The following is a 72,089-nucleotide window of genomic DNA, read 5'->3' on the forward strand; positions in this document are numbered from 1 at the left end:
GTAACGAAAGTGGGGACAGTTGCTGGGAATGGCAGGTGGTGAAAGTGGGGACGTGAGCTTGCTGCGGCAGGTAGCGAAAGTGAGGACGTGAGCTGGCCACGGCAGGTAACGAAAGTGGGGACAGTAGCTAAGAATGGCAGGTGGTGAAAGTGGGTATGTGAGCTGGGAGGGGCAGGCAGTGAAAGTGAGGATGTGAGCTGGGTGTGGCAGGTAGCGAAAGTGGGGACAGTAGCTGGGTGCGGCAGGTAGCGAAAGTGGGGATAATAGCTGGGTGCGGCAGGTAGCACAAGTGGGGACAGTAGCTGGGAATAGCAGGTAGTGAAAGTGGGGACAGTAGCTGGGAGGGGCAGGTAGCGAAAGTGGGGATAGTAGCTGGGAGGGGCAGGTAGCGAAAATAGGGGCTGGAGTTGAGAGCGGCAGGTAGTGAAAGTGGGGACAATAGTTGGAAATGGCAGGCAGTGAAAGTGGGAGGATATGAGCTGGGAAAGGCAGGTAGTGAAAGTGGGGACATGAGCGGGGAAAGACAGGTAATATACGAAAGGCAGATAATATACCTTGAGGATCTACTATTTCAAATTGAGGTACAAGTTAATTGTAAAATGATATTATTATATTATAAAATGATTACCAGTCAACATAAATATTATGGAAAATTAACATGTTGCATCACAACGTGCAGCATGTTAAAATGTAATTAAAAATGCTGTAAGTTAATTTTAATAATGTGGTCAGTACAAATATTTGAAGACTGTTGACCAGAGGTAGATAATATGTTCTATTTAAGAGAGACTACTCGTACCACAGACTAGAACAGTTTTTAATGGGCACCATTTTTTAAAAAATTAGTCCTGGTTTCACCCTGTAATTGTTATTGTTTTAGGGGGTCATTCCGAGTTGATCGCTCACTAGCTAGTTTTAGCAGCCGTGCAAACGCTATGCCGCCGCCCACTGGGAGTGTATTTTAGCTTAGCAGAAGTGCGAACGGTTGTATCGCAGAGCGCCTGCAAAAAATTTTTGTGTAGTCTCATAGTTGCTCAAAACCTACTCAGTGCTTGCGATCACTTCAGACCATTCAGTTCTGGATTTGACATTCGCCGAGCCACGCCTGCGTTTTTCCTGGCACGCCTGCATTTTTCCGCACACTCCCTGAAAACGGTCAGTTGCCACCCAGAAACTTCATGTCAATCACTCTGCGGCAACCAGTGCGACTGAAATGCATCGCTACACCCTGTGCAAAACTACATCGTTCGTTGTGCACATACATCGCATGTGCGCATTGCGCCGCATACGCATGCACAGAACTGCCTTTTTTAGTCTCATCACTGTGCTGCGAACAAATTCAGCTTGCGATCAACTCAGAATGACCCCCTTCATTTTTTTGTGATGTATAGATATCCTCCATTAGTTAAAACTTAGGTGTTCATTCCGAGTTGTTCGCTCGCTAGCAGCTTTTTGTAGTGATGAGCGCTGGAAATTTTTCGGGTTTTGTGTTTTGGTTTTGGGTTCGGTTCCGCGGCCGTGTTTTGGGTTCGAACGCGTTTTGGCAAAACCTCACCGAATATTTTTTGTCGGATTCGGGGGTGTTTTGGATTCGGGTGTTTTTTTCAAAAAACCCTAAAAAACAGCTTAAATCATAGAATTTGGGGGTCATTTTGATCCCAAAGTATTATTAACCTCAAAAACCATAATTTCCACTCATTTTCAGTCTATTCTGAACACCTCACACCTCACAATATTATTTTTAGTCCTAAAATTTGCACCGAGGTCGATGGATGGCTAAGCTAAGCGACCCAAGTGGCCGACACAAACACCTGGCCCATCTAGGAGTGGCACTGCAGTGTCACGCAGGATGGCCCTTCCAAAAAACACCCCCCAAACAGCACATGACGCAAAGAAAAAAAGAGGCGCAATGAGGTAGCTGTGTGAGTAAGCTAAGCAACCCTAGTGGCCGACACAAACACCTGGCCCATCTAGGAGTGGCACTGCAGAGTCACGCAGGCTGGCCCTTCAAAAAACTACTCCCCAAACAGCACATGACGCAAAGAAAAAAAGAGGCGCAATGAGGTAGCTGTGTGAGTAAGCTAAGCGACCCAAGTGGCCGACACAAACACCTGGCCCATCTAGGAGTGGCACTGCAGTGTCACGCAGGCTGGCCCTTCAAAAAACTACTCCCCAAACAGCACATGACGCAAAGAAAAAAAGAGGCGCAATGAGGTAGCTCTGTGACTAAGATAAGCGACCCAAGTGGCCGACACAAACACCTGGCCCATCTAGGAGTGGCACTGCAGTGTCACGCAGGCTGGCCCTTCAAAAAACTACTCCCCAAACAGCACATGACGCAAAGAAAAAAAGAGGCGCAATGAGGTAGCTCTGTGACTAAGATAAGCGACCCAAGTGGCCGACACAAACACCTTGCCCATCTAGGAGTGGCACTGCAGTGTCACGCAGGATGGCCCTTCAAAAAACTACTCCCCAAACAGCACATGATGCAAAGAAAAATTAAAGAAAAAAAAGGTGCAAGATGGAATTGTCCTTGGGCCCTCCCACCCACCCTTATGTTGTATAAACAGGACATGCACACTTTAACCAACCCATCATTTCAGTGACAGGGTCTGCCACACGACTGTGACTGAAATGACGGGTTGGTTTGGACCCCCACCAAAAAAGAAGCAATTAATCTCTCCTTGCACAAACTGGCTCTACAGAGGCAAGATGTCCACCTCATCATCATCCTCTGATATATCACCGTGTACATCCCCCTCCTCACAGATTATCAATTCGTCCCCACTGGAATCCACCATCTCAGCTCCCTGTGTACTTTGTGGAGGCAATTGCTGCTGGTCAATGTCTCCATGGAGGAATTGATTATAATTCATTTTAATGAACATCATCTTCTCCACATTTTCTGGATGTAACCTCGTACGCCGATTGCTGACAAGGTGAGCGGCGGCACTAAACACTCTTTCGGAGTACATACTTGTGGGAGGGCAACTTAGGTAGAATAAAGCCAGTTTGTGCAAGGGCCTCCAAATTGCCTCTTTTTCCTGCCAGTATAAGTACGGACTTTCTGACGTGCCTACTTGGATGCGGTCACTCATATAATCCTCCACCATTCTTTCAATGGGGAGAGAATCATATGCAGTGACAGTAGACGACATGTCCGTAATCGTTGTCAGGTCCTTCAGTCCGGACCAGATGTCAGCATCAGCAGTCGCTCCAGACTGCCCTGCATCAGCAGTCGCTCCAGACTGCCCTGCATCACCGCCAGCGGGTGGGCTCGGAATTTTGAGCCTTTTCCTCGCACCCCCAGTTGCGGGAGAATGTGAAGGAGGAGATGTTGACAGGTCGCGTTCCGCTTGACTTGACAATTTTGTCACCAGCAGTTCTTTGAACCCCAGCAGACTTGTGTCTGCCGGAAAGAGAGATCCAAGGTAGGTTTTAAATCTAGGATCGAGCACGGTGGCCAAAATGTAGTGCTCTGATTTCAACAGATTGACCACCCGTGAATCCTTGTTAAGCGAATTAAGGGCTCCATCCACAAGTCCCACATGCCTAGCGGAATCGCTCTGTGTTAGCTCCTCCTTCAATGTCTCCAGCTTCTTCTGCAAAAGCCTGATGAGGGGAATGACCTGACTCAGGCTGGCAGTGTCTGAACTGACTTCACGTGTGGCAAGTTCAAAGGGCAGCAGAACCTTGCACAACGTTGAAATCATTCTCCACTGCGCTTGAGACAGGTGCATTCCACCTCCTATATCGTGCTCAATTGTATAGGCTTGAATGGCCTTTTGCTGCTCCTCCAACCTCTGAAGCATATAGAGGGTTGAATTCCACCTCGTTACCACTTCTTGCTTCAGATGATGGCAGGGCAGGTTCAGGCGTTTTTGGTGGTGCTCCAGTCTTCTGTACGTGGTGCCTGTACGCCGAAAGTGTCCCGCAATTCTTCTGGCCACCGACAGCATCTCTTGCACGCCCCTGTCGTTTTTTAAATAATTCTGCACCACCAAATTCAAGGTATGTGCAAAACATGGGACGTGCTGGAATTTGCCCAGATTTAATGCACACACAATATTGCTGGCGTTGTCCGATGCCACAAATCCACAGGAGAGTCCAATTGGGGTAAGCCATTCCGCGATGATCTTCCTCAGTTGCCGTAAGAGGTTTTTAGCTGTGTGCGTATTCTGGAAAGCGGTGATACAAAGCGTAGCCTGCCTAGGAAAGAGTTGGCGTTTGCGAGATGCTGCTACTGGTGCCGCCGCTGCTGTTCTTGCGGCGGGAGTCCATACATCTACCCAGTGGGCTGTCACAGTCATATAGTCCTGAGCCTGCCCTGCTCCACTTGTCCACATGTCCGTGGTTAAGTGGACATTGGGTACAACTGCATTTTTTAGGACACTGGTGAGTCTTTTTCTGAGGTCTGTGTACATTTTCGGTATCGTCTGCCTAGAGAAATGGAACCTAGATGGTATTTGGTACCGGGGACACAGTACCTCCAACAAGTCTCTAGTTGGCTCTACAGTAATGATGGACACCGGAACCACGTTTCTCACCGCCCAGGATGCCAAGGCCTCAGTTATCCGCTTTGCAGCAGGATGACTGCTGTGATATTTCATCTTCCTCGCAAAGGACTGTTGGACAGTCAATTGCTTGGTGGTAGTAGTAAAAGTGGTCTTACGAGTACGACTTCCCCTCTGGGATGACCATCGACTCCCAGCAGCAACAACAGCAGCGCCAGCAGCAGTAGGCGTTACACGCAAGGATGCATCGGAGGAATCCCAGGCAGGAGAGGACTCGTCAGAATTGCCAGTGACATGGCCTGCAGGACTATTGGCATTCCTGGGGAAGGAGGAAATTGACACTGAGGGAGTTGGTGGGGTGGTTTGCGTGAGCTTGGTTACAAGAGGAAGGGATTTACTGGTCAGTGGACTGCTTCCGCTGTCGCCCAAAGTTTTTGAACTTGTCACTGACTTATGATGAATGCGCTGCAGGTGACGTATAAGGGAGGATGTTCCGAGGTGGTTAACGTCCTTACCCCTACTTATTACAGCTTGACAAAGGCAACACACGGCTTGACAAATGTTGTCTGCATTTCTGTTGAAATACTTCCACACCGAAGAGCTGATTTTTTTGGTATTTTCACCAGGCATGTCAATGGCCATATTCCTCCCACGGACAACAGGTGTCTCCCCGGGTGCCTGACTTAAACAAACCACCTCACCATCAGAATCCTCCTGGTCAATTTCCTCCCCAGCGCCAGCAACACCCATATCCTCCTCATCCTGGTGTACTTCAACACTGACATCTTCAATCTGACTATCAGGAACTGGACTGCGGGTGCTCCTTCCAGCACTTGCAGGGGGCGTGCAAATGGTGGAAGGCGCATGCTCTTCACGTCCAGTGTTGGGAAGGTCAGGCATCGCAACCGACACAATTGGACTCTCCTTGTGGATTTGGGATTTCGAAGAACGCACAGTTCTTTGCTGTGCTTTTGCCAGCTTGAGTCTTTTCATTTTTCTAGCGAGAGGCTGAGTGCTTCCATCCTCATGTGAAGCTGAACCACTAGCCATGAACATAGGCCAGGGCCTCAGCCGTTCCTTGCCACTCCGTGTGGTAAATGGCATATTGGCAAGTTTACGCTTCTCCTCCGACAATTTTATTTTAGATTTTTGAGTCCTTTTTTTACTGATATTTGGTGTTTTGGATTTTACATGCTCTGTACTATGACATTGGGCATCGGCCTTGGCAGACGACGTTGATGGCATTTCATCGTCTCGGCCATGACTAGTGGCAGCAGCTTCAGCACGAGGTGGAAGTCGATCTTGATCTTTCCCTATTTTTGGAACCTCAACATTTTTGTTCTCCATATTTTAATAGGCACAACTAAAAGGCACCTCAGGTAAACAATGGAGATGGATGGATACTAGTATACTTATGGATGACGAGCGACTGCCGACACAGAGGTAGCTACAGCCGTGGACTACCGTACTGCGTCTGCTGCTAATATAGACTGGATGATAATGAGATAAAAAATATATATATATCACTACTGCAGCCGGACAGGTATATATTATATAATGACGGACCTGCTGGACACTGTCAGCTCAGCACTGCAGACTCCTAAAGAAAGCTACTAGTATCAAGAAGATAGAAAAAAAAACACCACGGGTAGGTGGTATACAATTATGGATGGACGAGCGACTGCCGACACAGAGGTAGCTACAGCCGTGGACTACCGTACTGTGTCTGCTGCTAATATAGACTGGATGATAATGAGATAAAAAAAATATATATATCACTACTGCAGCCGGACAGGTATATATTATATAATGACGGACCTGCTGGACACTGTCAGCTCAGCACTGCAGACTCCTAAAGTAAGCTACTAGTATCAAGAAGATAGAAAAAAAAAAAACACCACGGGTAGGTGGTATACAATTATGGATGGACGAGCGACTGCCGACACAGAGGTAGCTACAGCCGTGGACTACCGTACTGCGTCTGCTGCTAATATAGACTGGATGATAATGATATAAAAAATATATATATATCACTACTGCAGCCGGACAGGTATATATTATATAATGACGGACCTGCTGGACACTGTCAGCTCAGCACTGCAGACTCCTAAAGTAAGCTACTAGTATCAAGAAGATAGAAAAAAAAACACCACGGGTAGGTGGTATACAATTATGGATGGACGAGCGACTGCCGACACAGAGGTAGCTACAGCCGTGGACTACCGTACTGTGTCTGCTGCTAATATAGACTGGATGATAATGAGATAAAAAATATATATATATATATCACTACTGCAGCCGGACAGGTATATATTATATAATGACGGACCTGCTGGACACTGTCAGCAGAATGCGTTTATAGAATAAAAAACACCACACGACGAGTGTTTAACTTTTTCAGGCAGACAATCACAATATACTGGTGGTCAGCAGACAATCACAATATACTGGTGGTCAGTGGTCACTGGTCAGTCACACTGGCAGTGGCACTCTGGCAGCAAAAGTGTGCACTGTACTTAAAATATGTACTCCTGCTATAACTGCTCCCCAGTCTCCCCCACAATTAAGCTGTGTGAGCAGTGAGCACTCAGCACAGTCAGATATACAGTATTACATATGATGCAGCACACTGAGGCTGAGCACAGATATGGTATGTGACTGTGTCACACTGTGTATCGTTTTTTTTCAGGCAGAGAACGGATTAATTAAACTGGTGGTCACTGGTCACACTATCAGCAACAGCAAGTAGTACTCCTAATATGCTCCCCAAAATTAGTAAATCAACAATCAAGTGTGTCTACTTTAGTCTAAACGGAGAGGACGCCAGCCACGTCCTCTCCCTATCAATCTCAATGCACGTGTGAAAATATCGGCGACGCGCGGCTCCTTATATAGAATCCGAGTCTCGCGATAGAATCTGAGCCTCGCGAGAATCCGACAGCGGGATGATGACGTTCGGGCGCGCTCGGGTTAACCGAGCAAGGCGGGAGGATCCGAGCCTGCTCGGACCCGTGTAAAATAAGCTGGAGTTCGGGGGGGTTCGGTTTCCGAGAAACCGAACCCGCTCATCACTAGTTTTTTGCAGCCGTGCAAACGCTATGCCGCCTCCCACTGGGAGTGTATTTTAGCTTAGCAGAATGTGCACGAAAGGATCGCACAGCGGCTACAAAATAATTTAGTGCAGTTTCAGAGTAGCTTCAGACCTACTCAGCGCTCGCGATCACTTCAGACTGTTAAGTTCCTGTTTTGACATCACAAACACGCCCTGCGTTCACCCAGCCACGCCTGCATTTTTCCTGGCACGCCTGCGTTTTTCCGAACACTCCCTGAAAACGGTCAGTTGACACCCAGAAATGCCCTCTTCATATTAATCACTCTGCGGCCAGCAGTGCGACTGAAAAGCTTTGCTAGACCTTGTGTGAAACTACATCGTTCATTGTAATAGTACGCCGCGCGTGCGCATTGCGCCGCATATGCATGCGCAGAACTGCCGTTTTTTTTGCCTGATCGCTGTGCTGCGAACGAAAGCAGCTAGCGAACAACTCGGAATGACCACCTTAACCTTTAATAAAGACATTTTAAAAAGGTATATCACCCAAAATTGTAAATACTCAGTGAAATATTTTAAAATAAAGGAAATAAGTGAAAAATTAAGAAAAATGCGTGGTTTAAAATTGTTCACTGCCTTTGTGTCCTTATATTTTATCCTTACATATATTTATTCATTATATCAGCCATTAGGTGTTATTATGGTGTACTATTGGGATTATTTTTTTTAGGGTCTATTTGTTGTAAATGATGTCGGAAATGTAACATATACCCAGTTAACAACTGCTTCCCTTACTTGTATGCAGAGGATTGTAATTAAATTGTTATCTTCCCTATATAAACATACCATTCTCCAGGTATAGTGATGTACTAATCCTGCCTACATTGGTGTTGGCTCCACCTACAGCTGATTTGTTGCTGCTCATGTGAGGCCACTTCCAGAAATTTTTCCAGGGCCACTTTTAGTCCCCAATCTGCCCCTGGTGGGCAGACTGTGTATGCTCCAGGGGGTTGTGATGTGTCCTGTGTGTTTTCCTTAATTCAGCTCCAGCAGCACCAATGACAGTGGTAATGAGCTACCTCACACTTTTCTATATATTAGAGACTGATATATGATCATCAGCACTGGCAGCCATATCAGTCTGTTTCCCCCTGGTGCATCTCTGATTGCATTAGGTAGAGCACAACACTCTGGGCATGGGCTAGTGGAAGACTATTACTAGCCAAGGGCGGGCAGTGGTCATGCCACATCCAGGGCACATCCCTCTCCCAGTCACCCAGAGCTGGCACTGACTGCTGTCACCCTCTTCCTGCCACCAGCTCCCTGGCATCAACCTCTTCCTGTCACCCACAGCTGGCACTGACTGCTGTCAAACTCTCCCTGCTACCATCTCCCTGGCATCACCCTCTCCCTATCACCCACATCTAGCAACGACTGCCCTGTCACAAACTGCTGTCATCCTTTCCCCAGCGTCACCCTCACCCTGTCACCCACTGCTGTCACCCTCACTCTGGTGTCACCCTCTCCCTGTCACCCACTGGCATCACCCTCTCCCTGTCACCCTTACCCTCTCCCTAGCATCACCTACTATTGTCACCCATTGCCTCTCTTTGGCATCACCCACTGCCATTCTCCGTCACCCACTACCCCTCTCTGTCAACCTTTACCTGTCACCCCACTGCCTCTCTCCGTCACCCTGTCCCTAGTACCACCTTCTCACTGATGTCACCCACTGCTATCACCCTCTCCCTGGTGTTACCCTCTTACTCTCACCCACTGCTGTCATCCTCTCCCTGTCACTCCGGCGCATGCAGGGACAGTAGCGGGCATCAGCGGGACACGGCGGACATTATGGCTGCAGTGCCTCACCAGCCACTGACCTCACCGCACGCCACTGGTGGTCCCTTGGAGGACCAAAAAGGGGTCCGGCCACTACACAAAATGCGTCAGGGAAGCAAGATATGCATATATACTAGATCTACAACCAACGTAAATTAAGGAGCAACTATCATTCTAATTTACCATCCTCATCCCGTAGCACAGGTATTCAGCTATCTACAATATTATTTATACTGTGTGTTTAATATTTACATTTATTTTTGTAAACAGACATTCTTAAAATCCCTGGCATCGCCGGGTACTCCAGCTAGTAAATAAATAAATATGTTGACCCCATTAAATAATATATTTAGTGCCCCCCATGGTGTTTATAATTCCTTTTGCCCCAAGATAGTCAGTACAATAGAACTCCACTATATATTTTTAACATAATAATGTGTCCTTTCACAATAATACATTAATATTGTCCACCTTATTTTATTTTTGTAGTTTATTATTTATTGCTCCTTTGATTGAGCCCCAAAATTCGTATAGTGTAGTGGTGGATTACTTTTCTTTTTTCTTCTGTCTTGAGCCAATGTAATCCATTGATACAATTAAAAGAAACACATTCACTGGCATGGACTGAGCCTCTTGGCTCCCCAGAGCCTAATGAATTAATGTCAAGTGTCTGTCCATGTCACAGATGGCAAGCCAATAAGCAGTGGTCTCTGATTTGTGAATGTGCAGTGGTTTCAAACCATTGCACCATATAATGCATAATAAATGTAGTACATGATCTTCTGCATAAGATCCATCTGATGCTTCAAGCTCTGACAGAGAAGATGTTACTAGAAAATAAGAAAATCTATTATTATGTTATGAAAACCAAACAAGTAGAAATAAAATCAGACAAGAAACACTTTTGCTATTATCTGTCATAATAAAATGTACTTTGTATCTATACTTGCCATGATTAAACATCTGAATGGCAGTAGGTAAACATGGCAAGTACAACACAATTACATTTTTAAATACATAGATCTCATACTGCCTTACAGTTACTTGTGACAAACTCTACATTCTGTAACAAAATATCACCTGGTTCCAGGTCTTTCTGCCATGTTTCTAGAAGTAAAAAATATGCGTGCTGATTCTATGTTTCTATTTCTGCAGTAAACGTCAAAATAGAATAAAAATCCCAAAGAAGGAAATAGTAGTAGCAACATGGCAAGATTGTGGACAATAAACGAGACTCCAACTCATCAGCAATGCTGAAGAGCAAAGTTTTTCTTCTTGATCATCCTGGGACAATGATCAAGGGCATAGCTACCAGAGGTGCAGGGAGTGCAGCTGCTATGGGGCCCAGAGCTGAGAGGGACCACCTTCCCCGTAAAAGTCATATGTGTGTTATATACATTTTTCACCATTGGATGGTAATAGAGGGGCAGATTTATTAAGCCTGGTGAAGTGATAAAGTGGAAGGTGATAACGCACCACCCAGTCAGCTCCTAACTGTCATTTTCAAACCCATCCTGTAACATGGAAGTTAGGAGCTGATTGCCTCGTACATTATCACATTTCACTTTATCTCTTACAAGCTTTTGCCTTGCAGCCTACAATATATCAAGTTACACCCCTGGACCTGCTCATTGTAATGTGGTATACAATAACTGGAGAGCATTAGTATGTTGCATAATATGAACAGGACAATATAATGTGGTACAAAATGAACTAGGACACTACTGTGGTTCATTAAAAAACTAGGGCATAATAGGGGGCATACTGTAATAATAACTAAGGTGCTACCGTGGTTTAGAAACAGATGTAAGTATATTACTGTTATGTGCCACACAATGAACAGCTGCAGAGAGTGTCTCTAGAAGCACTGAAACAAGGGCCCTTTCAAAATGTTGCTTTGGTGCCCACAAAGTTCTGGCTATGCCCCTGGCAATGGTGACTTGGATAATTAGTAATGAAGTGATAACAATCATGCCACCTCTTTGTAAATATTATTGCCCAGCTCATTATACAGCAACAATTGCATAGGCTGGACAAAATGGTTTCGGTAATCCCACAGCATTTCCCACCTCTCAATCTAAACTATTATAGCAAAACCATGGACTGCTCACTGCGGTATCTTTAGTTCAGGTAGAAATTGGGCACATACAAAATATACTGATTTCCAAGAATCCCCAGGGAAGTATACTGATTCCCATGAATCCCCAGGGTCCTCCTTGCATGTCCAACAGTTTTTCAGATAGATGTTTTTAATAGAGGGGGAACCACCTTCTTCTAAAATCAATAAGTCCAACTGTGAAGGGTTCCATTTTTTTTTAATAATCCCCCCTCTATATTGTTCTCATTTGAACCCATAATTGTTCAACCCTCTGTGTCTAAACACCATGTTGCTATCTTTCCTTATTTATCTCTTATATCATATATTATTAGTGAGTATATCATCCATTATATTCTTATGTGTATTTCTTAGGGTGTGCGATGTATCTGTCTTGTATTAATTACACATTTCTAGCTGGAGAGATGACATGACAATATCTTTGTTACAGTATGTACCTGTATATTATGATACTGAGGGCAGTATCTTCACTACTACTACTACTATCAGTTGGAGTACTGCAAGGCTCAGTCTTAGGTCCTCTGTGTTTCTCTATCTATAACACATCTCTTGGTAAACTAATCAGTTCTTTTGGATTTTAGTATCATCTGTACGTGGATGATACTCAAATCTACCAATCCTCCTCAGATTTGTCAGCATATGTAGTGGTCTGTATTACTGAATGCCTTTCCATCATTTCATATTGGATGTCGCCTTGCTACCTCAAACTCAATATTTCCAAAACAGAATTAATTCTAGTTGAGAACTCGACAATCGATCATACCCCAATAGGTTGCTGCCTAGATATCATCCTTGACTGTGAACTGCCCGTTGATCCGCACATTCAATCTGTCTCAAAATCCTAGTCTCTGGATGCCCCCCCCCCTGCCCTTCCCCCACGCACAGTAAGACTCTCCTTTACTCTCCAAACCATCAAGTGTTCCCTGAAAACTCATCTCTACAGACTTTTCAAATTCCAGAACCGCCCACATTCCTTCATAAACTTTCCTATCCAATTATATTCCCACTGTACAGTCAACACAGATCCTCACATATAGATGATGATAGGCCAACATCGCTGTGTGATCATATCATACAGCCCACCAAGAACCTTTGCAATCTGGCTGACAATTATGCAATAAATAGCACCTATATTTGTGTATCAATGCATATTTCCCTATAGATTGTACAGTAAGCTTGTATCAGTTACCTTAAGTATGGAATTTTACTTTTGGGAAGTTTGATCATTGTGAAAGGAATATCTTACCTTCCAACTGTCCCAATTTTAGTGGGACAGTCCTGTTTTTTGGGGGGCTGTCCCACATGCGCACAGCATCTATTCACAGGAGACAGAGGGACTGGGGGCATGCCAGCAGCTCACAGAGCGCTCATCATGCCCACCCCGTAATAAAAAATGGAGGCGTGGCTCACAATAGCAGCATTCCCACAAGTCACGCCCCCTTTCTTGCAGGCCACACGCCCTTTCCAGGCATGCGCTGCTTCGCCATGTGAGGGGGTCCCGAATTTAAAGCTTCAGATATTGGGAGGTATGTAATATAATACAACCAATGGCATGAAACCTGTTTTGTTGTAGTCATAGTTTAAAATGTAGTACTGCAATAATGTATACACAGCTATTTAGCAAATATAATACACACAGCACACAGTAGCCACAGTTATAATGATAGCGCTGTGACACAGTGGTTAGCATTGCTGTCTCAGAGCATTGGGGTTATATATGCAATTCCCACCAGAGCCCTGTCCCACAATCCAAAAACATACAATACTGTTAGGATAATTGGCCTGACAAAATACTATAGCATGTGTGTTTGTGTGTAAGGAATAAAGGGGGTCTATTTACTAAGCCTTGGATGGAGATAAAGTGGACAGAGGTAAAGGACCAGCCAATCAGCTCATAGCTGTCATTTTTTCAAACCTAGATGTTTGGCAGTTATGAGCTGATTGGCTGGTACTTTATCTCTGTCCACTTTATATCCATCCAGACTTAGTAAATATACACCATAGATTGTAAGCACCACTGGGACAGGAATTGATGCGAATAAATATTATCTATGTAAAGTACTGTGCAATATTTTAGCACTGTATAAAAACATCATTAATAAATAAAAATAAATGATACACAGTTTATTTCAGAAAGTACAATACAGAATGGCTGTCCAAGACTTTTGTTGATGCTTTATGATTGGTGTCTTTACATTCCATGTACTCTGATTCACTTATTTCTCTAGTTAGTGTTATCAACTTACTTTTAGTAGCAACTGAATCATACTTGCCTACCCTGCAGGAAGTTGGGGGAGACTCACGATTTTTTAGTATAGTCCCCTGTAACCCTGAAAGAGTAGGCAGCTCTCCCACATCCTGCCCACTTCCTAGTGAAGTGGGCAGGATGGTGTGATAATCACGGTCAATCACTGGACAGTGGGAAGAAGGGGGTGGGGCTAAATTACTGGAATCACGTCACTTATCTCAGCCCCCTCACCAGGGCCGAAACTAGGGTTTCTGTCACCCGGGGCAAGACAGTCATTTGGCGGCTCCCCCCACTTCCCCTCCCCCGTCTCCCAATATACAGAAATACATCCTCCCATACATGTATACACCATCAATAATACACAGTACAGTACATATCTACACAGCCCCTGAATATACACATACTACCAAAATAAACATATATACGTGACCCTGTATATACACATACCCCAGTATACTGTGATTAAATACACCCCTCCTATACATACAAATGAAGTACCCACCCTGGGTACTCCAGCATACACACACAATACCATGTTACGCTGCACTGCTCCAGCACACACACACAGGGTTACACTGCACTGCTCCAGCAGACACACACTCGGTTACACTGAACTGCTCCAGTACATGCACACACACAGGGTTACACTGCACTGCTCCAACACACATACACACAGGGTTACACTGCTCTGCTCCAACACACGTACACACAGGGTTACACTGCACTGCTCTAGTACACACACAGGGTTACACTGCACTACTCCAATACATGCACATACACACACAGGGTTACACTGCACTGCTCCAACACATGCACATACACACAGGGTTACACTGCACTGCTCCAACACATGCACATACACAGGGTTACACTGCACTGCTCCAGCACACATACACACAGGGCTACACGGAACTGCTCCAGCACACATACACACAGGGTTACACTGAACTGCTCCAGCACACATACACACAGGGTTACACTGCACTGCTCACACACTAGGTTAAAGTACACTGCACACACACATATTGTACATATATAGCTGCCCGCCTCTCCCTACCTTTACACACTTTTAGTGCTGATCCGCTGTGTCAGTCAATGCCCCCTCCTCTCCATTTCTGAAGCGCGCTGTCACAGTCACACACACAGCGCGGGCATATTTATGCGTGTGAAGCGGCGCCTGTGTTTCCGGCCGGGAAGCAGCTCTAAGGAAGCGCCCTGGCGCAGCGGAGCGGGACGGCGCCTCTTCAACCCTGTGCCGTCCCGCACTGCTACTGCTAGTACCCGCTTACAGCCTCGCGCTGGCGCCCTGTCCTTTTCGCGCCCAGGCCGCGTGCCCCCCTAGCCCTCCCCCTAGTTGCGGCTCTGCCCTCACTGAGGACCAGCAAATTACGGGTGTTTCCTTGTGTTGAGGATGGGGCCTAACAGCAAGACAGTTCGGCCCTGACCTCCAAAGTAGCCTGAAGTGTTTCCTCTCGGGCTTCTCCCAGAGAGGAGGATAAAAAAGTAGGTACTGTAAGTACAGTCTGAATGGAATTGTTTCACCCACAGGCAGGTACTTATCCATCATGCAATACTACAAGGCAGTCATTTGATTTTTTATTATTATTATTATTATTATGATGATGATTATTATTATTATTATTATCCTTTATTTATATGGTGCCACAAGGGTTCCGCAGCGCCCAATTACATATGCACATAATCAAAACAGCTGAACAGTGACTTACTGTTGCAGACAATACAGGACAAGTACAGGATAACTAAGCATAACTGCATCAGTAGATGACACTGAGATAAGTTTCAAGGTGGCCGAAAACTGCAGGATTTGGGCAGTTGAATATTATTAAAGTAAGAAAAGGATAAGCACATGAGGGAAGAGGGCCCTACTTGTGAGAGCTTACATTCTAAAGGGGAGGGGCAGACAGAGAGGGGTGATACAGATGCGGTAGATCGAGTGTGGGACAGAGGGTTAGGATGAGATTGGCTCCAAATTTATTCTGCAGCATGACAACGACCCCAAACATACAGCCAATGGCATAAAGAACTGTCTTCAGCATAAAGAAGAACAAGGAGTCCTGGAAATAGAGCCAATGTCATTAAGAACAATCTTCAGCATAAAGAAGAACAAGGAGTCCTGGAAATAATTATATGGCCCCACAGAACCCTAGTCTCAACATTATTGAGTCTGTCTGGGATTACATAAAACAGAAGGGTTTTGAGCAAGAGTACATCCACAGAAGATCTGTGGTCAGTTCTCCAATAGGTTTGGAACAATCTCCCTGGGGTGAGGCAGAGCCTTTTCCTGCCATACTTACTTATAAGACAAAGTTTTGACTGTATAAAGTATATGAAAAATACAAAGAATAAATTAGAAATATCTTCTTTGTATAATTCTAATCATTTTTATTGTCAAATCTCCGGACTAAAATATGTCTATGAGAGGTCAGGCAGAACCTCACCTGCCTATCTTTTCCGAACATCTCTGTTTAAAACTCACCAAATTTCCAACAATATATACCTATGCACCTTTGTGTAAAGCCCACATGTACGATTTGGCTCATATATTGTGTATAAATGTGGCTCTGGTACTAACATCAATAAATTTCAAAAATGTCAAAATTATTACATAACTCAAAGGAACTGATATCAATCCTCACCAAGGATGATTGGTACAATGATGATCTCTTCAAAGAACTTGAACAGGACCATTTTTTTTCTTCTATTCTGTTTCACCTTACATCATCCTCACGTACAGTTATTTCATCACAACAGGGTCTATTTTATAACATATACCACTCTTGGGTGTGTGGCTGCACTCTAATATATGCACACCTTGGGTGGTTGAGTTAATTTGTTCAACGAACACCAAGGCGTGTGTATATCAGAGGGCAACCGAATACCCAAGAGTGGTATCTATCTATGGGGCCCCACACACTGGGCGATATAACTGAACGATATGAACATTCTCGTTCATTAATGAACGAGAACGCGTTCATATCGTTCAGTGTGTAGGCACCAGCGATGAACGATGTACGGCCCCGCACCCTTTCATCGTTGGTGCCCCGTCGCTTATGCATGCAGGCCAATATGGACAATCTCGTCCATATTAGACTGCATTGCTTTGGAACCGGGTGATGGGGGAGTGAAGAAACTTCACTCCCACCACTGTCACTCCGCCCTTCCCCTGCCGCCGGGTCGCCCGTCGGCCATATCCACCATCAGGCAGCTCGGTGGCGAGTCAAGTAATGTGTAGGGCCCTTTAATCTATAAATATATATATATATACCTATATAAAAGGTAAATACCACTGACTCATCACAAAATCTCCTGAACTATAAGGACTAGAAACTTGAAATTTGGGCAGTAGCTTGCTTTTGTTACGTAGCTGCTCTGATATACGCACGCCTTGGGTGGTTAAATGCCTCATGCATCATAATGCACACCAAGGCATGTGTATAAGAGCACGACCGCACACCCTAGAGTGGTATATTTATTACACACACACGCTAAGTGAATTAATATGTGGAATCAGTTTTTCTAAAAAATATTATATGTTTCAAGATATGACATATTGAGCTTTCAAAACCAACCTATAGCTAACACTCATTAATCATCCCAGTGAAATAATTGATTTGATCTTTGTCAAATAGTGTAAATATTTTATAGTAATTGAGTTGGACATTAATGATTTCTTTATGAATCACTGATGCCTGCAACTAGAAGAACAACACTTCCATCAAACTTTAATTTAATTTTGCTAGTAATTAAAATGCTCATTTTAATTACAAAACAAAATAAAATCTACAAAATGTTTATATAGCCCAGGTCAACCTTGAAACAGGCTTGAAGCAATTTGAAAACAGAAACCCATACATGCAATAATAATCAGGACAACAAACATCCTTTCCTAAATGTAAAAAAAAAATTCCTATAAAAGATCTAATTTAGCAAAGAATAGTGGAATTAAAAACATTAAATATAGGGTGGATTAAAAAGGGTCTGATTCTGAGGTGTATGATACTATGTCGATGTTATGAGACTTTTTTTGGGGGCTCTGCATGTGTCAAAGTTGCACTGTACAACTTAGATTACTCAGTGTGATTGACAGGCAATGTGCATTCGTGGGAGATAACAGGGCGATGACTGGAACACAGGTATGTTGTGATCATTTGGGGAGGCATCTGTGTAGGTCTATTTACTAAGCCTTGGATGGAGATAAAGTGGACGGAGATAAAGTACCAGACAATCAGCTCTTAACTGTCATTTTTCAAACCCAGCCTGTGACATGGCAGTTATGAGCTGATTGGCTGGTACTTTATCTCCATTTAAGGCTTAGTAAATAGACCACACAGTTACAATACTGTAGCTCCGGTGGATGTTTTCCGTCTGACATTCTGAGCAACCAATGGGTTGTGTGTTTGATGGTACATCTATGTACAATACAAATTCCAACAGCTGCAGCATTAGCATATTTTCACGAACATGCTGCATACAGAATCAGTCACATTAGGATTTGCGTGCACCTCTAAATCAGGCCCAAAGTCATAAAATGATTGGGGCACTTCCTGAAAACAATGTAACTATTGGAGCTCTGAACATCAAATGTATACTGAATTGATGGTAGGACACACTTTATTTATAGTATAACTGTAATTTAAGCGTGTTGTCAAGCATTATCAAGATACACAAATGTACATTTTGACGAAGGTTAAAGTCAAATATGATTTAAACAAATATGTGTAAAAACTCAGTTTACACTTCCTCTTTGCAATAGCCTAGTGTGAGCAACATCTTGTGTGCACATAACAACTTACAATCCTAAATATATGAAGATAAACATATATATATATATATATATATGCAGTATATTGGGCCTAATTCTGAGTTGATCGCAGCAGCAATTTTGTTAGCAGTTGGGCAAAACCATGTGCACTGCAGGAGGGGCAGATATAACATGTGCGGAGAGAGTTAGATTTGGGTGGGGTGTATTCAAACTGAAATCTAAATTGCAGTGTAAAAATAAAGCAGCCAGTATTTACCCTGCACAAAAACAAAATAACCCACCCAAATCTAACTCTCTCTGCACATGTTATATCTGCTCCCCCTGCAGTGCACATGGGCCCTCATTCCGAGTTGTTCGCTCGCAAGCTGCTTTTAGCAGCATTGCACACGCTAAGCCGCCGCCTACTGGGAGTGAATCTTAGCTTAGCAAAATTGCGAACGAAAGATTCTCAAAATTGCGAATAGAAATTTCTAAGCAGTTTCTGAGTAGCTCGACACTTACTCTGCCACTGCGATCAGTTCAGTCAGTTTCATTCCTGGTTTGACGTCACAAACACACCCAGCGTTCGCCCAGACACTCCCCCATTTCTCCAGCCACTCCCGCGGTTTTCCCAGAAACGGCAGCGTTTTTTCACACACACACATAAAACGGCCAGTTTCCGCCCAGAAACACCCACTTCCTGTCAATCACACAACGATCACCAGAACGAAGAAAAAACCTCGTAATGCCGTGAGTAAAATACCAAACTTCTTAGCAAATTTACTTGGCGCAGTCGCAGTGCGAACATTGCGCATGCGCAATTAGCGGAAAATCGCTGTGATGCGAAGAAAATTACCGAGCGAACAACTCGGAATGAGGGCCATGGTTTTGCCCAATTGCTAACAAGCTTGCTGCTGCGATCAACTCAGAATTACCCCCATTGTTCGTTTATATATGTATGTTCACAATAAACTCAAGAACTTCTGAACTGATTTTGATCAGGTTTCCATTGAAATATTCCTTTAAATCTGTTGAATAACATAGGCTATGAATCACTTTGCTCTCATGTTACTTGGCTAATTACCAAACAAAAGAATAATCTATGCATCGAATTGTCTCTGGCGTCGTGACACAGAGCAGGTAAAGCAGATATCAGAGCCACACATGGGTAATGGAGGGAGACCACACATGGGTACTTAACAATGGGACACCCCCTGTAATTTAGGCAAACTTTCATTTATATGATACAAATGCAGCAACACAATGTACAAATGTGCGTTTCTGAACATAGGAGGTAGGGGGGAGCAAGGGGGCACCAGTCAGTGTCATGGGGTGCATTGTGCTGAGGAAACCAATACCATTTGCCTGTATCCTGCATGTCCCTAACTGCTAAAACATACTAAATGATTGGGGAAGGAGGGGGCCCATGTGCCTATGTGCCTTGGTGCCACCATGAATCCACCTATGCATGTGTATATTGCTGCTGCAACACTGCCACCACAGTAAAGTAAAAATGTGTGCAAGTCACAAACTCAAGTCTATGTGTATTGTGATCTGGTTGCATGGGCACTGTGTGTGCTGGCTCCTTGTGCGTCAGATGTGTCAATGTGATCTTTAAGAATTTTTATATTACTTAATCTTTGCACTTCTTATTTTTCAATGGTATTTCATTGCTAGAATAAATATTTCTCAAATAAGTAACTAGCTCATATTAAGACAGATGAGTGAACAAAAAAATGTAAAAGAAAAAAAATAAGAATTTACTTACCGATAATTCTATTTCTCGTAGTCCGTAGTGGATGCTGGGGACTCCGTAAGGACCATAGGGAATAGCGGCTCCGCAGGAGACTGGGCACAAAAGTAAAGCTTTAGAACTACCTGGTGTGCACTGGCTCCTCCCCCTATGACCCTCCTCCAAGCCTCAGTTAGGATACTGTGCCCGGACGAGCGTACACAATAAGGAAGGATTTTGAATCCCGGGTAAGACTCATACCAGCCACACCAATCACACCATATAACTTGTGATCTAAACCCAGTTAACAGCATGATAACAGAGGAGCCTCTAGAAAAGATGGCTCACTACAGCAATAACTAGAGATGAGCGGGTTCGGTTTCTCTGAAACCGAACCCGCACGAACTTCATGTTTTTTTTACGGGTCCGAGCAGACTCGGATCCTCCCGCCTTGCTCGGTTAACCCGAGCGCGCCCGAACGTCATCATGACGCTGTCGGATTCTCGCGAGACTCGGATTCTATATAAGGAGCCGCGCGTCGCCGCCATTTTCACACGTGCATTGAGATTGATAGGGAGAGGACGTGGCTGGCGTCCTCTCCATTAGAAATTAGATTAGAAGAGAGAGAGAGATTGTGCAGAGTCAGACAGAGTTTACCACAGTGACCAGTGCAGTTGTTGTTAGTTAACTTTTATTTATTTTAATATAATATATCCGTTCTCTGCTATATCCGTTCTCTGCCTGAAAAAAAACGATACACAGCAGCAGCCAGTCACACAGTGTGACTCAGTCTGTGTGCACTCAGCTCAGCCCAGTGTGCTGCACATCAATGTATAAAAGGCAAAGCTTATAATAATTGTGGGGGAGACTGGGGAGCACTGCAGGTTGTTATAGCAGGAGCCCCCAGGAGTACATAATATTATATTAATTTAAAATTAAACAGTGCACACTTTTGCTGCAGGAGTGCCACTGCCAGTGTGACTAGTGGTGACCAGTGCCTGACCACCAGTATAGTAGTATATTGTTGTATGTATTGTATACTATCTCTTTATCAACCAGTCTATATTAGCAGCAGACACAGTACAGTGCGGTAGTTCACGGCTGTGGCTACCTCTGTGTCGGCAGTCGGAACTCGGCAGGCAGTCCGTCCATCCATAATTGTATTACAATATATACCACCTAACCGTGGTATTTTTTTTTCTTTCTTTATACCGTCGTCATAGTGTCATACTAGTTGTTACGAGTATACTACTATCTCTTTATCAACCAGTGTACAGTGCGGTAGTTCACGGCTGTGGCTACCTCTGTGTCGGCAGTCGGCAGGCAGTCCGTCCATCCATAATTGTATTATTATTATAATATATACCACCTAACCGTGGTTTTTTTTTCATTCTTTATACCGTCATAGTGTCATACTAGTTGTTACGAGTATACTACTATCTCTTTATCAACCAGTGTACAGTGCGGTAGTTCACGGCTGTGGCTACCTCTGTGTCGGCAGTCGGCAGGCAGTCCGTCCATCCATAATTGTATTATTATTATAATATATACCACCTAACCGTGGTTTTTTTTTCATTCTTTATACCGTCGTCATAGTGTCATACTAGTTGTTACGAGTATACTACTATCTCTTTATCAACCAGTGTACAGTGCGGTAGTTCACGGCTGTGGCTACCTCTGTGTCGGCAGTCGGCAGGCAGTCCGTCCATCCATAATTGTATTATTATTATAATATATACCACCTAACCGTGGTTTTTTTTTCATTCTTTATACCGTCGTCATAGTGTCATACTAGTTGTTACGAGTATACTACTATCTCTTTATCAACCAGTGTACAGTGCGGTAGTTCACGGCTGTGGCTACCTCTGTGTCGGCAGTCGGCAGGCAGTCCGTCCATCCATAATTGTATTATTATTATAATATATACCACCTAACTGTGGTATTTTTTTTTCTTTCTTTATACCGTCGTCATAGTGTCATACTAGTTGTTACGAGTATACTACTATCTCTTTATCAACCAGTGTACAGTGCGGTAGTTCACGGCTGTGGATACCTCTGTGTCGGCAGTCGGCAGGCAGTCCGTCCATCCATAATTGTATTATTATTATAATATATACCACCTAACTGTGGTATTTTTTTTTCTTTCTTTATACCGTCGTCATAGTGTCATACTAGTTGTTACGAGTATACTACTATCTCTTTATCAACCAGTGTACAGTGCGGTAGTTCACGGCTGTGGCTACCTCTGTGTCGGCAGTCGGCAGGCAGTCCGTCCATCCATAATTGTATTATTATTATAATATATACCACCTAACCGTGGTTTTTTTATACCACCTAACCGTGGCAGTCCGTCCATAATTGTATACTAGTATCCAATCCATCCATCTCCATTGTTTACCTGAGGTGCCTTTTAGTTCTGCCTATAAAATATGGAGAACAAAAAAGTTGAGGTTCCAAAATTAGGGAAAGATCAAGATCCACTTCCACCTCGTGCTGAAGCTGCTGCCACTAGTCATGGCCGAGACGATGAAATGCCAGCAACGTCGTCTGCCAAGGCCGATGCCCAATGTCATAGTACAGAGCATGTCAAATCCAAAACACCAAATATCAGAAAAAAAAGGACTCCAAAACCTAAAATAAAATTGTCGGAGGAGAAGCGTAAACTTGCCAATATGCCATTTACCACACGGAGTGGCAAGGAACGGCTGAGGCCCTGGCCTATGTTCATGGCTAGTGGTTCAGCTTCACATGAGGATGGAAGCACTCAGCCTCTCGCTAGAAAACTGAAAAGACTCAAGCTGGCAAAAGCACCGCAAAGAACTGTGCGTTCTTTGAAATCCCAAATCCACAAGGAGAGTCCAATTGTGTCGTTTGCGATGCCTGACCTTCCCAACACTGGACGTGAAGAGCATGCGCCTTCCACTATTTGCATGCCCCCTGCAAGTGCTGGAAGGAGCACCCGCAGTCCAGTTCCTGATAGTCAGATTGAAGATGTCAGTGTTGAAGTACACCAGGATGAGGAGGATATGGGTGTTGCTGGCGCTGGGGAGGAAATTGACCAGGAGGATTCTGATGGTGAGGTGGTTTGTTTAAGTCAGGCACCCGGGGAGACACCTGTTGTCCGTGGGAGGAATATGGCCGTTGACATGCCAGGTGAAAATACCAAAAAAATCAGCTCTTCGGTGTGGAGGTATTTCACCAGAAATGCGGACAACAGGTGTCAAGCCGTGTGTTCCCTTTGTCAAGCTGTAATAAGTAGGGGTAAGGACGTTAACCACCTCAGAACATCCTCCCTTATACGTCACCTGCAGCGCATTCATAATAAGTCAGTGACAAGTTCAAAAACTTTGGGTGACAGCGGAAGCAGTCCACTGACCAGTAAATCCCTTCCTCTTGTAACCAAGCTCACGCAAACCACCCCACCAACTCCCTCAGTGTCAATTTCCTCCTTCCCCAGGAATGCCAATAGTCCTGCAGGCCATGTCACTGGCAAGTCTGACGAGTCCTCTCCTGCCTGTGATTCCTCCGATGCATCCTTGCGTGTAACGCCTACTGCTGCTGGCGCTGCTGTTGTTGCCGCTGGGAGTCGATGGTCATCCCAGAGGGGAAGTCGTAAGCCCACTTGTACTACTTCCAGTAAGCAATTGACTGTTCAACAGTCCTTTGCGAGGAAGATGAAATATCACAGCAGTCATCCTACTGCAAAGCGGATAACTGAGTCCTTGACAACTATGTTGGTGTTAGACGTGCGTCCGGTATCCGCCGTTAGTTCACAGGGAACTAGACAATTTATTGAGGCAGTGTGCCCCCGTTACCAAATACCATCTAGGTTCCACTTCTCTAGGCAGGCGATACCGAGAATGTACACGGACGTCAGAAAAAGACTCACCAGTGTCCTAAAAAATGCAGTTGTACCCAATGTCCACTTAACCATGGACATGTGGACAAGTGGAGCAGGGCAGGGTCAGGACTATATGACTGTGACAGCCCACTGGGTAGATGTATGGACTCCCGCCGCAAGAACAGCAGCGGCGGCACCAGTAGCAGCATCTCGCAAACGCCAACTCTTTCCTAGGCAGGCTACGCTTTGTATCACCGCTTTCCAGAATACGCACACAGCTGAAAACCTCTTACGGCAACTGAGGAAGATCATCGCGGAATGGCTTACCCCAATTGGACTCTCCTGTGGATTTGTGGCATCGGACAACGCCAGCAATATTGTGTGTGCATTAAATATGGGCAAATTCCAGCACGTCCCATGTTTTGCACATACCTTGAATTTGGTGGTGCAGAATTTTTTAAAAAACGACAGGGGCGTGCAAGAGATGCTGTCGGTGGCCAGAAAAATTGCGGGACACTTTCGGCGTACAGGCACCACGTACAGAAGACTGGAGCACCACCAAAAACTACTGAACCTGCCCTGCCATCATCTGAAGCAAGAAGTGGTAACGAGGTGGAATTCAACCCTCTATATGCTTCAGAGGTTGGAGGAGCAGCAAAAGGCCATTCAAGCCTATACAATTGAGCACGATATAGGAGATGGAATGCACCTGTCTCAAGTGCAGTGGAGAATGATTTCAACGTTGTGCAAGGTTCTGATGCCCTTTGAACTTGCCACACGTGAAGTCAGTTCAGACACTGCCAGCCTGAGTCAGGTCATTCCCCTCATCAGGCTTTTGCAGAAGAAGCTGGAGGCATTGAAGAAGGAGCTAACACGGAGCGATTCCGCTAGGCATGTGGGACTTGTGGATGCAGCCCTTAATTCGCTTAACAAGGATTCACGGGTGGTCAATCTGTTGAAATCAGAGCACTACATTTTGGCCACCGTGCTCGATCCTAGATTTAAAGCCTACCTTGGATCTCTCTTTCCGGCAGACACAGGTCTGCTGGGGTTGAAAGACCTGCTGGTGACAAAATTGTCAAGTCAAGCGGAACGCGACCTGTCAACATCTCCTCCTTCACATTCTCCCGCAACTGGGGGTGCGAGGAAAAGGCTCAGAATTCCGAGCCCACCCGCTGGCGGTGATGCAGGGCAGTCTGGAGCGACTGCTGATGCTGACATCTGGTCCGGACTGAAGGACCTGACAACGATTACGGACATGTCGTCTACTGTCACTGCATATGATTCTCTCAACATTGATAGAATGGTGGAGGATTATATGAGTGACCGCATCCAAGTAGGCACGTCACACAGTCCGTACTTATACTGGCAGGAAAAAGAGGCAATTTGGAGGCCCTTGCACAAACTGGCTTTATTCTACCTAAGTTGCCCTCCCACAAGTGTGTACTCCGAAAGAGTGTTTAGTGCCGCCGCTCACCTTGTCAGCAATCGGCGTACGAGGTTACATCCAGAAAATGTGGAGAAGATGATGTTCATTAAAATGAATTATAATCAATTCCTCCGCGGAGACATTGACCAGCAGCAATTGCCTCCACAAAGTACACAGGGAGCTGAGATGGTGGATTCCAGTGGGGACGAATTGATAATCTGTGAGGAGGGGGATGTACACGGTGATATATCGGAGGGTGAAGATGAGGTGGACATCTTGCCTCTGTAGAGCCAGTTTGTGCAAGGAGAGATTAATTGCTTCTTTTTTGGGGGGGGTCCAAACCAACCCGTCATATCAGTCACAGTCGTGTGGCAGACCCTGTCACTGAAATGATGGGTTGGTTAAAGTGTGCATGTCCTGTTTTGTTTATACAACATAAGGGTGGGTGGGAGGGCCCAAGGATAATTCCATCTTGCACCTCTTTTTTCTTTTCTTTTTCTTTGCATCATGTGCTGATTGGGGAGGGTTTTTTGGAAGGGACATCCTGCGTGACACTGCAGTGCCACTCCTAGATGGGCCCGGTGTTTGTGTCGGCCACTAGGGTCGCTTATCTTTCTCACACAGTCAGCTACCTCATTGCGCCTCTTTTTTTCTTTGCGTCATGTGCTGTTTGGGGAGGGTTTTTTGGAAGGGACATCCTGCGTGACACTGCAGTGCCACTCCTAGATGGGCCCGGTGTTTGTGTCGGCCACTAGGGTCGCTTATCTTACTCACACAGCGACCTCGGTGCAAATTTTAGGACTAAAAATAATATTGTGAGGTGTGATGTGTTCAGAATAGGCTGAAAATGAGTGTAAATTATGTTTTTTGAGGTTAATAATACTTTGGGATCAAAATTACCCCCAAATTCTATGATTTAAGCTGTTTTTTAGGGTTTTTTGAAAAAAACACCCGAATCCAAAACACACCCGAATCCGACAAAAAAAATTCGGTGAGGTTTTGCCAAAACGCGGTCGAACCCAAAACACGGCCGCGGAACCGAACCCAAAACCAAAACACAAAACCCGAAAAATTTCAGGCGCTCATCTCTAGCAATAACCCGATTTTTTGGTAACAATAACTATGTACCAGTATTGCAGACAATCCGCACTTGGGATGGGCGCCCAGCATCCACTACGGACTACGAGAAATAGAATTATCGGTAAGTAAATTCTTATTTTCTCTGACGTCCTAGTGGATGCTGGGGACTCCGTAAGGACCATGGGGATTATACCAAAGCTCCCAAACGGGCGGGAGAGTGCGGATGACTCTGCAGCACCAAATGAGAGAACTCCAGGTCCTCCTCAGCCAGGGTATCAAATTTGTAGAATTTTACAAACGTATTTGCTCCTGACCAAGTAGCTGCTCGGCAAAGTTGTAAAGCCGAGACCCCTCGGGCAGCCGCCCAAGATGAGCCCACCTTCCTTGTGGAATGGGCTTTTACAGATTTTGGCTGTGGCAGGCCTGCCACAGAATGTGCAAGCTGAATTGTACTACAAATCCAACGAGCAATAGTCTGCTTAGAAGCAGGAGCACCCAGCTTGTTGGGTGCATACAGAATAAACAACGAGTCAGATTTTCTGACTCCAGCCGTCCTGGAAACCTATATTTCCAGGGCCCTGACAACGTCTAGCAACTTGGAGTCCTCCAAGTCCCTAGTAGCCGCAGGCACCACAATAGGTTGATTCAGGTGAAACGCTGAAAACCACCTTAGGGAGAAACTGAGGACAAGTCCTCAATTCCGCCCTGTCCGAATGGAAAATCAGATGAGGGCTTTTACAGGATAAAGCCGCCCATTCTGACATGCACCTGGCCCAGGCCAGGGCCAACAGCATGACCACTTTCCATGTGAAATATTTTAACTCCACATATTTAAGTGGTTCAAACCAATGTGACTTTTGGAACCCAAAAACTACATTTAGATCCCAAGGTGCCACTGGAGGCACAAAAGGAGGCTGTATATACAGTACCCCTTTCACAAACGTCTGAACTTCAGGGACTGAAGCTAGTTCTTTTTGGAAGAAAATTGACAGGGCCGAAATTTGAACCTTAATGGACCCCCATTTCAGGCCCATAGACACTCCTGTTTGCAGGAAATGTAGGAATCGACCTAGTTGAAAATACCTCCGTCGGGGCCTTACTGGCCTCGCACCACGCAACATATTTTCGCCAAATGCGGTGATAATGTTTTGCGGTTATATCTTTTCTGGCTTTGATCAGGAAAGGAATGACTTCATCCGGAATGCCTTTCTCCTTCAGGATCCGGCGTTCAACCGCCATGCCGTCAAACGCAGCCGCGGTAAGTCTTGGAACAGACAGGGTCCTTGCTGGAGCAGGTCCCTTCTTAGAGGTAGAGGCCACGGATCCTCCGTGAGCATCTCTTGAAGTTCCGGTTACCAAGTCCTTCTTGGCCAATCCGGAGCAACGAATATAGTGCTTACTCCTCTCCATCTTATAATTCTCAGTACCTTGGGTATGAGAGGCAGAGGAGGGAACACATACACTGACTGGTACACCCACTGTGTTACCAGAGCGTCTACAGCTATTGCCTGAGGGTCCCTTGACCTGGCGCAATACTTGTCGAGTTTTATAAACATGTGGAAGACTTCTGGGTGAAGTCCCCACTCTCCCGGGTGGGGGTCGTGTCTGCTGAGGAAGTCTGCTTCCCAGTTGTCCACTCCCGGAATGAACACTGCTGACAGTGCTATCACATGATTTTCCGCCCAGCGAAGAATCCTTGCAGCTTCTGCCTTGCCCTCCTGCTTCTTGTGTCACCCTGTCTGTTTACGTGGGTGACTGCCGTGATGTTGTCCGAATGGATCAACTCCGGGTGACCTTGAAGCAGAGGTCTTGCTGAGCTTAGAGCATTGTAAATGGCCCTTAGCTTCAGGATATTTATGTGAAGTGATGTCTCCAGGCTTGACCATAAGCTCTGGAAATTCCTTCCCTGTGTGACTGCTCCCCAGCCTCGCAGGCTGGCATCCGTGGTCACCAGGACCCAGTCCTGAATGTCGAATCTGCGGCCCTCTAGAAGATGAGCACTCTGCAACCACCACAGGAGAGACACCCTTGTGCTTGGTGACAGGGTTATCCGCTGATGCATCTGAAGATGCGACCCGGACCATTTGTCCAGCAGGTCCCACTGGAAAGTTCTTGCGTGGAATCTGCCGAATGGGATTGCTTCGTAGGAAGCCACCATTTTTCCCAGAACCCTTTCATTGATGTACTGAGACTTGGCTCGGTTATAGGAGGTTCCCGACTAGCTCGGATAACTCCCTGACTTTCTCCTCCGGGAGAAACACCTTTTTCTAGACTGTGTCCAGGATCATCCCTAGGAACAGAAGACGAGTCGTCGGAATCAGCTGCGATTTTGGAATATTGAGAATCCAATCGTGCTGCCGCAACACTACCTGAGATAGTGCTACACCGACCTCCAACTGTTCCCTGGATCTTACCCTTATCAGGGAATCGTCCAAGTAAGGGATAACTAAAATTCCCTTCCTTCGAAAGAGTATCATCATTTCGGCCATTACCTTGGTAAAGACCCGGGGTGCCGTGGACCATCCATACGGCAGCGTCTGAAACTGATAGTGACAGTTCTGTACCACAAACCTGAGGTACCCTTGGTGAGAAGGGTAAATTGGGACATGAAGGTAAGCATCCTTGATGTCCCGAGACATCATGTAGTCCCCTTCTTCCAGGTTCGCAATCACTGCTCTGAGTGACTCAATCTTGAATTTGAACCTCCGTATGTAAGTGTTCAAGATTTTAGATTTAGAATCGGTCTCACCGAGCCGTCCGGCTTCGGTACCACAACAGTGTGGAATAATACCCCGTTCCCTGTTGCAGGAGGGGTACCTTGATTATCACCTGCTGGGAATACAGCTTGTGAATGGCTTCCAAAACTGCCTCCCTGTCAGAGGGAGACATCGGTAAAGCCGACTTTAGGAAACGGCGAGGGGGAGACGTCTCGAATTCCAATTTGTACCCCTGAGATATCACCTGAAGGATCCAGGGGTCTAATTGCGAGTGAGCCCACTGCGCGCTGAAATTCATTGAGACGGGCCCCCACCGTGCCTGATTATGCTTGTAAAGCCCCAGCGTCATACTGAGGGCTTGGCAGAGGCGGGAGAGGGCTTCTGTTCCTGGGAACTGGCTGATTTCTGCAGCCTTTTTCCTCTCCCTCTGTCACAGGGCAGAAATGAGGAACCTTTTGCCCGCTTGCCCACGAAAGGACTGCGCCTGATAATACGGCATCTTCTTATGTTGAGAGGCGACCTGGGGTACAAACGTGGATTTCCCAGCTGTTGCCGTGGCCACCAGGTCTGAAAGACCGACCCCAAATAACTCCTCCCTTAATAAGGCAATACTTCCAAATGCCGTTTGGAATCCGCATCACCTGACCACTGTCGCGTCCATAACCCTCTACTGGCAGAAATGGACAACGCACTTAGACTTGATGCCAGTCGGCAAATATTCCGCTGTGCATCACGCATATATAGAAATGCATCTTTTAAATGCTCTATAGGCAATAATATACTGTCCCTATCTAGGGTATCAATATTTTCAGTCAGGGAATCCGACCACGCCAACCCAGCACTGCACATCCAGGCTGAGGCGATTGCTGGTCGCAGTATAACACCAGTATGTGTGTAAATACATTTTAGGATACCCTCCTGCTTTCTATCAGCAGGATCCTTAAGGGCGGCCATCTCAGGAGAGGGTAGAGCCCTTGTTCTTACAAGCGTGTGAGCGCTTTATCCACCCTAGGGGGTGTTTCCCAACGCACCCTAACCTCTGGCGGGAAAGGATATAATGCCAATAACATTTTAGAAATTATCAGTTGGTATCGGGGGAAACCCACGCATCATCACACACCTCATTTAATTTCTCAGATTCAGGAAAACTACAGGTAGTTTTTCCTCACCGAACATAATACCCCTTTTTGGTGGTACTCGTATTATCAGAAATGTGTAAAACATTTTTCATTGCCTCAATCATGTACGTGTGGCCCTACTGGAAGTCACATTTGTCTCTTCACCGTCGACACTGGAGTCAGTATCCGTGTCGGCGTCTATATCTGCCATCTGAGGTAACGGGCGCTATAGAGCCCCTGACGGCCTATGAGACGTCTGGACAGGCACAAGCTGAGTAGCCGGCTGTCTCATGTCAACCACTGTCTTTTATACAGAGCTGACACTGTCACGTAATTCCTTCCAACAGTTCATCCACTCAGGTGTCGACCCCCTAGGGGGTGACATCACTATTACAGGCAATCTGCTCCGTCTCCACATCATTTTTCTCCTCATACATGTCGACACAAACGTACCGACACACAGCACACACACAGGGAATGCTCTGATAGAGGACAGGACCCCACTAGCCCTTTGGGGAGACAGAGGGAGAGTTTGCCAGCACACACCAGAGCGCTATATATATACAGGGATAACCTTATATAAGTGTTTTTCCCCTTATAGCTGCTGTATTTTTAATACTGCGTGTAATTAGTGCCCCCCTCTCTTTTTTAACCATTTCTGTAGTGTAGTGACTGCAGGGGAGAGCCAGGGAGCTTCCCTCCAACGGAGCTGTGAGGGAAAATGGCGCCAGTGTGCTGAGGAGATAGGCTCCGCCCCCTTCTCGGCGGCCTTATCTCCCATTTTTCTGTGTATTCTGGCAGGGGTTAAATTCATCCATATAGCCCAGGAGCTATATGTGATGCATTTTTTGCCATCCAAGGTGTTTTTATTGCGTCTCAGGGCGCCCCCCCCCCAGCGCCCTGCACCCTCAGTGACCGGAGTGTGAAGTGTGCTGAGAGCAATGGCGCACAGCTGCAGTGCTGTGCGCTACCTTGTTGAAGACAGGACGTCTTCTGCCGCCGATTTTCCGGACCTCTTCTGTCTTCTGGCTCTGTAAGGGGGCCGGCGGCGCGGCTCTGGGACCTATCCATGGCTGGGCCTGTGATCGGTCCCTCTGGAGCTAATGTCCAGTAGCCTAAGAAGCCCAATCCACTCTGCACGCAGGTGAGTTCGCTTCTTCTCCCCTTAGTCCCTCGATGCAGTGAGCCTGTTGCCAGCAGGTCTCACTGAACATAAAAAACCTAAAACTAAACTTTTCACTAAGCAGCTCAGGAGAGCCACCTAGTGTGCACCCTTCTCGTTCGGGCACAAAAATCTAACTGAGGCTTGGAGGAGGGTCATAGGGGGAGGAGCCAGTGCACACCAGGTAGTTCTAAAGCTTTACTTTTGTGCCCAGTCTCCTGCGGAGCCGCTATTCCCCATGGTCCTTACGGAGTCCCCAGCATCCACTAGGACATCAGAGAAAAGTATAATTGAATAAAATTAACAATCACCCGGCAATGACGAGTAGGCACTGCTAGTATATATATATATATATATATATATATATATATTTATTGATCTATACATACTGTACATAGTGTGTATTTAAAGCCATACCTGCTTCTATCTTGAATGCCAGGTTGGTGGTATTGGGAAGTAGTAAGCAGCTGCTGTAATTGGGTGGTGTAGTAGCAAGATCAAATCACTGTGGCCCCATCTCTTGCTTGCTATATAAAGCCATGATTCTGAGCACTGTAAAGCAGAAGTAAGGCCATGATGGTGTGATTCAGTGCAAATCACATCATGGCAGTAAAAATGCAGGTGTGTCATGGCAGCAGTTGATGTTCCTCATTCTTGTGTATATTCCGCATATGTGTATGCAGTTGCAAATTAGTTGGTTATGGCTCCAGTGGGTGTCTATCATCTTTTCTGGGTGGAAACTAAACTTGCTAAGATTAGCAGTTCCGAAGCCAATAAGATCTCAATTGTAAATACAATTGCATACAAACATAAATAAAGCCCGATGTGTGAAGTATGGAAGATATCAATTATTTCAGTAAAATCAGAAAAAAGATATTTCTACATATAAACATATTATTATATGCTAAAAAGTAGGATTTATGGTCTTACCTTGTTAAATCCTTTTTGACTCCATATGGGGCAGAGGGAGGATGATGGTTATAGCTTGGAGAGGAGAGTCTGTGCACCAAACAGTTAATTTGATTACCCGATAGCTCAGGGCTTCCTCTCCCTTATAACCCACCCCCAGCCCATGGCCAGCCAGTTAAGTTACTGTAGCAAGCCCATGGCAAGGAGCAAGGAGAAGGAGAGGGAGAAGGAAGACTGGCACACACTTAGGAACACACACACAGAGGCCAGGTGCATAGAGAAACGGTATCACAGAAACTAAACCAGGTGTTATATAGTTGTTGAGGTTGAAAAAAAGGCAAATGTCCATCGAGGTCAACCTGTATTACAAAATTGAATATCATTTAAATGTTGTATCCTTGGACATTTCTTTCAATTAGGAATTTATCTAGTCCATTTTTAAACTTATTGATTGAGTCCACCATTACTACCTTCTCTGGCAGAGAATTCCAAATCCTTACTGCTTTTACTATGAAGAACCCTTTTCTCCGTTGTGTATGAAAAAAAAATGTCTTCTAACATCAGGGGGTGTCCCCATGTCCTGTGTAGTGTTTTTTTAATAAACAGATTGTCTGATAAATCCTTGTATTGTCCCTTTATGTATTTATAAATATTAATAATGTCTCCTCTCAGTCGCCTCTTTTCCAGTGTAAACAAATCTAACCTGTTGGTGGTTTCCACACCAGCGGTGAAAGCCATGAGTACAGTATGCCGATCCCTGAAAGCAGGGAGCCTCACTTATCTGCCTCCCTTTGTGTCTGTTTGCAGACTCCAGAAGGTGAGTGGGCAATCCCCTCTCAATTCCGTGGCGGAAGTCACCAACCTAGTTGCCATAGTGGCCATGAGGGCATCATATAGGGCACCTTTCACTACTCACTCTGTAAAGATAAAATAATATAAAGATAACTGGGATCCAAAGAAAAAGGCCCCCCTCCTTCACCTTGCAAACAGTGCCCGCACATGCCTGGACCAAACGGATATCTGACTGGCCATTGGAATGAGGTCTAGGGGAGAGGGAGCCCTGGGCTGCTGGATAATTAAAATGAACTGTCTGGTATCCAGACTCTCTTCTTCAGGCGGTACCCATCGTCCTCCCTGTAGCCCCTAGTGGAGAAAGAAGAAATTACTGACAATGGCAGAGCATTGGTCAATATATAAATACTGTGTGGAGCAGTGGCAGATTTTACCTAGGACATTTTCAGTAAATTATAAAAACAAAAAGAAAACATGCTAATATTACACTAAACATATCTTATCCTATTACAAACTGCCAAAACAATAGTGCAGTATCATGAGAACAATCCTGTACATTAACACATAGAAATTCCAATTAATATTGTAACAATACCTAAATTAAACAAGAGAGATCAATTATAAGGTTCAGGATTATTTTCTTTAGGTATTAAGTGTTCTTGATGATTTGGGAGTTAGACTGACAGTGTAGATTAAACAATTTGAACTGATCTTGAAATTTGAAATTTGGTCTTAATTTAGATAACTGAGACCAAAATCTCACAAAATGCTTCCTCTCAAACCCCACACCAACTGTTTAATCATAATTTCTTCTTTTGTTGCCTTGACAACAGCAACAAAAAACTTGACTATTTAAGAGTGAAAGATCCATCTCATCTGACATTGCATATAATCCCAAAAGTATTTAAGAAAAAGCATACTCCTCCAGGACATCCAATCATTCCTAAAATGAATAAAATATTTAGCAATCTAAAACTGAAATGGTTAGGAAAAAAACAAAACGTATTGTTGTATATGTGTTGGCATAGGGTATGTATAAATTTCCATCTTACTATAGCAGGGATGAGCGAATCAGGGCTTTCCTTACTGAATGAGGGTATAGATCTTTCATGTACAATAAATATTTGCATATTATTTTTTGATTTAAGATTACCATACAGCAGACCATTTTTATTTCAATCATCCAACTAACTGGCTGGTTGGAATGAAAATCTGGTTATGTATGGAAACAAATGACAATCAGCAATTTGTGCCCAAATGCCAGAAAATAGATGAAAACTGTCGTTCAGTCAAGTTGGTTAAATAGGTTTGATCTAATCGAGTTGTCTAAACAACAGTTTTCATCTGCTTTCTGGTGTTTGGAAGCAAACAGCTAATTGTCATTTGCTTCAATACATTACCAAATTTTCATTCCAACCAGCCAACTACAGTGCTTGGATGGTTAGAGGGAAGTTGGTCTGGTGTGTTGCCAGCTTAACACAGACAAGTCATCTGCACCTATGGGTTTAAAGTTTTTTTGTTTTTTTAATATTATATACAATTATACAGTACAGCTGAGAGCAGCTTTGAGCCCTAGTGTAGTTATTTACCCACTTGAGGGCCCCAGACACTAGAACGATAATGCCCAATTTCATCCAATATATCGGGTGAAATCCGGCATTTTGGATGTGTTTCCAATCTGATGCACGTTCCCGTGAGGGTCAGATCGGCTCCCCTAGATCGTTAGTGCTGCACTCGTGATATGTCGGTTCCCGCAGGCATGGCTGGGCTCGCATACGATATATTGCATGCAAAATGTACCAAATTGTATGTAATCATATGGAACCACTCCCAGGAAGCTCCCGGGAGCGTTCAAGGGAAATCGCCTCCGACTTCAGCCTCAGACATATCGTTGTAGTGTATGGGGCCCTTAAGGCTACATGTGCAAAAGCAATTTGCAACCTAAAGTGTGCAGACTCTCAGTTTATCAAACATTGGTGAGAACTAGCTTTGTAGGTGAGTGAAATATAATACTAATGTTTCTCTGCTGAGGTACTCTAATTTGTGAAAAATACTGTAAACCTTTAAAGCTAGATACATATTATGCAATTATTGGGCCGATAAGCCAATAATGGGCTGATAGGCCAGGAGTTTGGAGTATTGAACTTGCGAGAGCATTATTAGCGGATAAATGCTTCAAACACTCCTGCAATGGTCAGATCTGGAGGATAATATAGCATTTGTTGCATTTGTGTTATCATTCTCGAACTCCCAATCCATTTGTAGAGATTAAAAGAAAGTATACACTGAGCAATAAATTGCACGCCGATCTGATAATGGCTCCGTGAGATTGGAGCATTTACTATAGCGACACACACTATTGGATAGTGTGTACTTTGCTTAGGACTTGCTACAGGTGATTTATGTAGTTATTTATTGTTATTCTAAGCTTTAAAGCAAAGACAATAGTTATATAAAGTTTATTTTTCTAGTTTTTTTTATTTACTTCATCACTGTTTTTGATTCCTTAAATTGCTTTATTTTACATAACTTGATCTTAAGTAGCAATCAGTATTCCATCTTCAAAGAATAATGTTGGTTTGTTGTGTGATTCATGTATGTTAATCTGTTGGAAGACAGAAATGTAAAATATAAATTAAAATTATTTATTACAATGCATGTAGTAAATGATTACTTTGTGTAATAATACAGCCAAACTGTACTACTCAGTGGCTCATGTAATTGTCATTGTGACACAATGAAAAAAAAGAATCATACATAAATGTGCTTCTTTCAGATAACTAGCTCAGCTGACAGCAGAAAATGAAATTGATATCTGCAAGAAGCACATTTCATTATTAATCTTTTCACACATTGAAATATTACTTAGATATTAAAATTCAATCATTAGTCCAACCTAAAGTTTTGTATTACAAATGGCCATATGCTGTGCAGTATTGTTTATTTTGTTGGGAAATGGGCATAATTGAAGTATTTTTAAATAATGCTAAGCAGAGCCGGCCCTAGTCAATATGATGCCCTAGGCAAGATTTTGGCTGGTGCCCCCCAAGCACCACCGCTGGTTCCGCCTCTGACCTTTCACCTCTTTCCCAGCACCATCACCCCTCATCCATAGCCGTCCTTATTTTGGGGTTTGTACCCCCTATATTTTAAATAGGAACAATTCGCACATTTGGTGCACAGCCCAAAAAGGGGTGTGTTTTTGCTGGCAAGGGGCATGGCCACACAATAGTAACCCCAATTCCAATTACGCCACACAGTACTGCAACTTTATTCACATTTGATCATGCGATAGTGTCCTTAATTCATATTACATCCCACAGTAGTATCACTTTACCTTATAAACGTTACTCCTCGCAGTAGAGCCTCTTACTCACATTACATCACACTGAATTGCTCCTTATTCACATTACACCACACCCTATTGCTCTTTATTCACAGTAGACAACACAGTAGTGCCCTTTCTATACGCAACGCTACATAGTAGAGCACCTTATACACATAATGCCACACAGTAATGCCCCTTATACATATGAGACACATTATTAATGTCCTAAACATAATGCACCTTACACATTATGACAACCTTTATTAATGTCCTTTTACACATAATGTCCCTTACACATATGCCGCACATTATTAATGCCCTTATACACATAATGACACACATAGTGCCCCCTACACATTTGGTGCACATTATTAGTGCCCGTATACACATAATGACACACATACAGTAGTACCCTGTTACACATATGCCACACATTATTAATGCCCTTATACACACAATGACACACATAGTGGCCCTTTACACATATATTACACATTATTAATGCATTTTTACATGACACACATAATGCTCCTTACATATATTCCGAACACTACTGCACAACCAACCCACTCACATGCACACAGCAATCACACTGCCACTAACACTGGGACCTCTGCCTCTGCTTGGATACAGATGTGTCCTCATAAATCTTGCCTCAATGCTAATGTCGGGCACATTTTTTTTATGAAAATGCATCTTATTTACATTGCCATGTGGCTAGGATGTACAAGCAGCTTATGCTGATTAAACTGATATGCAGCATGCATATATACTGTGTGAGACTGTGGCTGTATCTGCATATGAAATGCTACACACAGAATATAGGCATGCCGCATATCATTTTAATCAGCAGAAGCTGCTGATGCCTCTGGGCATATCAAATGCCCTAGGCAATTGCCTAGTTTGCCTATGCCTATGGCCGGCTCTGATGCGAAGTACCCTGCAGACCTTATTGTTCAATACACATAAAAAAGGATGAAAACGCATTAATACTTATAGCTACATGGATGATGTGTATACATAATAAAATATTGACCTAATGTTTCTGGTGGCACAGCGGTCCCTTACCTGGTCCTGGAGACTGCAGCAGGGATTCTAGGTCCCAGCAGTCATGTCACTTCCGATGCCGGCCTCTGACCCTAATCCATACCCCAGTCCCTGGATTTTCCATGAGGAACCTAGGTGACCGCCTATGGCCCGGCGGGTCCGAAGGAGCCCGTGGCCAGGCCCCACTAAATAGTTTATCCAATGAACTCTGATCTGTTTTCGGACAATAAAAATGGCCTGATTTCGCGATTAATGACCGATGGTCATTATCGCGGTATTCTATTATAGGCCGTTTTCATCGGCCAAAAACAGACCCAGGATCAGGCGATAACACATGGATTCGGGGATAATTCCCCGATCCCATGTGTCATCGCAGCTCCGGTAGCCCACTTATCGCAGATTATGTTTTGGATGCCTGAGGCACCTGAAGCATAATCCGTGATAAGTGCCAGCCTTGGGGGGAGGAGCGCACCGTACCAGGACTAATAGCATAGCCCCGGCAATACAATTACCTGCGGTAATTGGATACCCCTCTAAATCTGACCCATCCATCATAAAAGCTTGCTTCTACTTTAAATGTTTTACGGAGGCTCAGTAATGGGACTCAGACCAGTATTGATATCACTAATACAGGCACTGAGATCTGTTACTATTATGAATGAAAAACATTCCCAGAGGAGAACTTCTCGACCACCGTGTGACATCATGACACAGTGAGATAATCTAGCTAGACATCATCAGGTAAATAAACTCTCCTCACAAATGATTTTTGGAGAGTTTCCAGGATGGGTCAACCTCTTGTCCTGCTTTGCCTGCAAGCTAAGTCTCTGGCTCCCCTAGAATGAGCATGATTCAATAACTTCTCCCTTGTCTACTTTCCTGCATTACCTGTCAAAATGAATTACTCTGTTATTGAGATCTCTACCAATGTGCTGAAAAGTGTTGGTTATCTCTGTTGGTATAATGTGAGGCAAATCTATATAACATGATAAGTATCCTTCTATGACTAATTTTTATTAGTAAACATGGTGGTGTAATGTAAATGGATACACAGCCAATATAATATGATTTGCTCCCCAGTTAGTGTAATGTGATGGCACCTTTACTGATAATATATGTAGGTCATAACAGCGGGTGGCACTCAATATACCGGCTGTTGGGATCCCGGTGCTCAGCATGCCAGCGCCGGGATCCCGACCGCTGGGATACCGACAACTATTCTCACTCTTGGGGTGTCCATGACACCCCTGGAGGGAGAATAAATAGCATGGTGCACGAAGCACGCCACTGTGCCCACAGCGGGGTGAGTGCAGTTAGCCCGCCAGTCATACTACACCCCATAACTGCAACTGGTATTATATACAGGGTGTTCCCCCCCCCCCCCCCCCCCTATCGAGGGCCACCTTTTTTTTTAGTTCTCTTGGTGACCAGTGTAGTGTTTTTTCATGTTGGGGCCTATGTGTTTTATTTATTCCTGTGGGGGCCAATGTGTACCTGTTGGGGGACAAAGTGTTTTTTTCCTATTGAAGGCCATTGTGTTTTATTTATATAAGGCAGTCCTGCCACTCTCCACCTACTATAAAAAATAGTTCCTGTAGTAACATAGTAACATAGTATCCAAGGTTGAAAAAACACAATTTGTCCATCGAGTTCAACCTACAGTATTTGTGGTCTCCTATGCAGGATCATTTTGGTCTAAATTTTGTCTGATGCTGATGTCAGCCGTTGTGTTTTATTCCTCTTATTATAGTAACTATAGTGCGTGACTACGCACCATAACCCAGGATATCCTATCCATTAGGAATTTATCTAACCCATTCTTAAAGGTGTTGACTGAGTCCGCCATTACAACTCCCTCAGGCAGGGAATTCCAAACACGTATTGTCCTTACTGTGAAAAAACCTTTACGCTGCATTGTGCGGAATCTCCTCTCCTCTAACCTAAGCGAGTGTCCACGTGTCCTCTGTGCTGATCTTACCAAAAACAGGTCCCGCGCAAGCTCTGTGTATTGTCCCCTTATATATTTGTAGACGTTGATCATGTCCCCTCTTAGTCTCCTCTTTTCCAGTGTAACCATGCCTAGCCTTGCAAGCCTTTCCTCATATTCCAGCGTCTCCATGCCCTTAATTAGTTTGTTCACCCGCCTCTGAACCTTTTCTAGCTCCAGGATATCCTTTTTGTAGTATGGTGCCCAAAATTGTACACAGTATTCAAGATGTGGCCTCACTAGTGATTTATATAATGGGAGTATAACACTCTTGTCCCTTGCATCAATTCCCCATTTTATGCATGCTAATATGTTATGAGCCTTCTTTGCTGCAATCCTACTTTGGGTACTGTTGCTTAGTTTGCTATCTATGTGAACACCTAAGTCCTTTTCCAGTACAGAATCCCCTAATATTACCCCATTTAGTATGTAGGTGTTATTTTTGTTCTTGCTACCACAGTGCATTACCTTACACTTGTCTGTATTAAAGCGCATTCTCCATTTGGCTGCCCATGCTTCAAGTTTGCCTAAGTCGATCTGAAGAGACTCAGCATCTCCCTCCATATTTATAACCTTACACAATTTGGTATCGTCTGCAAAAATTGACACCATGCTTTCTAGACCTACTGTTAGGTCGTTAATGAAAGTGTTGAACAATAGTGGTCCTAGTATAGACCCTTGTGGCACACCACTTAGCACTTCAGTCCAATTTGAAAATGATCCGTTAACCACAACATGCTGCTCACTATTATCTAACCAATTTTTGACCCAAGTGCAAATTGTGCTCCCTAGCCCTATTTCTTGCAGCTTATAGATAAGTCGCATGTGTGGTACTGTGTCGAAAGCTTTGGCACCTCCTTACCCTGATCAAGGTGTGCACTTACTGTTTCATAAAAGCCAAGTAAGTTGGTTTGACATGATCTGTCCTTCAGAAATCCATGTTGATTCTTTTTAATGACCTTATTGGCTTCAAGGCACTTCTGAATACTATCCCTTAGAATACCTTCCAATACTTTCCCCACTATAGATGTAAGACTAAATATTCTATAATTACCTGGTTCAGCTTTACTTCCCTTTTTGAATATTGGCACTACTTCTGCTATATGCCAGTCTTTGGGAATCATACCTGATATAACTGAATCTTTAAAAATCAAAAATAGCGGTCTTGCAAGTTCAGAGTGAAGCTCCATTAGAATGCTTGGGTGAAAATTCCATCGGGATCCGGTGACTTATTAATCATAATTTTTTTTAATCGGTCATAGACTACCTCCTCACTTAAATAAGCACTTATCAGTGGGACATTATCATTATTGAGATTGTGTGTTAGTCCCTGAATTTGTTCCTCTCTTCTAAATACTGTTGAAAAAAACTAATTTAGTTTGTCCGCTATGTCATTAGCATTTTTGATTAAGACTCCCAACTTGTCTTTTAAAGAGCCTATACTCTCCTTCTTTAATCTCTTGCTGTTGATGTATTTAAAGAATTTTCGGGGATACGCTTTGCTTTTCTTTGCTACTAGTTTTTCAGTTTCTACTTTAGCCGCTCTTATTTTTTTGCATATTTTGTTAAATCCTTATAGTGCTGAAATGACTCCACATACCCATCAGATTTGTATTTTTTGAATGCTCACCTTTTATTGCCCATAAGTTCCTTTATCTTTTTGTTAAGCCACATTGGTTTGGGAATAAATTTGAGAGTATATTTAACTAGAGTGATTTTAATACATCCCATTTCTCTGTAGTATTTTTTCCTTGAAACGAAATTTCCCATTCAGTATCCCTTAAAGCTTCCCTCATCATGTCAAAGTTGGCTTTGCTAGTTGAGCAAGTATAGGACTGCTTATGAAAACTGTGGGTTTTTTTTAAAAAAAAAAAAGGGGGGGAGCAGGGGGGCCAAACAGGTATCTTGCCTAGGGCCCCATGAGGACTAAATCTGTTTCTTCCCTAACCCTCCACCTAGTGCCTAACCCTAACCCCCCACACACACACATAAACACACACTCTGCAGCCTTACCCTGATGCTATGTACACATTATATGATTCCATAAGATACAATATCGATATCATATCAGATCATGTTTACACACTGTACTTTTGTCAAACGATGTCTGGCTCATTTGACATCGCAGTCAAATTTAAATAGGGGCTGGACTTCTGGGGGAAGCACATTTCTTTAGAAACCTTCCTCCATTTTATTCTTGGAGAGGTTCTGCAGGAATGTTGTTTTGAGCTGTGAAGAAGTGATCTTTGGTTTTGCTGTCCTTTTTATTGTTATAATTAGAGATGAGCGGGTTTGGTTCCCTGAGAACTAAACCCTACCGAACCTCCCTACCCAAGTCCGGATCCGAGTCAGGCTCGGGTTTTGCCGCCTGACTCGGAAACCAGAACAAGGCAAAACGTCATCATCCCGCTGTTGGATTCTCGCAGGGTTTGGTTTCCATTTAAGGACCCTCACGTCGCTACCATTTTCACCCCAGTCTCAGAGAGTGTAGTGAGAGGACGTAAGGAAAAATTTATCAACAAGATAAACGATCGGGCGCTTATATGTGCTGTTGCTCTAAGCTGCTGCTATAAATTTGGGAGAGTCACACCCAAAATCAAATACAAACAAAGAAAACCAGACAGCAGCGCTAATATAGAAATTAGTTGAATAGAAGGATTGAGTACTGATTAGTAATATTTAATCAACCATAGAAACGATTCACTAACACAAACATCTACATAGATATAAAATCAAACATTGCTAAAAAGGGGTCACATTAATAGCTGCCTATTTGTGTGTGGTCCGTTCCTGATTAGTATAGACCAGATAGCAGATAGATGAATAGTTGACACTGGACTGACAGCGCAGTCCTAGGGTTGAAAGTTATTTACCACAATTGGCCACTGGAGGTAAAAGTCCCTTAAAGTTGTAATTGCGGGTCCTCACTGCATCGCGGTGTCCTCTTTAAATAAAGAGGAATAGTGGTGGTCCTGTTATTAACAGTCAACACAGCAATTCGGCTCAACACAATGTCCAGTCCTGGTCCGGGCACACTAATGCAGCAGATTTCAGAAAGGTGGTGACCCCAATAGCTTGCTTGCTGACGCATTTCACTGCAGGTCCTGCAGCTTTATCAAAGGTAGTTTGTGCAAGTAAGAAGCCTGGGTATTTATACCCTACCTAATAATCAAATCATTAGCAGCTGTTCACCCAATCCTTCTATTCACTTTAAATCAATACAAAACATTTAAAATATATTAAAAAATATGATCCTAGGACAGACTCATTGATGTTTATGTTCATATATACAATATAACTTTATAATGTTTATTAAACATTTGTTAAAAAATTGTTTCAGATTCAGACACATTACAAACACTTCCGGGTTAGGGGTTACGTATAGTTCAGTGGTAGTTTCACCAATTACTCCAACAAGGGGAAAATTTCGTATACCCAGCCACACTGTGGCAAACAGCCTTATTGCGGTTGTGATATAACTTAGAAAACAGAAAGCCGCAACAGCGTAAGACTCATTTATTACCAGTGAATCACAAACATCCCGGTGATCACTTCCGGGTACTGTCTCTACCATCACTTCCGCTCGGTGGACCGCAAGCCACGGCCACCGAGTGGGAGAGCAAAAACTATTCCCCATCTCTCAGAACACCAAAGTCACATAACCGGAACTTCCGGGTACCGCATCTCGCGTCACTTCCGCTAGGTGAACCGCAAGCTGCGGTCGCCAAGGGAAAGAGAGGGGATTGTTTCACGCCTCTTGTGTCTCCACAGTCACGCTACCAGACGTAAACCAGGCTTCTTACTTGCACAAACCACCTTTGATAAAGCTGCAGGACCTGCAGCGAAACGCGTCAGGAAGCAAGATATTGGGGTCACCACCTTTCTGAAATCTGCTGCCTTAGTGTGCCCGGACCAGGACTGGACATTGTGTTGAGCCGAATTGCTGTGTCGACTGTTAATAACAGGACCACCACTATCCCTCTTTATTTAAAGAGGACACCGCGATGCAGTGAGGACCCGCAATTACAACTTTAAGGGACTTTTACCTCCAGCGGCCAATTGTGGTAAATAACTTTCAACCCTAGGACTGCGCTGTCAGTCCAGTGTCAACTATTCATCTATCTGCTATCCGGTCTATACTAATCAGGAACGGACCACGCACAAATAGGCAGCTATTAATGTGACCCCTTTTTAGCAATATTTTATTTTATATCTATGTAGATGTTTGTGTTAGTGAATCGTTTTTATGGTTGATTAAATATTACTAATCAGTACTCAATCCTTCTATTCAACTAATTTCTATATTAGCGCTGCTATCTGGTTTTCTTTGTTTGTAGTGAGAGGATGTGTCTCCATCCTCAGTGTCTGTGTGGGCGGGAAAGTGGGGTGGGGATTCCAGTGCTGACTTGTGCTACTCAGTCCAGTGTAATGTCTTATGCTGCATCAGTCCAGCCAGTCACAGTGTTGGTGTCATCTGCTGCTTAATGTCTCCAGTGCTGCTGTATACGTCCCTTGCATTTCTGCTGTGTTGTCTTGCATCAGACCAGGGGTAGTGTCTTGTGCAGCATTGGTCCAGTGACCAGTCACAGCGGCGGTGTCCTCTGCTGCCATATATCCGAGTAGCTGTATAAGCCCCTTTCAGTGGTACTGTGTTGTCCTGCATCAGACCAGGGGTAGTGTCTTGTGTAGCATCAGTCCAGTGACCAGTCACAGTGGTGGTGTCCTCTGCTGCCATATATCCAGTGTTACTGCCGTATAATTCCTGTGATATTGGCGTATAATTCCTGTGATACTGGCGTAGAATTTCCGTGATACTGGCGTATAATTCCTGTGATACTGGCGTATAATTCCCGTGATACTGCCGTATAATTCCTGTGATACTGCCGTATAATTCCAGTGATATTGCTATATAATTCCTGTGATACTGGCATATAATTCCCGTGATACTGACGTATAATTCCTGGGATACTGCTGTATAATTCCTGGGATACTGCTATATTATTCCTGTGATACTGGCGTATAATTCTAGTGATATTGCCGTATAATTCCCGTGATACTGGCATATAATTCCCGTGATACTGCCGTATAATTCCAGTGATATTGCCGTATAATTCCAGTGATACTGGCATATAATTCCTGTGATACTGCCGTATAATTCCAGTGACATTGCCGTATAATTCCCGTGATACTGGCATATAATTCCTGTGATATTGGCGTATAATTCCCGTGATACTGCCGTATAATTCCAGTAATATTGCCATATAACTCCAGTGACACTGCCGTATAATTACTGTGATATTGCCGTATAATTCCCGTGATACTGCCGTATAATTCCAGTGATACTGCATGATAATTCCTGTGATACTGGCGTATAATTCCTGTGATACTGGTGTATAATTCCAGTGATATTGCCGTATAATTCCAGTGATCCTGCCGTATAATTACAGTGGTACTGGCGTATAAGTACAGTCCAGTGATATTGCCATATAACTTCAGTGATACTGCTGTATATGTCCATTGATACTGCCGTATATGTCCAGTGATACTGCCGTATATGTCCATTGATACTGCCGTAAATGTCCAGCGGTACTGCAGTATAATTCCAGTGATACTGCTGTATAAATCTAGTGATCCTGCCGTATAATTCCCGTGATACTGTCGTATAATTCCAGTGATATTGCCGTATAATTCCCGTGATACTGCCATATAATTCCAGTGATATTGCTGTGTAATTCCCGTGATACTGCCGTATAATTCCTGTGATACTGGCATATAATTCCTGTGATACTGGCGTTCAATTTCTGTGATACTGGCGTATAGTTCCTGTGATACTGGCATATAATTCCAGTGATATTGCCATATTTTTTCTGTGATACTGGCGTATAATTCCCATGATATTGCTGTATAATTCCTGTGATACTGCCGTATAATTCCTGTGATACTGCCGTATAATTCCCATGATACTGCCGTATAATTCCAGTGATATTGCCGTATAATTCCAGTGATACTGGCGTATAATTCCTGTGACACTGCCGTATAATTCCAGTGACATTGCCGTATAATTCCCATGATACTGCCATATAATTCCCGTGATACTGCCGTATAATTCCAGTAATATTGCCATATAACTCCCGTGATACTGCCGTATAATTACTGTGATATTGCCGTATAATTCCTGTGATACTGCCGTATAATTTCAGTGATACTGCATGATAATTCCTGCGATACTGGTGTATAACTCCAGTGATATAGCCGTATAATCCAGTGATCCTGCCGTATAATTTTTCAGTGGTACTGGCGTATAAGTACAGTCCAGTGATATTGCCATATATGTCCAGTGATACTGCTGTATATGTCCAGTGATACTGCCATATATGTCCAGTGATACTGCCGTATAATTCCCGTGATAGTGCCATATAATTCCAGTGATATTGCTGTGTAATTCCCGTGATACTGCCGTGTAATTCCAGTGATACTGGCATATAATTCCTGTGATACTGGCGTTTAATTCCAGTGATACTGGCGTATAATTCCCGTGATACTGGCGTATAATTCCCGTGATACCGGCATATAATTCCAGTAATATTGCCAGATAGTTTCTGTGATACTGGTGTATAATTCCCATGATATTGCTGTAAAATTCCTGTGATACTGCCGTATAATTCCCATGATACTGGCGTATAATTCCAGTGATATTGCCATATAATTCCAGTGATACTGGCGTATAATTACAGTGATATTGCTGTATAATTCCTGTGATACTGGCGTATAATACCTGTGATAATGGGGTATAATTCCAGTGATCCTACCGTATAATTACAGTGATCCTGCCGTATAAATCTAGTGATCCTGCCGTATAATTCCAGTGATCATGCCGTATAATTACAGTGATCTTGCCGTATAAATCCCGTGATCCTGCCGTATAATTCCAGTGATACTGCATGATAATTCCTGTGATACTGGCGTATAATTCGTGTGATACTGGCAAATAATTCCTGTGATACTGATGTATAACTCCAGTGATATTGCCGTATAATTCCAGTGATCCTGCCGTATAATAAAAGTGGTACTGGCGTATAAGTACAGTACAGTGATATTGCCATATATGTCCAGTGATACTGCTGTATATGTCCATTGATACTGCCGTATATGTCCAGTGATACTGCCGTATATGTCCATTGATACTGCCGTAAATGTCCAGCGGTACTGCAGTATAATTCCAGTGATACTGCTGTATAAATCCAGTCATCCTGCCGTATAATTCCCGTGATACTGCCGTATAATTCCAGTGATATTGCCGTATAATTCCCGTGATACTGCCATATAATTCCAGTGATATTGCTGTGTAATTCCCGTGATACTGCCGTATAATTCCTGTGATACTGGCATATAATTCCTGTGATACTGGCGTTTAATTCCTGTGATATTGGCGTTTAATTCCTGTGATACTGGCGTATAATTCCCGTGATGCTGGCATATAATTCCAGTAATATTGCCATATAGTTTCTGTGATACTGGCGTGTAATTCCCATGATATTGCCGTATAATTCCTGTGATACTGCTGTATAATTCTCATGATACTGGCGTATAATTCCAGTGATATTGCCGTATAATTCCAGTGATACTGGCGTATAATTACAGTGATATTGCCGTATAATTCCTGTGATACTGGCATATAATTCCTGTGATAATTAGAGATGAGCGCCTGAAATTTTTCGGGTTTTGTGTTTTGGTTTTGGGTTCGGTTCCGCGGCCGTGTTTTGGGTTCGAACGCGTTTTGGCAAAACCTCACCGAATTTTTTTTGTCGGATTCGGGTGTGTTTTGGATTCGGGTGTTTTTTTCAAAAAACACTAAAAAACAGCTTAAATCATAGAATTTGGGGGTCATTTTGATCCCAAAGTATTATTAACCTCAAAAACCATAATTTACACTCATTTTCAGTCTATTCTGAATACCTCACACCTCACAATATTATTTTTAGTCCTAAAATTTGCACCGAGGTCGCTGTGTGAGTAAGATAAGCGACCCTAGTGGCCGACACAAACACCGGGCCCATCTAGGAGTGGCACTGCAGTGTCACGCAGGATGTCCCTTCCAAAAAACCCTCCCCAAACAGCACATGACGCAAAGAAAAAAAGAGGCGCAATGAGGTAGCTGTGTGAGTAAGATTAGCGACCCTAGTGGCCGACACAAACACCGGGCCCATCTAGGAGTGGCACTGCAGTGTCACGCAGGATGTCCCTTCCAAAAAACCCTCCCCAAACAGCACATGACGCAAAGAAAAAAAGAGGCGCAATGAGGTAGCTGTGTGAGTAAGATTAGCGACCCTAGTGGCCGACACAAACACCGGGCCCATCTAGGAGTGGCACTGCAGTGTCACGCAGGATGTCCCTTCCAAAAAACCCTCCCCAAACAGCACATGACGCAAAGAAAAAAAGAGGCGCAATGAGGTAGCTGTGTGAGTAAGATTAGCGACCCTAGTGGCCGACACAAACACCGGGCCCATCTAGGAGTGGCACTGCAGTGTCACGCAGGATGTCCCTTCCAAAAAACCCTCCCCAAACAGCACATGACGCAAAGAAAAAAAGAGGCGCAATGAGGTAGCTGTGTGAGTAAGATTAGCGACCCTAGTGGCCGACACAAACACCGGGCCCATCTAGGAGTGGCACTGCAGTGTCACGCAGGATGTCCCTTCCAAAAAACCCTCCCCAAACAGCACATGACGCAAAGAAAAAAAGAGGCGCAATGAGGTAGCTGACTGTGTGAGTAAGATTAGCGACCCTAGTGGCCGACACAAACACCGGGCCCATCTAGGAGTGGCACTGCAGTGTCACGCAGGATGTCCCTTCCAAAAAACCCTCCCCAATCAGCACATGATGCAAAGAAAAAGAAAAGAAAAAAGAGGTGCAAGATGGAATTGTCCTTGGGCCCTCCCACCCACCCTTATGTTGTATAAACAAAACAGGACATGCACACTTTAACCAACCCATCATTTCAGTGACAGGGTCTGCCACACGACTGTGACTGATATGACGGGTTGGTTTGGACCCCCCCCAAAAAAGAAGCAATTAATCTCTCCTTGCACAAACTGGCTCTACAGAGGCAAGATGTCCACCTCATCTTCACCCTCCGATATATCACCGTGTACATCCCCCTCCTCACAGATTATCAATTCGTCCCCACTGGAATCCACCATCTCAGCTCCCTGTGTACTTTGTGGAGGCAATTGCTGCTGGTCAATGTCTCCGCGGAGGAATTGATTATAATTCATTTTAATGAACATCATCTTCTCCACATTTTCTGGATGTAACCTCGTACGCCGATTGCTGACAAGGTGAGCGGCGGCACTAAACACTCTTTCGGAGTACACACTTGTGGGAGGGCAACTTAGGTAGAATAAAGCCAGTTTGTGCAAGGGCCTCCAAATTGCCTCTTTTTCCTGCCAGTATAAGTACGGACTGTGTGACGTGCCTACTTGGATGCGGTCACTCATATAATCCTCCACCATTCTATCAATGTTGAGAGAATCATATGCAGTGACAGTAGACGACATGTCCGTAATCGTTGTCAGGTCCTTCAGTCCGGACCAGATGTCAGCATCAGCAGTCGCTCCAGACTGCCCTGCATCACCGCCAGCGGGTGGGCTCGGAATTCTGAGCCTTTTCCTCGCACCCCCAGTTGCGGGAGAATGTGAAGGAGGAGATGTTGACAGGTCGCGTTCCGCTTGACTTGACAATTTTGTCACCAGCAGGTCTTTCAACCCCAGCAGACCTGTGTCTGCCGGAAAGAGAGATCCAAGGTAGGCTTTAAATCTAGGATCGAGCACGGTGGCCAAAATGTAGTGCTCTGATTTCAACAGATTGACCACCCGTGAATCCTTGTTAAGCGAATTAAGGGCTGCATCCACAAGTCCCACATGCCTAGCGGAATCGCTCCCTTTTAGCTCCTTCTTCAATGCCTCCAGCTTCTTCTGCAAAAGCCTGATGAGGGGAATGACCTGACTCAGGCTGGCAGTGTCTGAACTGACTTCACGTGTGGCAAGTTCAAAGGGCATCAGAACCTTGCACAACGTTGAAATCATTCTCCACTGCACTTGAGACAGGTGCATTCCACCTACTATATCGTGCTCAATTGTATAGGCTTGAATGGCCTTTTGCTGCTCCTCCAACCTCTGAAGCATATAGAGGGTTGAATTCCACCTCGTTACCACTTCTTGCTTCAGATGATGGCAGGGCAGGTTCAGTAGTTTTTGGTGGTGCTCCAGTCTTCTGTACGTGGTGCCTGTACGCCGAAAGTGTCCCGCAATTTTTCTGGCCACCGACAGCATCTCTTGCACGCCCCTGTCGTTTTTTAAAAAATTCTGCACCACCAAATTCAAGGTATGTGCAAAACATGGGACGTGCTGGAATTTGCCCATATTTAATGCACACACAATATTGCTGGCGTTGTCCGATGCCACAAATCCACAGGAGAGTCCAATTGGGGTAAGCCATTCCGCGATGATCTTCCTCAGTTGCCGTAAGAGGTTTTCAGCTGTGTGCGTATTCTGGAAAGCGGTGATACAAAGCATAGCCTGCCTAGGAAAGAGTTGGCGTTTGCGAGATGCTGCTACTGGTGCCGCCGCTGCTGTTCTTGCGGCGGGAGTCCATACATCTACCCAGTGGGCTGTCACAGTCATATAGTCCTGACCCTGCCCTGCTCCACTTGTCCACATGTCCGTGGTTAAGTGGACATTGGGTACAACTGCATTTTTTAGGACACTGGTGAGTCTTTTTCTGACGTCCGTGTACATTCTCGGTATCGCCTGCCTAGAGAAGTGGAACCTAAATGGTATTTGGTAACGGGGGCACACTGCCTCAATAAATTGTCTAGTTCCCTGTGAACTAACGGCGGATACCGGACGCACGTCTAACACCAACATAGTTGTCAAGGACTCAGTTATCCGCTTTGCAGTAGGATGACTGCTGTGATATTTCATCTTCCTCGCAAAGGACTGTTGAACAGTCAATTGCTTACTGGAAGTAGTACAAGTGGGCTTACGACTTCCCCTCTGGGATGACCATCGACTCCCAGCGGCAACAACAGCAGCGCCAGCAGCAGTAGGCGTTACACGCAAGGATGCATCGGAGGAATCCCAGGCAGGAGAGGACTCGTCAGAATTGCCAGTGACATGGCCTGCAGGACTATTGGCATTCCTGGGGAAGGAGGAAATTGACACTGAGGGAGTTGGTGGGGTGGTTTGCGTGAGCTTGGTTACAAGAGGAAGGGATTTACTGGTCAGTGGACTGCTTCCGCTGTCACCCAAAGTTTTTGAACTTGTCACTGACTTATTATGAATGCGCTGCAGGTGACGTATAAGGGAGGATGTTCCGAGGTGGTTAACGTCCTTACCCCTACTTATTACAGCTTGACAAAGGGAACACACGGCTTGACACCTGTTGTCCGCATTTCTGGTGAAATACCTCCACACCGAAGAGCTGATTTTTTTGGTATTTTCACCTGGCATGTCAACGGCCATATTCCTCCCACGGACAACAGGTGTCTCCCCGGGTGCCTGACTTAAACAAACCACCTCACCATCAGAATCCTCCTGGTCAATTTCCTCCCCAGCGCCAGCAACACCCATATCCTCCTCATCCTGGTGTACTTCAACACTGACATCTTCAATCTGACTATCAGGAACTGGACTGCGGGTGCTCCTTCCAGCACTTGCACGGGGCGTGCAAATGGTGGAAGGCGCATGCTCTTCACGTCCAGTGTTGGGAAGGTCAGGCATCGCAACCGACACAATTGGACTCTCCTTGTGGATTTGGGATTTCAAAGAACGCACAGTTCTTTGCGGTGCTTTTGCCAGCTTGAGTCTTTTCAGTTTTCTAGCGAGAGGCTGAGTGCTTCCATCCTCATGTGAAGCTGAACCACTAGCCATGAACATAGGCCAGGGCCTCAGCCGTTCCTTGCCACTCCGTGTGGTAAATGGCATATTGGCAAGTTTACGCTTCTCCTCCGACAATTTTATTTTAGGTTTTGGAGTCCTTTTTTTACTGATATTTGGTGTTTTGGTTTTGACATGCTCTGTACTATGCCATTGGGCATCGGCCTTGGCAGACGACGTTGCTGGCATTTCATCGTCTCGGCCATGACTAGTGGCAGCAGCTTCAGCACGAGGTGGAAGTGGATCTTGATCTTTCCCTAATTTTGGAACCTCAACATTTTTGTTCTCCATATTTTAATAGGCACAACTAAAAGGCACCTCAGGTAAACAATGGAGATGGATGGATTGGATACTAGTATACAATTATGGACGGGCTGCCGAGTGCCGACACAGAGGTAGCCACAGCCGTGAACTACCGCACTGTACTGTGTCTGCTGCTAATATATAGACTGGTTGATAAAGAGATAGTATACTCGTAACTAGTATGTATGTATAAAGAAAGAAAAAAAAACCACGGTTAGGTGGTATATACAATTATGGACGGGCTGCCGAGTGCCGACACAGAGGTAGCCACAGCCGTGAACTACCGCACTGTACTGTGTCTGCTGCTAATATAGACTGGTTGATAAAGAGATAGTATACTCGTAACTAGTATGTATGTATAAAGAAAGAAAAAAAACCACGGTTAGGTGGTATATACAATTATGGACGGGCTGCCGAGTGCCGACACAGAGGTAGCCACAGCCGTGAACTACCGCACTGTACTGTGTCTGCTGCTAATATATAGACTGGTTGATAAAGAGATAGTATACTCGTAACTAGTATGTATGTATAAAGAAAGAAAAAAAAACCACGGTTAGGTGGTATATACAATTATGGACGGGCTGCCGAGTGCCGACACAGAGGTAGCCACAGCCGTGAACTACCGCACTGTACTGTGTCTGCTGCTAATATATAGACTGGTTGATAAAGAGATAGTATACTCGTAACTAGTATGTATGTATAAAGAAAGAAAAAAAAAACCACGGTTAGGTGGTATATACAATTATGGACGGGCTGCCGAGTGCCGACACAGAGGTAGCCACAGCCGTGAACTACCGCACTGTACTGTGTCTGCTGCTAATATATAGACTGGTTGATAAAGAGATAGTATACTCGTAACTAGTATGTATGTATAAAGAAAGAAAAAAAAACCACGGTTAGGTGGTATATACAATTATGGACGGGCTGCCGAGTGCCGACACAGAGGTAGCCACAGCCGTGAACTACCGCACTGTACTGTGTCTGCTGCTAATATATAGACTGGTTGATAAAGAGATAGTATACTCGTAACTAGTATGTATGTATAAAGAAAGAAAAAAAAAACACGGTTAGGTGGTATATACAATTATGGACGGGCTGCCGAGTGCCGACACAGAGGTAGCCACAGCCGTGAACTACCGCACTGTACTGTGTCTGCTGCTAATATATAGACTGGTTGATAAAGAGATAGTATACTCGTAACTAGTATGTATGTATAAAGAAAGAAAAAAAAACCACGGTTAGGTGGTATATACAATTATGGACGGGCTGCCGAGTGCCGACACAGAGGTAGCCACAGCCGTGAACTACCGCACTGTACTGTGTCTGCTGCTAATATATAGACTGGTTGATAAAGAGATAGTATACTCGTAACTAGTATGTATGTATAGAGAAAGAAAAAAAAACCACGGTTAGGTGGTATATACAATTATGGACGGGCTGCCGAGTGCCGACACAGAGGTAGCCACAGCCATGAACTACCGCACTGTACTGTGTCTGCTGCTAATATATAGACTGGTTGATAAAGAGATAGTATACTCGTAACTAGTATGTATGTATAAAGAAAGAAAAAAAAACCACGGTTAGGTGGTATATACAATTATGGACGGGCTGCCGAGTGCCGACACAGAGGTAGCCACAGCCGTGAACTACCGCACTGTACTGTGTCTGCTGCTAATATATAGACTGGTTGATAAAGAGATAGTATACTCGTAACTAGTATGTATGTATAAAGAAAGAAAAAAAAACCACGGTTAGGTGGTATATACAATTATGGACGGGCTGCCGAGTGCCGACACAGAGGTAGCCACAGCCGTGAACTACCGCACTGTACTGTGTCTGCTGCTAATATAGACTGGTTGATAAAGAGATAGTATACTCGTAACTAGTATGTATGTATAAAGAAAGAAAAAAAAACCACGGTTAGGTGGTATATACAATTATGGACGGGCTGCCGAGTGCCGACACAGAGGTAGCCACAGCCGTGAACTACCGCACTGTACTGTGTCTGCTGCTAATATAGACTGGTTGATAAAGAGATAGTATACTACTAATATTATATATACTGGTGGTCAGGTCACTGGTCACTAGTCACACTGGCAGTGGCACTCCTGCAGCAAAAGTGTGCACTGTTTTAATATAATATTATGTACTCCTGGCTCCTGCTATAACCTATAACTGGCACTGCAGTAGTGCTCCCCAGTCTCCCCCACAATTATAAGCTGTGTGAGCTGAGCAGTCAGACAGATATATAATATATATAGATGATGCAGCACACTGGCCTGAGCCTGAGCAGTGCACACAGACATGGTATGTGACTGACTGAGTCACTGTGTGTATCGCTTTTTTCAGGCAGAGAACGGATATATTAAATAAACTGCACTGTGTGTCTGGTGGTCACTCACTATATAATATATTATGTACTCCTGGCTCCTGCTATAACCTATAACTGGCACTGCAGTAGTGCTCCCCAGTCTCCCCCACAATTATAAGCTGTGTGAGCTGAGCAGTCAGACAGATAATCAGATATATATAATATTATATATAGATAATAGATGATGCAGCACACTGGCCTGAGCCTGAGCAGTGCACACAGATATGGTATGTGACTGAGTCACTGTGTGCTGTGTATCGCTTTTTTCAGGCAGAGAACGGATTATAAATAAAACTGGTGGTCACTATCAGCAAAACTCTGCACTGTACTGAGTACTCCTAATGCTCCCCAAAATTAGTAAATCAAGTGTCTCTCTAATCTATTCTAAACGGAGAGGACGCCAGCCACGTCCTCTCCCTATCAATCTCAATGCACGTGTGAAAATGGCGGCGACGCGCGGCTCCTTATATAGAATCCGAGTCTCGCGATAGAATCCGAGCCTCGCGAGAATCCGACAGCGTCATGATGACGTTCGGGCGCGCTCGGGTTAACCGAGCAAGGCGGGAAGATCCGAGTCGCTCGGACCCGTGAAAAAAAACATGAAGTTCGTGCGGGTTCGGATTCAGAGAAACCGAACCCGCTCATCTCTAGTGATAATGGGGTATAATTCCAGTGATCCTACCGTTTAATTACAGTGATCCTGCCGTATAAGTCTAGTGAGCCTGCCGTATAATTCCAGTGATCATGCCGTATAATTACAGTGATCTTGCCGTATAAATCCAGTGATCCTGTCATATTATTACAGTGGTACTGGCGTATAAGTCCAGTCCAGTGATACTGCCGTATTTATATATACCATGTTGCAAAGCAGATTACTGAGGCCATAACATTTATGCTGGTGTTAGATGTGCATCCAATATCCGCCATTAGTGCAATGGGACTGCAGTGCCAACCCTAGATGTGCCAGGTGTTTGTGCTGCACACTTATGTCGCTTAGCTTAGTCATACAGCTACCTCATTGCACCTCTTTTACTTCTTGGCATGATGTGCTGTTTGGGTACTATTTTTTTTTAAGTGCCCTCCTGTCTGACACTGCAGTGCCACTCCTAGATGGGCCAATTGTTTGTGTCACTTAGCTTACTCATACAGCTACCTCATTGCACCTCTTTTACATCTTTGCATGATGTGCTGTTTGGGTACTTTTTTTTATATCTGCCCTCTTGTCTGACACTGCAGTGCCACTCCTAGATGAGCCAATTGTTTGTGTCGCTTAGCATTAGTCATACAGCTACCTCATTGCACCTCTTTTTCATCTTTGCATGATGTGCTCTTTGGGGCCTTTTTTATATCTGCCCTCCTGTCTTACACTGCAGTGTCACTCCTAGATGGGCCAATTGTTTGTGTCGCTTAGCTTAGTCACACAGCTACCTCATTGCACCTCTTTTACATCTTTGCATGATGTGCTGTTTGGGGCTTTTTTTATATCTGCCCTCCTGTCTTACACTGCAGTGCCACTCCTAGATGGGCCAGGTGTTTGTGTCGCTTAGCTTAGTCATACAGCTACCTCATTGCCCTCTTTTACTTCTTGGCATAATGTGCTGTTTGGGTACTATTTTTTTTTAAGTGCCCTCCTGTCTGACACTGCAATGCCACTCCTAGATGGGCCAATTGTTTGTGTCACTTAGCTTACTCATACAGCTACCTCATTGTACCTCTTTTACATCTTTGCATGATGTGCTGTTTGGGGCCTTTTTTTATATCTGCCCTCCTGTCTGACACTGCAGTGCCACTCCTAGATGGGCCAGGTGTTTGTGCCGCTTAGCTTAGTCATACAGCCACCTCGGTGCAACCTTGCAACTGGTACAGTAACTCTGCCATCCAGTGATGCTGCCGTGGCTACATGGTATGTTATACCTCTTGTGCTGCCCCTGTCGGGCCACTTCTACAAAATTTTACAGGGCCACTTTTAGTTCCACAACTGCAGAAAAATATGCAAGGAAGACTGCAACTGCATGCAATCAGGCCCTATGAGAAGGGATCCTGCCACTCTCAACAGACCCCAACCCCTCATCAGACCACATCACCATTAGGGCTGCTTTCAAAAATTTCCTGGGCTGGTTTTCCATCCGAATCCACCCCTGGTGGTAGGTATCCTCATTATGCAGCTAAATAGACTATTAGTAGCACCATTTAAACCTCAGTTAACAAAGCGTTCCCCATATAAAATACCTTTGGAATATGAGGAAACCCTTGTTTTAGTTCTAACATGCACTCTTATGCCTATATATATATATATATATATATATATATATACGCTCCTACCAATGTGCACAACTCCACATGCTTAATATACATATCCACGTGGGCTGAAAAATTAGGTTATTTACTTTATCTGTTACAAGCTTTTGTGACTCTAACTCAAAGTAAATAACCCTCAGATTTTGGTGACATGTTTTTTCATTCCTGTTCTTTAGTAGCGTAAAACATCCCCTGTCCGGCGCTTGTAACTCAGCAAGCAGCAAATAGCTGCATCAGTGTGGAAAGGTCCTGGATTGGGCTGGCATGCTTGGAGGGGGTAGGTGGGGTTTGGGTGAGGCTGGTGGTTGATAATGGAGGATGGAGGATGGGAAAGCGGGGGGGGGTTTAGTGGGGGAAGGGGAGAAAGGTATTGTCAAGCTATTGAATTAACTGCCTCACGTGTTGCAGTGATATTGATTAGTGTGCTTGCAGTTTGAATTTGCTGTACGCTAACACATATAGGGGGTAATTCAGACCTGATCGCTCTCTAGCAGTTTTTTGCAGCCCTGCGATCAGATAGTCGCTGCCTACAGGGGAGTGTATTTTAGCCGTGCAAGTGTGCGAACGCATGTGCAGCCGAACAGTACAAAAAGATCTTTTGCAGTTTCTGAGTAGCCTCAGGACTTACTCAACCTCTGCAATCACTTCAGCCTGTCCGGGACTGGAATGGACGTCAGACACCCGCCCTGCAAACACTTGGACACATCTGCGTGTTTCCAACTACTCCCAGAAAACGGTCAGTTGCCACCCACAAACGCCTTCTTTCTGTCAATCTCCTTGCGATCGGCTGTGCGAAAGAATTCTTTGTAAAACCCATCGCACAACAATGAACCACTTTGTACCCGTTCTGACCTGATCGCAGTGCAGTTAAAAAAGCTAGCATGCGATCAGGTCTGAATCACCCCCATAATGCTTATGTTGTAGCAACCTTAATGTATATCTCTATTATGTAAATACTTTAGCATAAGACCACGAAACTAAGAAGAACCATTGTCCGCAATGCTATACAAGGATTTGTCTCACATGCTGATTTGCAGTAAACTATTAAACAAACCAAACAAAACAAACCCCTCTTTTTGCACCGTGCTCCACAGGCTTCTAAAATATCTGCCTGTAACTAGCAAGAAGACCGAGAAACTAGCAGGACAAACATTTGTCAAGCTCTCTAGTGTCTGTGTTACCTGAGTGGCTTACTACTCCGGTCTGGCTGACTGGCTAGAAATCACCATCTGGCTGGTAAAGTTTCTGGCAGCGGCAGCGCTGTCATCCCTGGCTTAGGTTGGTGGTCACAGAAACACCCGGGTATGGTCCCTGCAGTGACGGTTCCCGGGTCTCATTCCATTTGGCTAGCCTCTCCCTGCATGGCTCCACTGTTTTCCAAGACTCCGATCCTGCACGCCCCACTACTGAATGGTTGATCACCTCTGCAGTATGGCGGTCCCCAGCAGCAACCTCTCACTAATTCACTTGCCTTCCTGGTCCCTACCCTCCAGAACTCACTTTGAGCAGTATGAGCTGCCTCTCCATGCTGCTACTCTGCGGCATTTGTCACCACAGCCGTTCACCTCAGAGCTCAGCTCTGACCCACTACTGAATGGTTGATCACCTCTGCAGTGTGGCAGTCCCCAACAGCAACCTCTCATTGACTCACTTGCCTTCCTGGTCCCTACCCTCCAGAACTCACTTTGAGCAGTATGAGCTGCCTCTCCACGCTGCTACTCTGAGGCTCAGCTCCAACCACACACTGTCCAGGATGTCCAGGCTCCAGGCTGTCAATCACCTCTGCAGCGTGGCAGTCCCCAGCAGCAACCTCTCAATGATTCGCTTGCCTTCCCGGTTCACAGCCTCCGGTACTCGCTTTGAGCGTTATGAGCTGCCCCTCCACACTACTTCTCCACGGCCTTCAGCGTTACAGCCGGTCTCCTAAGGGCTCAGATCCGACCATACTCTCTGTCCAGGATGTGGGAGAAAGGAAAGAGAGCTTTTTCTCCCCTGGCTGCATCTTTTAATCTTTGGTGCCTCCCCCTTTCCCTGGACACAGCCCTGCTGCCTTTCACTGGCCAGCAGGGCCAGTGATATGCGAACAAAAGGAGGGGGGGGGGGCAGGATTACATGCCTGCTTCCACCTTGTTTAGCTGCTGTGTCATTTTACGGCACCTTTGCTTCTGTTATTACACCATTTCCCCATACCCAATTATTACACCCTCACTAACTGACTGCATTGTATACAAGTGACCCAGGCTTAGTGATTGTAGCAAGCCCGATCACCTAAAATACTAATTATTATCCCCCTCACTCACTGACAGCATTTTATAACAGCATTTTATAATACCCATTATTACACGCCTCAATCAGTGACTGTATTGATTATATATCAGTGCTTCTTCCCACTCACTGCTTGTAGTGCCTGTTGCAATCAGTGAGGAGAGAGGAGGGAGAGGCATTGATATACAATGGAGTCATACTAAAGGCACTAATAGATAACCAATACAGTCACCGACTGAGGGGTACAATAATGGCTATTATAAGGGGCAGGGGCTTATATAGAGAGAAGGAGGCCCGTGTGCAGGCTCCATTTGGGCCCCCTCCTCTCTAGCCAGCAGCACTGTAGAGCTCTGGGCACTAGGGTCCCTGTAATGATGCAGCAGTCTATGACCACCAACATTAGTTTCGGAATCATGCCCCAGAATGCCATTCAGCCGGCATTCTGGAGTGCATGCTCCATGGAGCACAGTGTGGGGAAGTGAACTCAGTTCCTCTCCCTACAAATTTTGGCTAATCTCTGCATGTGCAAAGATCAAATGCAGCAGGGTAGACTGATCATCAGTCCACCCTGTACACAGTCCTCTGCACTCTGCATGAGGGGAGGGGGGCATGTATTCCTATGGGGGTGAGAGGGGGGACCCAGGAGGGGGGAATCAATCACTAGTGGGCGTGGGGGAAGAATAATATGAAGTTAAATTACACTACTAATAAATTACTTGAGTGGAAAGCGGGTTAAAATAATAATTAAAAAATACACTGGCCACAGTGTGGGGGGGAGGTTTATAAAGCATGTTTTTGTTACTAAGGGGTTGTGGAGTGTACCACTATTACATTCCAGGACCACTGGGGGGGGTCTACTGCCAATGTGAGATGGAAAATTATTTCATAATGCGGGCCTATGAACACAAGGAGGGCGGAAGGGGAAGGTAGGGAAGTGGAAAACACCCTCTAGATGTATTTTTTTCATTAAATATTTTAATATACTATTAAAAATACTTTTTAAACTTGAAAATATATATATATATATATATATATATATATATATATAAACTAGAAATGGGCATTGTGTAAGGGGCACTAGAAATGGGCATTGTGTAATTGGCACTACTAAAATGGGCATAATTTAAGGGGCACTAGAAACGGGCATTGTGTAATTGTCACTTCTTGAAGTAGGCATTGTGTAAGGGGCACTACTAGAAATGGGCATTATGTAAGGGGCACTAGAAACGGGCATTGTGTAATTGTCACTTCTTGAAGTAGGCATTGCATAAGGGGCACTACTAGAAATGGGCATTGTGTAAGGGGCATTAAAAATGGGCATTGTGTAATTGGCACTACTAAAATGGGCATTGTGTAAGGGGCACTACTACTATTGGGCATTGTGTAAGGGGCACTACTGCTATGGGTATTGTGTAAGGGGCACTACTACTATTGGGCATTGTATAAGGGGCACTACTGCTATGGGCATTTTGTAAGGGGCACTACTGCTATCGGCATTGTGTAAGGGGCACTACTACTATTGGGCATTGTGTAAGGGGCACTACTACTATTGGGTATTGTGTAAGGGGCACTACTGCTATGAGCATTGTGTAAGGGGCACTACTACTATTGGGCATTGTGTAAGGGGCACTACTACTATTGAGCATTGCGTAAGGGGCACTACTGCTATGAGCATTGTGTAAGGGGCACTACTACTATTGGGCATTGTGTAAGGGGCACTACTACTATTGGGCATTGTATAAGGGGCACTAATGCTATGGGCATTTTGTAAGGGGCACTACTGCTATCGGCATTGTGTAAGGGGCACTACTACTATTGGGCATTGTGTAAGGGGCACTACTGCTATGGGCATTGTGTAAGGGGCACTACTACTATTCGGCATTGCATAAGGGGCACTACTGCTATGGGCATTTTGTAAGGGGCACTACTGCTATGGGCATTGTATAAGGGGCACTACTACTAATTGGCATTGTATAAGGGGCACTACTATTATTGGCCATTGTGTAAGGGGCACTACTGCTATGGGCATTGCGTAAGGGGCGCTACTACTATTGGACATTATGTAAAGGGCACTACTGCTATGGGCATTGTGTAAGGGGTACAAATATGGGCATTGCGTAAGTGACACTACTACTATGGGCACTGTGTAATGGGCATAACTATGGGCATTGTGTAAGGGGCACCACTACTATGGACATTGTGTAGGGGGATAACTACTGTGTGTGGGCATTGCGTAAGGGAAAAAAAACACTGTTAGCATTGTGTAAGGGGCACTACTACTGTGGGCACTGTCTGTAGGTGGCACTAAACACAGAATGAAGGGAGGTCGAGGCTGAAAGATGCAGAGTAAAGAGGGCAGGCTGAGAGATAGAGTGAAGGCTGGGAGGCTGAGAGGCACAGAGTGAGGTGGATTGTGAGAGATGCGTGGTAGGGAGAAGGTGTGGTTGAGAGATGACGCAGGGAGGGGATTATGGTGGGGGTTAGAGACGACGCACTGAGGGGAGGAGATGGTGTTGCTGAGAGATGCAGGTGGGAGATGTTGGTGTGGATGAGTGATAACTCAGGGAGGGGATAATTTTGGGGTGGAAGACAATGCAGGGAGAAGAGGTGATGTTGTGGCTGAGAGGTGTAGGCTGGAGATGAGGGTGTGGCTGAGAGACCCAGGTAGGAGATGATGGTGTGGCTTAGAGACACAGGGGGCAGGAGGTGACACGAGTCTGGGTGAACCTCTGTTGCATGATGATGATGATCTTGGTTATATTTCTACACAAACAGGCATCTTCTGGACCATTTATTTTACTATATGAATAATGATTACCGACTGAATACGCTATCTGTCCAAGGAGGACATTTCTTCAGAGGTTCCCCGTTGTGAGAAACCACCATATAGGTAAGGTGCATATGAAATGGAAAGGAATGCTCTTTGAGTGATTAGAAACAGTTGGCCATTTGCAGTGGCCACGCCCCTTGTGGTATATGATTTTTATTGTGTTGAGTGCCAAAAGGCGGTGCTAGACATGCCCAATAGGTGGTGTAGGACACGCCCAGTAGGTGGTGCTAAGCACCCGTTCAACAGTGCACCCCCCTAATAAAATGTTCTGCGCAAGCCTATGGCTGCGACTGTGATTGAGAGACACGCAATCAAGAATGTACTGGAAAAGTGCAAGGTGTTCCTGGATGGGGGCTGTGTTATGAGCGTGTGACACTGGAGGCCATACTCATATGGAAAGTCTACACCTGCCATAGGGCTGGAACAAATTTTGTATGCGGCGTCTATAGATGCACCATGCAGTATTACAACATCTGTAGGCGCTCCAAGTGGGCGTCCCAGTCCTTGCACAGTCAGATGCATGCTTGTACACCAGTGTATGACTAGCATTTGCATAAAGTCACGGATGCAACTACGGCAAAAAATGCTAAAGTGACTCATTAACAGGATCTATGCCTGCAAGCTAACAAGATTAAAATTAAGGGGGTCATTCTGACCTGATCGTAGCTGTGCTAAATTTAGCACAGCTACGATCATCTTCCATGACATGCGGGGTGACCCCCAGCACAGGGCTAGTCCGCCCCGCATGTCAGGCCGCCCCCCCCCCCCCCCCCACACAAGTACAAAAGCATCTCACAGCGGTGATGCTTTTGTACATTGTAGAGTAACTCCCAGCCAGAGCACTCCTGCGGCTGGTAGGGAGTTAGTCATCGCTGGCTGAGTCGCAGCGGCTGCATGTGATGTCACACAGCCACTGCAGCCCGACCCCTGCAGGGTCCGGTAATGCCTGCGTTGGCTGGACCGCGACCACAAAACGGCAGGCAAATGCCGCCGTGCCGCCCCCTCCCACCCAGCGACCACCTCTGCCTGTCAATCAGGCAGAGGCAATCGCTAGGCAACGACAGTGTAGTTCTGACCTGATCACTGCACTGCGAAGAACTGCGGCAAGCGATCAGGTCAGAATGACCACCTGTATACCAAATACTCATTCTATTTATTAGTACACTCCACACTGGTTGGGTACTATGAAATGCTGGAGGTCAGCCTGCAGATGGATCCTAATGAGTATTCTAACCCAATCCCTAACCCTAACTCACCCCCTAGTTCCTAACCCTAAAACTAGCCCTAACCCAAAATCTCACTTTCAAGATCTGTCTGCATTGTGACCAATGGGAGTCCACTGTGAGGATTATGACCGTTGGGATCCTGACCATTGGGATCCTGAATACATCCCCTGCTAACATATAATCAGAATGAATTCATAGTTGTAATAACAGAAATCTAGTTTATAAATGGATGAACACATGAATTGTTAGATCTTTATAAAAGAAATACATTGTATAAATGTAAGATTAATATTGATAGATGAAGATCTTTTGCATTTGTGGTCTGCAGCCCATTCAATGAGGCAATTTAGCTGTTGCTTCTCATTACTGATCAAGATTTTTATTAACAATTTTTTTTTGTTTCATTGCTGTTACATATTCTAGTAGACTAAAATTGTTGCAGTTTAATGTTTTTGGGTTTGTTTGTTTTTCATTTAGTAAAATACTTTGTTTAGTCACAGTTTTATACCAAGAGCATAATTAGCCAGCTGATGCTGGGAAATTAGAGGATATAGCTAGAATAATTAAGTATTGTGATATATAAAGAAATGTTATGGGCAAATGGACTGAGTTCTCTGAGGAATCACATATGGGATGAAGTGTCAGAACAACATTTTTCTATTGTAAAGAACAACTGCAATTCAGATTGAGCTGGGAAATCATTTTTAACCAGGATTTGTAAAGATTCCTCATTGCTGAGAAGCTAGTTCCGCTGTGCTGACTGCTACTGGCCTCTTTTTAAATTGAATATTTTTATTCAAATTTTATAAAGATACAGAAAAAAAAATTCAAAGTTCAATTTATATTTGAAGTATGATTACACCAGTTGAGTCTCCTATATCCGAAATGCTTGGGACACAAAGTATTTTATATTTTGTATTTTTCCATATTTTGGAATATTTGCATACCATAATGAGATATCTTGGGGATGGGATCCACGTCTAATTATGAAATGTACTTATGTTTCATATACATAAAGGCCTGAGTCATGTTTGCAAGTAAAACAAAAAAACATGTTGCTATGCAAGGGGAGCAAATACATTTACAGTTTATATTTTCTGTGCGGGCTAAACACTGGCTGCAGGGGCCGAACTCCCAGAAGCAATGAAGATGCCTGCCTCTGGGCTCCAAGCCCTGAAGGGGCCACTTGTGTGATTTACAGCAGGATACAAGTGTGACCACTGATCTTCCACTAGAGCTCTGTGGTGCACCCTCTGCTGCTGCAGCATTAATCAGCTCTGTCAAGGCCTGGTGACAGGCGAGGACAAAGGGGGCACCTTTACCGGCCCTTCGGTTCAGAGGGGCCTCAAAGATCAGGGTAACAGGATTGGGAACCCTGTGCTGGCAGATCTGTATGTTTGCTGCCAAGTTGCTGGGAATGTTCTTTCCAGCGTGTCCTTTGCCCACTCATCATCCACAGCGGAGCTCATCTTCGGAGGTCAGTTACTCTAGCTACCTGTGGCCCTGCCTTTGCAGAGTGCCTGGCTGGTGTTTGCCCTGTACTGTACCATCGACTGTGTGCTGCGGGTGTCAGCCAGAGCGCGGTGCCTACCTGACTGGAGCCTTCACCGGTTTGTCTCTTCACATCTGCTACCTCTTTGTGTATTATCCGGCCACCTGGTCAAGCCAGTTGCTGCTGGCCTCCCCGTTCCAGGCTCCTTGTTTGCATCCCTCCTGGTCGACTAAATACCATCCACTGCTGAGATACCTGTGTGCTGCTTGTCTGTTGCTGTGGAGGATCCTAGCTGTGGACACTACAGGTTACATAGATACTGTGGGATCTGCTCTCCTGGCTGATTTCCAGTGACCTGCAGAGCCGGCCCTAGGTATAGGCAAACTAGGCAATTGCCTAGGGCATCTGGTATGCCTAGGGGCATCAGCAGCTTCTGCTGATTAAAATGATATGCGGCATGCCTATATTTGTGTGTAGCATTTCATATGCAGATACAGCCACAGTCGCACACAGTATATAGGCATGCCACATATCATTTTAATCAGCAGAAGCTGCTTGTGTATCCTAGCCTCATAGCAATGTAAATAAGATGCATTTTCATAAAAAATAGGCACCCGACGTTAGCAGAGCTGCCAGTTGACTCACGCTGGGAACTACATGTGTCATTATGTGTATAAGGGCATTAATAATGTGTAACATATGTGTAAGGGGCACTATGTGTGTCATTATGTGTATAAGGGCACTAATAATGTGCGGCATATGTGTTAAGTGACAAATGTGCACACTGTTCTTATTTAAATTACAGGGGGTAGGGAAAAAAAATAGGACTGCTATGGGTGAGGGGTGATGGTGCTGGGAAAGGGGTGCAGGATCAGAGGCGGAACTAGCGGTGGTGCTAGGGGGCACCAGCCAAAATCTTGCCTAGGGCATCATATTGGTTAGGGCCGGCTCTGGTGACCTGTACTAACCCTCCTGGTCGGCTAAATACCATTTACTGCTGGGATACCTGTGTGCTACTTGTCTGCTGCTGTGGAGGATCCTAGCTGTGTACACTACGGGTTACGTAGATACTATGGGATCTGCTCTCCTGGCTGATTTCCAGTGACCTGTACTAACCCTTATTCGTGGTATCCTCCCTGTGTGGCTTTCTTCTCCCCTCCCCTACCCTACCCTTGGTTCACTTTCCAGCTTCTCTTAGTCCCTCCTATGTGTGTGTATTGTGTTTGTTGTATTGGGCCTGAAGAAGGGGCAGATGCCCTGAAACGGCTGTTGTCCATCAATACAAGTTTGCTGTTTCATTATTATTGCCTCCAGTGTCGTTCTTTTTGGACTTATATATATATATATATATATATATATATATATGTATATATATATATATATGTATATATATACATACATATATATATACATATATATATATATATATATATATATATATGTGTTGAGGGAATTTAGATTTCAGTTCGAATACACCTCACCCAAATCTAAATCTCTCTGCACATGTTACATCTGCCCCACCTGTAGTGCAACATGGTTTTCCCCAGCTGCTTGCTTATTTGCTTTACTTGCAAACATGAATCAGACCCTTAATACACATAGCTTGAAGGTCATATTATACAGTTTTTTTTATCATTTTGTGCATAAAACAAAGTTTGTGTGCATATACAAAATTGATTTATGTTTCATATACACCTTATATATTTAGCTTGAAGATAATTGTATACAATAGTTTTAATAATTGTGTGCATACAGTACATTCTAAAGCAGAGATTTTCAACCTTTTACAACTCGAGGCACACTGAACAAGATTTAAATATTGCCAAGGCACACTCAAATATAATGGTGATGCATGGTGCAGTCGCGTGTCCTAGAATGTCATGTCGCAGCTTCTCTATAGGTAACGCCTGAGCCACATCTGAGAAAGCCAGAAGAGCCCAACACTGCCGAGGACCAAAATTAGAACTGGTTTTGCAACCACTAGACCCACCAGTATTGATCATTCCAGGGCCTCAGTAGCGGCAAAACACTGACCGGCCTGGCTGTGCTTCTATGGTGGCACACCTGGAGTCTGCTCTGGGCACACTAGTGTGCCACGGCACAGTGGTTGAAAAACACTGTTCTAGAGCATGACTCTCACTCCGTTATCCCTCTTCTTATAAGCAATTTTTTTACCTTGATATAACATTTTGCTGAAATATTTTGGTTGTGGTTCAGTAGTATTATATTGCATTAACCACCATGTTTGTACTCACAAATATGTAGTCTTTAATCTTTATAATAAAGCTTTATTTTATTTTCATTTATTTAATGTCACGATCCGGGTATCTGGACGCCATTACTTGCCTTTCAGATGTCTCCTGAGGCTGGCTCAGCGTTCCAAGGCCGGATCTCATCTGTGTCCACATTCTGCATATCCCTCCTGTCACGCTGAGACGCTGTCACAGTGGCGCCATGTTTGAATCCTGCATGGCGTCTCCTGTCCTCTGCGGCCGGCGCCGCCATTACTGTTATGTTTCCACATGGTTTCCAAACCAGCTTTCCCTCCAAGTTCTAACATGGGCGCAGCCATGTTGGATCCAATCACATGTCTCAGTTCCACCAATCCACTGCCTCTGGAAATCTGCATAATTGCCCAGCCAATGCCTGCATTGCTGCAGGTATAAGTATCCTGTGCCTGGGCCAGGAAATCGTCAGTGCTTTGTTTGTCATACCTTGTTCCAGTCTCTCTCCTGTGGTTGTTTTTCCAGGTTCCAGCTCCTGTCTCCAGCATCCACTAAGAGACCCGCACCTGCCTACCATCCTGCGGTGCAGCCTGACTCTGCAGTCCTCCGTGGCTGATCCAGCTTCCAGCTTCCAGCTATTAACCCATCTGCTTCCAGCAGCCTGCTTCCAGCAGTTTCCAGTATCCTTAAAGTGCCGGTGTTGTTCCAGCGGATTCCTACTCATCAGCAGTATCCACTACCACCGGTAACCTACCTTTAACTCCTCTGTTTCCACGCTCCCTAGCATCTTACAGTTTCCACTCCGTGTATCATTACCTGGCTGGTTCCATCCAGCATTCACTCAGTGACTTTATCACCTGGCTGATCCCACTCGGCATCCACTCCGTGTCTTACCACCTGGCTGGTTCTTTCCAGCAAACACAACAGCTGATTCAAGTTACCAACTTCATCTATTCCATCTACTGGCATGTTCCTTGGTTATCTGCACTACTACAGCCAGGCCTGGTAAGGTTTTTCCATCAAGGACTTTAACAGCTGTTCTTAACCTACCAGTGCTCTGTTAGACCTGCCATGGTCAAAGTGTTCCAGGAATATTATTTATTGCCACTGTCATCATTTGCTGTCTGTTGTTACACGGAGTTTGTCAATAAACTTTTAATTTACTTTTACCTGTTTGTCATGGTCACACCTTCGGGTTTCCTTTTAACACTTACATGTCCAGGGGTCTGATTAAACCTCCCCGGTATAAGTTCTTCTCAGCCCCTACAACTGAGGCTTCCTCCTGTCAGCTAAAACCCTCAGTTGTGACATTTAATTGGACCCTTGATTGATAGATTGATTGATTGATTGATTGATTGATTGATTGATTGATTGATTGGGACTTATTATAGTTTCGGATTTATGGGCTGGTTATAGTAAATACTGTATTCCTTATTACACCAACGGACATTGGGGTAGATGAGTAAATGTCCAAAGCCCCATAATTATTTAATAAAAGTGAGTGAAACCACCACAGTAGAAGCATCTGCATCCATCACTGGGTTTGAAGGATATACATCATGTTGTAACACTGTTTTACCATTTTCTGAGTATTGGAGCCCCGATACTGAACACACAAATATAGAGGACACTCCACTGCTGAGCAACCACTGCAGGACTACAGTGTTAAGATGTCTAATGCCTATATTTGTCATTTGTATGGTGATTTTTCTATTCCACCAAACACCTACACAACTGCACAACAGTATACACCAGGCCTGGCTACCATGTGGCTCTCCAGATGTTCTAAAACTACACATCCCAGCATGCTCAGTCACAGTTTTTGCATTCCCTAAAAGCAAAACTGTGGCAGGGCATGCTGGAACTTGTAGCTTTACAAAAGCTGGAGAGCCACAGGTTGGCCAGGCCTGGTACACACTATTATCTCATTTTCCTTTCCTTTAATTTTAGAACTGCATTGCTTGGAGAACATTATATTACTTCTACACACCAATAAGACCGAGAAAGCCCCAGGACAAAACTCTCTAGCTATCATTTATGCTAATGCAAGAATCCGTCTTTGTATACTAAAAAATCTGTGGAACTTCATGTGGAAGCCTATCTTGCCCATTGTTCTAATGCCCGCAGCGACAAATGTCCTTTGTTTTGGGACCACCACCAGCCTCATGGTGAGTGCAAAAAGATCTTGCTGAAATAGATACCCTCCCATCCCTGCCTGCATGCTACTACTGAGCAAGGAAGTTGGCTTACATGCCCATGGAACTTCCATGACACTACCACAAAACAGAGGAGCTCTGTGCCCAGGTTCCTCCCAGAAATGCACATTTCACGGAACATGTGGTTGGTTGGTTGGTTGGTTGGTTGGTTGGTTGGTTGGTTGGATGGTTGGTTGGATGGTTGAATGATGGATTAAGCTCTATCCACGTGTGAATTGCTGATTGGTGCATGTGATTTCTTTCTTTGGCACATGCGCAGTATACTGGCATTCGCATAAATCGTGCTCATTGCATGTGACTCAGAAGCAGACCTTATTGCTGCTATTGAGGGTGTGGCTTGAAGATTTACATTTTAAATGACAAGGGACCCAGGGATACTGAAAAATGTAAAAAAATGAGGAAAATAGGTCATAACAACTTTGCCAAATTATCAAAGAATGTTAGATGCCAACTAGGGCGTAGTATCTTTGAATATACACTTGACCTGCCAGTTGTACAATGATATAGAAAATCTGGAATAACCCTCTAACTGCAGCTTAGTCCCAGCTCACAAGAGCACCAATTCTTGATTAGCATACATTGAACACAACAGAGTGTTTATAAGTACTGTTAGATTCAGGTATAGATGTCCTAGATGGGGCCTCCTTTATGCTTCAACAGACAGACTCAGAAGCAGACCTTATTGCTGCTATTGAGGGTGTGGCTTGAAGATTTACATTTTAAATGACAAGGGACCCAGGGATACTGAAAAATGTAAAAAAATGAGGAAAATAGGTCATAACAACTTTGCCAAATTATCAAAGAATGTTAGATGCCAACTAGGGAGTAGTATCTTTGAATATACACTTGACCTGCCAGTTGTACAATGATATAGAAAATCTGGAATAACCCTCTAACTGCAGCTTAGTCCCAGCTCACAAGAGCACCAATTCTTGATTAGCATACATTGAACACAACAGAGTGTTTATAAGTACTGTTAGATTCAGGTATAGATGTCCTAGATGGGGCCTCCTTTATGCTTCAACAGACAGGGGGGATAACAAGGATATCTAGTTATTAAATATTATACACTGTATCTTCATCTTAGTTGCCGAAACCTCTTGACCCCCCAAATCAGTGAGATGCATTCACATAAAGGTTTCTTTCACACCTTCCTTGTTATACACCCTTCACAGGTACCAGCTTCAGCTTTCTCAAAACAGTGACACTTACCCAGAATGCAACTTCTACGTTCTTCAAAAGGTTTCTTTGTCACTGACTTTCCCCATGGATGTTGTCACGGTCACCACATCAGTCAGTGAAGGATTGTAAAATAGGGTCTTAAGTTAATTCCTCCATATACTGTAGTCTCTCAATAAGAATTTATTGCCATATACAGAGTTTCCATACAGTGGTTATAAAAAACACATATACATTAAAAAAGTAAAAAATATTAGAGATGAGCGGGTTCGGTTTTACTCGGTTTTACTCTGATTTACTCGGTACTCAAAACGGCATCTTATTGGCTCACGGATGTCACGTGTTTTGGATATCCAATAAGAAAATCCGGATAAAACCGAACTGGCGTTAATTCTGGTGTTATATCCGAACCCGCTCATCTCTAAAAAAATATACAGAACATAACAACCCTGCAAAAGTTTGATATGGTTTGTCCATGTCACACCATAAGGCTCACAAAAAAAACCTCACCACACCATGCTGATCCCGGGAAACAGGGTGGAGGCAAGAGGTACAATAAGATGAAAAATATATAAAGCCAATTATATATATCCAGAAAAAAATTGGATCAAACCTCAGGGGTCTGAATAGCACCTAGCACCAACACGTTTCGGAATGCCCTCCCTTCTTCTGGGTGTAGACCTACCAGTTACCCACCACATAAAAAGATGGTGGGACATTTAGCTTAAATAGTCAATTGGTTAACCCAGAATATTTTCATAAAATATTGTCTCATAAGCACTATTTGGTTGCTTATACTGGAAACCAGTCTGGAAGATTTCTGATAACATATCATTATGTCATGAAGCTACAGTAAGTACAATGGCAACTCATGAATTTTAGATTCAATAGATCACTAAGAGCAAGCTAAATTAAGAATGGCTATCTAGCTTGAACTGTTATACCTTTCACAATATCCACTCAGTAATCTGTTTTCCTAAACCATTCCCGTGAATTAATTAGGTGACTCTATAGTCTTTGTTCTTCCTGCATAAAAATTAGTCTTACTCATCATTTGAAGCTACCTGAGGTGAAATCAGTGTGTGTAATCAATGAGGCATGACTGGCTTAAAGCACCCCAACTACATAGTATTTCATCATACTGTATGTTTAGCATAATTATATGTAAAACAGACTGTGCTTTATATTTCTATCTTAGAACTAAATTCAGCATATTCTTTGTGATGTGTACACATCAATCAGCAGGCTCTCTGTAGGCTGAGGAATACAGTGCTAATTTGGTGCTTACAGTTTTATGTTACATGAACCACACTGGTCCCCAGGGCTAGACCACTGACTCCTAATCTGCATTACACAGACATGTGTAACATTTGTCCTTACTGTTCCAGAGAGAAAAAAATAAAACACATGGTGCTTATTATACAGCTTCTGTTTTCCAAACAATGTAACAATTTGTCAAGTTCTTTGCCCCACACAAGTACTCAGTGAAGTCCGGTAAAAGCCTGAGCTTTCATAATGTGCAAATGAGCCAGCGTCTACTTTTCCAGCTTGTTAAAAACCAAACTTTACAAAGTTTGCCCAATGTGCTGTAGATCATAAATAATAGATGACAAACTTGCACAGTTTCCAAAATGTATGCAATGTTTATTTTGTGTTTTGTGTTCTCTGTGTTATTCTTTTCTAAGCAAAAATAGATTTCAATTCAAGAACCACTTATGACCTTGAAAATTGTCTTGAATAAAATATTCAGTATTGAATAGCACAAACACAATAGGAGCAGGAATTAAAATACACATTTAAGCATTACTGTATTTCCAAATAATATGCAAAATTCATGACAGTATAACTAAGACATGATACACAACTGTGCGTCCGTGGGAGAAGATTCAATTCCTAATGCTATCTCTGGAAGGCATAACATTATCATCCAAATTAAGACATAAGCAAATGATGGATCAGCATTTCAGCATTAATTAGATATTCATCTAAGGCAATTCTGATAACTGTAGCCTCCCCAAAGCCACCTAGACTATGATTTCCTTTTCTCAGACAGGAACATCTGCATCACAACGAAACTATAG

Source organism: Pseudophryne corroboree, chromosome 1 (assembly GCF_028390025.1).
Source record: "Pseudophryne corroboree isolate aPseCor3 chromosome 1, aPseCor3.hap2, whole genome shotgun sequence".
NCBI lineage: Eukaryota > Metazoa > Chordata > Amphibia > Anura > Myobatrachidae > Pseudophryne > Pseudophryne corroboree.